The following is a 60,948-nucleotide window of genomic DNA, read 5'->3' on the forward strand; positions in this document are numbered from 1 at the left end:
ATAGGGCTTTATGTAGGCCTTACAGCGTTTTTGTTGTTAATCCTCACCTGAGTATATTTTTTCTGTTGATTTTTATTTTTAAAAAATATATTTTTATTGGTTTCAGAGTGGAAGGGAGAGGGAGAGGGAGATAGAAACATCAATGATGAGAAAGAATCATTGATCAGCTGCCTCCTGCATGCCCCCTACTGGGGATCAAGCCCGAAACCCAGGCATGTGCCCTTGACTGGAATCGAACCCGGGATCCTTCAGTCCACAGGCCGATGCTCTATCCACTGAGCCAAACCAGCTGGGCTGTTCCATTGATTTTTAGAGACAGTGGAAATATCGATGTTGGAGAGACACATCAATCGGTTGCCTCCTGCTGCAGGATCGTACCTGCAACCCAGGTACATGCCCTTGACCCGGGAATCAGGAATCGAACCCGAGACCCTTCCGAGAGCAGGCCAACGCTCTAACCAATGAGAAACACCGGCCAGGGCAGCCCTATAGTTTTTTATTAAGAAATATTTTTCTTAATTTGGGTAGGTAATTATTTATTGAGGCATTAAATAAACCTCTCCGTTCTAAGGATGAGGGAGCCTGAATCAATGGATGTTTTTCTATAGGGATGAGTAGGGTTTGTTTTGCTTTATTTGAGGGAATTGTGTGGGGTGGGGGAGTGAAGGAATAATGCCTAGGAAATGAATTTGGGTTGGTTTATGGTATTTTGGGAAGATGAGGGGGTGGAAGAGGCAAGCCCATGCAATTACTGTACTGGGAGAAGGGAAGAGAGTGGTACATGATGTGCACTCAAACTGAGCAAAAATTCCTTACTTAAGGAGAGGTCTGTGGGTGAAGGGGGTAAGCAGACCCCCATAACCCTAGCTGAGGGATGATGTCTCTCAGTCTTAAATAAGTGCACTTAGTTCCTTTAATTCAGGGTGTTGGGGTACCTATTGAAGTTTTTTATTGGAAAGGGGAGATTTTCCCCTTTTGATTTAAGATAGTGCTACCCCTCCACCCTAATACACTCCAGCCCTGATGGAACAAGTATATTATAAGATAAGCTTCCAAAATCTCAATCTATGCTGGTTTTATTGAGGATTATAAGATTTAACCAATAGTTTTCCTCACATACTGGATTCTATCAAAATGAAGATTATATATAAAAATATATATAAATTTTAAGAAATTCAATCTCATTCTGGAGTGGGGATGGTGTTAAACAGTGCTGTACAGGCCTGGAGGCAAGTACCCTCCCTCTTGCAGTTTCTTCTCAGGCAAAACTAAAGCTCACAGACCAATAAAACAAAAATTAGCAATGACTTTGTATTGTATATTTGGGAGGGGATACTGAGCCAAAAAGAATGGGGCTGGTTCTGAATGACTAGCTTTTACCGTTCTTATTCCTTTCTAAACAGCCATGTGTCCAAGGTTCCAGTCACGTTTTTTTTCTTTCCCAATAAAGAAGCTTCAGAAATGATTGTCCCTGAGTTACTTGGACACCTTGGACTCTGTCCTCTTTCTCCAAGAGTCAGTGCCCCAGACACATAGCCACAGCTGAGAAGACAGAATTAGAAGCCCCTTCCTGGCCTGGAATCATCTGCACCCTAGATTTTTCTAGTCTCCCTTCCCCTCCAGGCCCTTTAACTGTAGATTCAGTGAGTCATACAAGCATTCTGTCTCACTTTGTAGATACCCAGTCTACAAATCACAGGGTGTTTTGCCCCATGTACTTAAGTTGAACAAAATATTTATTATGAAGTCTTCCGTGTAGACACACTCCATGGCACCTCACTCCACCTGGTGAGTAAGGGGCTTTAGAAGAGAGGGAAGCTGGCTAATAGCAGGACTGACTGAAGTGGGGGTGGGGAGGACTATGGCCTCTTTCTGTGTTTATAACTAGATCTGTGACTCATCCTATGAGTCACTCAGCTCCTCCTTCAGCTGCCCCTCCTGGCAGCCTTCACTCATAGCACAAACCTACAACCAGATCAGGATTCTGAACAAGGAAAAATCTGATACAGTTCCACCCTTCCTTTCGTCCACTGAGCCTCCACTGGGAGTGTGTGGGGTGGTGAGAGGTGGTTCTGCTGTTAATTACCCCTCATCTGCTGCCCTCACTGCATTCCTGGTTCGGGACTAATCCAAGTCACCCTCCCCCAACTTTTCCCCAATCTCCCGATGTTTTTCTCTGTATTCCTCTGCTGTTCCTTACCTCAAAGTATTAAAGAATAGAATGAGGCTCTTGAATGAAGGGTGGTGGGAGAAGGAAAGTGGATATTTTAAAATTGTGGTACACACCTCTTATTGCAACAGACCTTGGGAAGTATTTTCTTCCCCAGAGATTGAAGCCCATGGTGGGGGTGGGTGGGGATGCTTAGTAGCTTTTAGGACCTTGAGAATCAGGTATCCCTCTTTGTTCCAGATTGACGCCCTGTCTCACAATATGTATTTTCACTATTTCCATAGTTGCAGCCAGACAGGGAACTTGTAAAGCTGAGGCCGGAAGGGTGTGTGTGCTGGGGGTTGGAGAGAATAAAGTGACACTGGGCCCCCACCTACGGATTGCTGCCTCTGTACAGACTCAAAATCAATAAAACAGCAGCTCATTAACTCTTACTTTGTATTTTATTTCCTGTCTTTTTCATATCTAACTATTCATACCCTAGTCCCCCTCACCTGCAGTTCCTTTACTTCCTTCCAGTGCCCTTCCCCTACCTTTGCTTCTTGGGTTGCAAGGGGGTAGGGAGGATTGTTGAACTGAACAGAGGTTTCCAGCCCTCAGCTTTCAGAATCCTGAACATGAATTATTAATTTGGAGATCTGGTGTCTGGACTGGAGGGAGGGGTCATGTACCTGAGGTGGGCTCCAGTTTCTAATTGGTTGGGGTGGTGTGTGTGTGCGGGTATGTGTGCATGTGTGTGTTTGATGGATTAAGTTGGTGAGATCTTTTCCTTGGGTCTCCCACCTCCACCCCAGAACTTGCACATAAACATACCTGTACTTGTGTCTGCATCCTGGAGAGATTTCAATTTCTCGCCTTTTCCACTGCACTGTGCATACGAGGTATGTTTCATGCTCTCTGGAGAAGGATGGACAAAAACACTAATTCATCCCCATCCCTAATTCTTGGGTCTCCCCAGGCAAAACTACTCTGAGGTCCAATTTCCATTTACTTCTCAACCCCTTTTGGTAGTTCTGTCTGGAGAGGCTGTAAGAAGGCCTTAACCAGTTTTGTGTTCCTCCCACTTCCTCCACCCCCGCCCCTTTTAAGATATAAAAAAACAGCTTCCCAGGGAAGCCGTCACTCAGTCTAGAGAAGTGGCCCAAATTGTTCCAGTCTAATATTCGGTATTACTGCTCTCCTCAAACAATCTTCAATTCTCATGAACAAGAAGTGAATAGGAGTTGGGAGTAAGGGTAAAGAAGGGAATCTGGGTACTTTTCCCCAGTTCCCCATGGATTCCTCACCCTTCCCAGGCTCCTCCAATTCCTCTCCACTTTCCCAAAATTGTGTGTATGCTCCTTTAAGGGGCTGGGCATCTCTCCCGCCCTCTCCTGAGTCGACTGAAGTTTCCGAGGAGCCTCCTCTAGCTGGACACAGCTTTCAAAGACCCCAAATCGTGCTCCATGCACCTCAAACGTTCCTTTGCCCTGACTGTTCCCTTGCCCGGATCCCATCCCTGACTTCCTCTCAGCTACAAGATCCAGCCTCTTCCCAAGGGGCTTGAGCATCCTTGAAGTTTCCCACCTTTAACTGCTCCGTCCCCGGATGGAGCCGGAGAAATGTGGTGGGGGGGCCGGGGCCAGAGTTTCAACATCGCCCCCCAGAAGGAAGAGCCAGAGATGGGGGTAAGGAGAGGAAAGTTGGGCTTGGGGGGAGGGGTTGGTCGGTCAGAGGGTGTGAGTAGGGAGGATTTTGGAAATAAAAGAAAAGGATCTAGAGCAGGAGGAGGGTGTGTCTCATATTCTCTGGCTGATGGAGCTTGGCCTGTCTTTTTCAGTCTCAAGTTCATCGTCTCATTATCCATTAACCAGCCCCTCCCTTCACTGTCTGCCAGCCCAGGTCCTGAGCTCCCCACAGCCACTGATCTCAGTTTCCCCCGAGTCTGAGTGTAGGCCTCTAAACGTGGCTGCTGAGTTAATCCAAGACCCCAGGGTTGGAGAGGCCTGGGGAATAACGCTACACCCTTCACAGCTCTCTGGACCACAGTCTGTCCAGGGGAGTGGGATGCCAGAGCCCAGGAGTCCTCAACTTGGCAGTTGCCTGGCCTCTGGATGCCTCCCAGGTAATAATGTCCTTTCAGTACTTCTGATCTTCAGAAACGACTTCAAATTTCATCCTACTCAAATCTTGCTTCATACCTTCACTAAAGGTACCTTCATATTCCTTTCCTGGCTCAAAGTGCTGCTTCTGCCTGAGGCTTGTTCTCTTCTCTGAACAGAACTGTCTGGGAGCTTGGACCTTGATGACCCCTCCGTTTTCTTGACCCTGCTACCCCTTTTCTCATTTATTTATTCAATAAATATTTAAGTGCCTACTATGTGCCAGGCACTGTTCTAGACTCCAGAGTAAAAGATTACAAATTCTCTCCTCATAACCTTTCATTCTTAGGAGTTAGAGGAGGATCTTAATCTTTCCTCTTTAGATCCTCCTGTCTCAGAGGAGTGGTTGTACACATGTGGGCAACACTGGAATGGTCATAACGTGGCTTCTCCTGTAGGGGAGCAGATCCTAGCATGGGCCCCAGGGGTGCGGAAGGGGCTGGAACCTGAATTGCCTGGAACCCTGATCTGCACCAACTTGAGGGTCACCTTCCAGCCCTGTGGATGGCAGCGGCGTCAGGTGAGATGGTTAGGCCAATGGAAATGACAGCTAGCGGGAATAGGTAGTGGAGTCTAGAAGGATTTAGACAAACATTACACGAAGTATGAGAGCTATTTCTTTTTTGGAATTTATTTTCTTTTTTGTTAATCCTCATTTGAAGATATTTTTTCCACTGATTTTTAGAGAAAGTGGAAGGGAGGGAGGGGAAAGAGATTGAGGGAAAGGGGAGCGGGGATAGAGGTAGAGAAAGAGAGAGAGGGAGACAGACAAACAGACTGACACAGTCAGACATCGATTGGTTGTCTCTACATGCGCCCTGACCAGGGTGGGGATTGAACCTGCAACCCAGGTATGTGCCTTGACTGGGAATCGAACCCTGAGTCCCTTTAGTGTGTGCGTTAGTGTTCTAACTACTAAGCAACACCAGCTAGAGAGAGATTCTTAAAGGCTCTCTTTGGAAGGCATCAGGGATAACCAATGGGATCTCTTCTAGAAAGGTGAGGGGCTACCGAGATAGGATGTGAGATTTCAGATGTCTTTAGCATGTCATGTGCTTCCTCTAGGAGACTCCCCTAAGCAGTGATTATGATTTTGCCCTGGTCAACATTGGGCAATTAGAGGCTGGTAAGTGTGAGTGGGCTGGTAAAGGGGCTCACTGGGGGTGTTGGCTACCCTACTCAATCCTTCCTCTATTCTTAGAGGACAGCCAGGGATGCAGTGGGATGGGCATGAAGAGTTCCTCCTAGAGGGACCCTGATCCATGGCTACACTGCTCTCTAATTCTTGACTTCAGTGAGTAGCCTGTCTCGAGTTCAACTCCACCGTCCAGGGTCCCTGCTTAAATTTATCCCTGAGGAGATCCTGATTCACGGCCGAGACTTCCGGCTGCTCAGAGTTGGTTTTGAGGCTGGAGGACTAGAGCCTCAGGCCTTTCAGGTAAGAGGCTCCCAACCTAAAAACCCCTCCTTCCCTGAGAACCTTGGGATCCTTTCCCTGGCAATTCCCAGTACTCCCTTATTTCCCAGGACCCCTTTCATCATTCGCTCTGCCTCTTTCCTCAAGGAGTGGCTAAAAGGCTGGGATAAATGATAGTATAATGAGAATACTGGGCCTGAATTCTAGCCTGCCTCTGCCAATTATCAGGAGTATGAATGACTGTGGGCAAGTGTCTTTCTTTGAAAAACAGGAAGGGTTGGAGGAGAATATTCCTAATTCCTTCCAGAATTACCGTTCTGTGATTCTGTGATTCTAGGTATTTTCTTGACCCCAGTCCCCATGACCTGTAGAAGCTCCCTTCGTTAGGGATTGTGTTCATTGTTCTCTGTTGGTGGCAAAGACAGTGAAGCAACACACCCCATTTCCTTTTCACTTCAGTCTGAGCCAAAAAGATGATGTACTTTCCTCCACAGGTGACCATGGCCATTGTCCAAGCCAGAGCTCAGAGCAGTCAAACCCAACATTACTCAGCGATAACTCTGAGCAAGGCTGGTGAGTGAGGGTTCTTTGGGATAAGGAAGAGATAGAGTCTGAAAAATGAGAGGCTGGTTGAAGACAAAAAGCTGAGAAGCTGTCTTCTTTCTCCTCTGTGCCTCACTCCTGCCCTAGGCCAGAGTTCTGGCTCCAGAAAATCACCTATTCCCCTCTTGGAGACATCAGAAGACTGGGAGACTGAGAGGAAAAAGCAGGGGGCCAAAGGCTGGCGGGTTAGTCTTGTCAATGAGAGATTCGACGTAGCCACCAGGTGATCCCCCAGTCCACCCCAACTGCTGTAGCCTTCCTTATCGTCCCACAGTTCTCTGACTCTTAAGCTATGCTTCCCACACACTCCAGCTTCCTAGGACAGCCACAAAGCTATCCCCCTTACCGCCAAGATCTCTAAATCTGAGATCACTTGGAATGATCACCTCTTAAGCACCTTACTTGTAAACACGGGTTTGCGTTATGAGGTCACTGAGCCAAGATGTGACATAACTCTCAATTTCACAGCCTCCCCCGTTACTTCTGGGTCCCTAACCGAACTCTGGACAGTGAGGTCAGGAGAGCATTTGGCCACTTTCATCAGGGCCGTGGACCGGTCAGTGTGAGGGGTGGGGATTAGAGGGTTATGGGAGGTCAGGGGTCATTGTGAAGGGAGGGGATCCCTGTGACGTCAGTGTGGGGGCAAGGGTAGGGTGGGGCTAAGAGTTTCTCCCACAGTGATTCTCCTCTCACCCATTTGAAGCGCCTGTCCTGGCATCACCCTGGGGGTAGTGATCTTCTCCGCTGTGGAGGTTTCTACACAGCCAGTGACCCTAACAAGGAGGATATCAGGTGAGGGAAGTCTTATGAGAATTAAAGGTTAGGTGTTCAGAGCAGACTCCTTCCCTTACTTTCTGACTCTCTCTCCTCCAGAGCAGTGGAGTCTATGCTCCAGGCTGGGCATTCTGACGTTGTCCTGGTCGACACTATGGATGAGCTGCCTAGTCTTGCAGATGTCCAACTTGCCCATTTGAGGCTGAGGGCCCTCTGTCTGCCTGGTAAGAATAACCTTTAACCCCTTATCCCACTTGTAGGTCTGCTGACCCTAACCTGGCTTTCCATTTGCCTGATATAGATGAGCAACCAACCCTTCAGCCCAATGAGCCTTAGTTTTCTACTCAACTCTCCCATCACCCACATACTAATTTCCTGCCTTCCAGACCCCAATGTATACTTTTTGTTAACAGCTTTATTGAGATACTAGAGGGCTGATGCACAAAAATTCGTGCAAGAGTAGGCCTTCCTTCCCCTGGCTGCCAGCACCAGCTTCCCTCCTCCGGCCGCCCGTAGGCACCTGGGACCCGGGCTGGCTTCCCTTGGGCCCCGGCTTGGTCAGGAAGGATGTCCAGAATGACGTCTGGAAGACATCCGATCTAATTAGCATATTACCCTTTTATTACTATAGATAATCTACATAGCATAAAAATCATCCTTCACCCATAAGTATACAATTCAATGAATTTACAATTTTGTACAAACATTACCACAATTTAACTTTTGAAATCTCATGGCCATTTATATAGTTACTTTTCATTCCTATCCCCAGTCCAAGGCAACCACTACCCAACTTATTTTTAACCCTTCAGACTATAGACCCTGAATCCTGAATCCCGAGTTCTTCTGATCTCTTTGCCCTTCTGACCCCTCTACTATCCATCAGATTCATCTGTAGCTGAGGATAAATGGATCTCAGCCCTGGAAGGAACACGATGGTTGGACTATGTCAGGTACTCCCTCTTTTTCTAAAAATGACTTATAATTCAACCCTCCCCAAACTTCTGTTAACTTGGATTCCTAAGTGGCCTTCCATTAATTTTTCGCTTTGGTTTCCCAAGATGGCTGTTATTTCATGCTCCTTAGAAGGAGAAGGCAGGATTTTGGAGTTGGCCTCTATTCTATCCCATGACCCCTCACTCCTCTTTTCCAGGCTTATTCTTCCCTCCTCTTCCTCACCTCCAGGTCTTGCCTTCGAAAGGCCAGTGACATCTCAGTCTTAGTGACATCTAGAGTTCGCTCTGTAGTACTTCAAGGTGAGTTTCTTGGGTCAACTCACTTCATTACTTGAGTTTTTCCTTTATCCACCTAACTGGATTGGGCTCAAGGAGTGAAATCTATAAGGCAGGGGTGGGGAATCCTTTTTTTCTGCCAAGGGCCATTTGGATATTTATAACATCATTCTCAGGCCATACAAAATTATCAACTTAAAAATTAGCCTGCTATATTTGTTCAAACATTTAATTAACTCACCCCTGGTGCCTTGGCAGGGCCAGGCCAAGTGATTTCATGGACCTTATATGGCCCACAGGCCAGACATTCCCCACCCGTTATAAAGCTTGTCCCCTTCTAGTGCTAGCATCCTCTTCTCCCTTTACTAGGAACTACCCATGAGCTCTAACTCATCCTTTAGTGCTACCTCTGCCTTCCCACCACAGCTTGTGGTCCCTAACAGGATTCTCTGCCCTCTGTTCCTATTCTTCCAATATGGACAGGGATTGGGGTTGGGATGGGAAGGACAATGTGGAAGCTGACTTGAGGTTTATAATGCTGCCCCCTACATGTGAGGCTGGGTATTTCTATCCAGGTGGAGTCTATGAAGTGAATCATTCAAGGTCTTTGTTTTTTCTTTATTTCTATGTGCCCTCTCAATTCTACCTACCCAAAACTTTCCCCCTCGGTGCTTCTCACTTCTTGCCATGTTTTCTTTTCTCATTCTCTTCTGCCCTAGTTTCTTGGCCCCTCCTTCTTTATCCCTTCTCCCTCTTTATCACCAGAGCGCGGTGATCGTGATTTCAATGGCCTCCTCTCTTCACTGGTCCAGCTGCTTTCAGCCCCTGAAGCCCGAACACTGCTTGGCTTCCAATCACTAGTGCAGCGAGAGTGGGTGGCGGCTGGACATCCCTTCCTGACCCGACTTGGGGTAACTGGGGTCAGTGAAAAGGTGAGAACATTTTGCGAGGGTATTGGGATGGGGGCCAGTATTACTTAAAAAGAGGATCAGAAAATTATATAGTATAATCCATTGGATGTGAATAAGGTCTGAAGGGTCATGAGGTTAGGCTGAGTTTGAAGGGAGAACCCAGATGAGTGAGGGACCACACTCCCTATTATGCTCAACTCAGGTTTCCATTTCCTGATCTCCATAGTAGCCCCTGTTCCCTGTGTCCCTCTCATTTGTCATCTTCCCCTTTTAGCTTCATATAGTCCATTCCATCCTCTTAATTTACCTTTTTTCAGGCCCCAGTGTTTCTCCTCTTCCTTGATTGCGTCTGGCAGCTCCTCCAGCAGTTTCCAGCTGAGTTTGAATTCTCCGAGTTTTTCCTTCTTGCTCTTCATGACAGTGTCAGGGTTCCTGACACACTTACATTCTTGAGAGACAATCCCTGGGAGCGTGGAAAGCAGAGTAGACAGGTCAGTGACTTCCATTTTTCACTTGTCTTCCACATTCCCCCACCCCCCATTGAGAAGTACTTCCCGAAGTTTAGTCTTGATTATGAAAAGTGAGGTCTATGGGTGAGAAAGGGGGAGGTTGGTGCTCTCTCTCAGGACTGGACTTTCACCTTACATATGATTCCTGGAGTAAGAGATGAGCATTTCACAATTTCTCTCTAGACCTGTGAGAAGGGTTATATATATATACATACACATACACACACACACACACACACACACACACACTAGAGGCCCGGTGCACCTGTGAGAAGGGTTATATATATATACATACACATACGCATACACACACACACACACACACACACTAGAGGCCCGGTGCACGGATTCGTGCACCAGCGGGGTCTCTCGGCCTGGCCTGTGGGGATCAGGCCAAAACCGCCAGTCCGACATCCCCCGAGGGGTCCCGGATTGCACGAGGGCGCAGGCCAGGCCAAGGGACCCCACTGGAGCACGAATCCATGCACAGGGCCTCTAGTATGCATGTAAGATCTTTGGTTAATCTCTTCCCGCCCTAACCCCCCTCCCCTTCCCTCTGAGATTCATCAGTCTGTTCCATGTTTCCATGCCTATGCGTTGAGTGTCTGCCCCCTGGTTGTCAGTGTGTGTCATAGCTACCAGTCGAAAGGTCGGTCACTTAGGCTTTTATATCTATAGATTTTTTTCTTTGTTTAACCATCTTTTTTTGTTTTCCTCTGTACAGTTCAACTCCTATACGCAAGTCTATACCCCAGGGTACTCCCACCCCCCAGATGGGAACTCTATTAACTCACAGCTCTCTGTCTGGGACTGGGATTTACGCTACAGCAATGAACAGATACTACAATTCCATAATCCTGGCTATGACCCGGAACACTGCCAAGATTCCTGGCTCCCTAGACAGCAGGTGATGTGTCTGAACTCCCTAAAATCCCTTGACTTTCTCACAGGCTCATCCCACTAGATGGGGGGAGAGGGGGGAGGGGGGGAGTGGGAAGATACAGTGTGTAAGTTCCCCAGGGAAAGCTACCCTACTCCTCTTCTACAACTGTCACTTATTGTTCCTGACTGTCCCCAGGAAGACAGAAATCCTAGAATAGCAGTGGGCATCCTTTTGGTCCTCCTCATCTTCTGTCTCACACATACATTTTACAAGTTTCCCTAAAATCAACTTTAATCAGTCCTGAGGCCTATTTTGAAACCTAATGAAGAGGAAAAATAGAGTTCTCAGTGGGAGGCTTGTAGTTCCACCACCAGCGCAGTGAGTAGCAGCTGGACATTCCTTCCTGACCCAATTTGGGAAAACTGGGTTCATCTGGTTTCTAGGTCACCAGTTGATTTTTCCTTTCCCCTTTAGCCAAGCTTCATGGTTCCTGGACCTCCTAGTTCTGTGTGGCTCTTCTCTAGAGGGGCTTTGACTGCCCTGAATCAGCTCTGTCCTTGGCGGGACAGTCCTTCCCTGCTGACAGTCTCTTCACGTTGGCTCCCTCGACCTGCTATCTCTTCGGAAAGTCTAGCTGATCAAGAGTGGGGGCTCCCCTCACATTGGGGAGCTTGCCCTTTACCCGCAGGGCTGCTGCTGCCTGGGTATTTGGGACCCCAGATCAGGCTCTGGAGACGCTGCTACCTAAGGGGAAGGCCTGAGGTCCAGGTGAGAAGAGAAGACAGGGATTGGGAGTGGGAGAAGGGTTTGACTGCTGAACCAGATGTTCTAGGAGAAACAAGATGTTTTAGGAGAAACCAGATGTTTCCAGGAGCTGGAAAAGCAAGAGGCTGGGGAAATTGGGAAGTGAAGAACCATTCATGTTGGTATCAAAGTGGATAGGTTTGGGAGTATGGGTGGGTGGGGAAAACTGCTTGTGGCTCAGATCAAGTGGAACCTAGGGCATAGTTGGAGGGGGAAAGAGAATTAAAGATGCCAGAAGTAGTGGACAGATTTCAGAAGCAGAGAGCTAGAGCTGCAATAATACTGTCCCTCTACTTCTCTTCACTCCCTTCCCAGATGGGCCTCTCAGCTCCCACCATCACTGGCCTCCAGGATGAGCTATCCCGTCTTCAGGAGCTATTAAAGAAATGGACTCCACGAATATCTCCTGAGGATCACTCCAAGAAAAGAGATCCAAATCCCATTCTCTCCCAATCCTGTTGAAATTGCTGGCTTTCTTATGGGCAGGGCACAAGGTGGTCTGGGGTGAGAGAGGGTTCTGTCTAATCCTTTCCATTTTTCTCATCTGGTCTTGCTGCCTCAGCTTTCACATTCCAGCCCTCAAACAAGATCCCTGACTTGATTTTCCATTGCAGATGGGTGGTGCTACCTACAACTCTTGCTCTGTCCTATTTAGTTCCTCAAGATTGTATATAGTGTCTTGTGACCTGAACAATTAAGAAACAAAAACAATTCAAAATACGATCACCTGTTTTTTTTTCAGGGAAATTCCATCCCTTTTGGCTATCCAACTGTTAATTTTGAGTTCAGACCTCATTCTCACCTCCTTTTGCCGCTTCTTTAATTCCAATTTCTACTTCTTCCCTTAGAGCTTCCTATGGGCATGGAGTGGATATGGGAGCCACCCTGTCTCTTCCAATTGTATATTTTTGTAGTGAATTTCTATTTAAGGGGTTCATTAAAGCACAGTATTTATACTTGTTGCTGGCATTGTTTCTTGTGTCTGAATAAAGGATCCTAGGTGAGTGGGGTAGGTGTAGGGTGGGTGTGACCCAAGGGAGAATGGCACTCACCAAGTTATTGATAAGGAAATAAGGATGGGTCAGGTGAGGCTCTGCAAACTTCACATAAAATTTGGAACGTTTTCTTTTCCGCGCCTCCCATTTAGGAACAGGTGGTGCAAAAGCATACCAAGAAGTGGCTGGTGGGGCCAGGAATGTTCTGGAAGTCGAAGCCTCTGGGCTTCAATGTCCACCACCCCTCAGCTTTGGTCCCACTGCATCTGTAAGCCTCAGGTCCCCCGGAACCCCTAAGAAATAACCGCGAGGCGAGCGGAGACGTCACTTCAGCGCGACCCTCTGCAATTCCTCCCTTGAAGGAGGCAAAAACACTAACTCAAGTCCCTGGGTGAGGGAGTTGCTCGGCACACCCTTCTCTGGGGAACAAAATATACGAAAAGCAAAGTTTTGTTCCTTTAGTTTTCAAATTTACATTTTGGAAACCGTGTGACCCTGCAGCGCCTCACTCAGCCTCGAGAGGGTCTGGGCGTTTCCGTTCTGCCTCCCTCGCCCGTAGCGCTCGCGGCCACCTCAGCGCAAGCGGACTCCCCACGCCGCACCTGGTAACGGCGGCTCCTAAGATGGCCGCGGCCGCTTCCGGCCCCTCCCACCGCCGCGGCCCGCCCACCCCCCTACGTCTGCCTTCGCCCCGGAAGTGGAAGTAGTGACTGACGTCGGAGGGCGGAGTCGCTGCCTGGAGACGGCGGGAGCTCTTTCGCCATGGCGGCCGGGCCGATCTCCGAGCGGAACCAGGGTGATTGGAGGGGACGAGCCAGGAATGGGCTCGGGGGGTTGGGAGGCCCCACTATGGCCACCAGTGTTAGCGTCGGGGCGGGAGACTGGGCTTCCCCGGGGGGCGCGAGGCCGGCCCGGTGCCTGCTGGGGGCGGGGAGGCCGGGTTCAGGCTAAGGCCTGTAGGTGTGATGCTTTCTGTGTCCCATCTTCTGCCTTCCCACTGATAAAAAAAAAGTAAAGGGTATTTACAGCAGACCTCTAAGTTCGACTTAAGAAGGATCTGTAGTTCCTGTAGAAAGGGAGGTGTATGAGCTTAATCTAACGGGTCTTTTGTAGTTGTTTTCTTTTTGCTCCTCTACCCCGTCTCCACCCCCAATTACCCCGCTTGGTTTTCACCTTCATGTTCCTGTCATCTCCTTTCCTGTCGATTCATCCCTGCCCTAACCTCCTTCTCCCGTCGTCCAGATGCCACTGTGTACGTGGGGGGCCTGGACGAGAAGGTGAGCGAACCGCTGCTGTGGGAGCTGTTTCTCCAGGCCGGGCCCGTGGTTAACACCCACATGCCAAAGGATAGAGTCACTGGTCAGCACCAAGGTGAGTGCGTGGGGTTATTGTGTGGTGAGTGTGTGGCAAGAGGGGTTATTTATGTGCTGAGGGGACAGACTGCGCTTTGAGACTCCCAGCAGTATTCACGACTTGTTTTGGAATAAGCAACCTAAACATTTCTGTCTCTCAAGTCTGTGCACAGTTTGTTTCTGGGACCGTTCTCAATTGAAGTGAGGTTATTATTTCTTATTTCTGCTGCTTTCAAAGGTGGATGAGTTGTACCCCAGTTTGCACCACGTTGCTTAAGTTAACCTCCTCTCTTCCACTTCTCCAGGCTATGGCTTTGTGGAATTCTTGAGTGAGGAAGATGCTGACTATGCCATTAAGATCATGAACATGATCAAACTCTATGGGAAGCCAATCCGGGTGAACAAAGCATCAGCTCACAACAAAAACCTGGATGTGGGGGCCAACATTTTCATCGGGAACCTGGACCCGGAGATTGATGAGAAGTTGCTTTATGATACTTTCAGCGCCTTTGGGGTCATTTTACAAACCCCCAAGATTATGCGGGACCCTGACACAGGCAACTCCAAAGGTTATGCCTTTATTAATTTTGCTTCGTTTGATGCTTCGGATGCAGCAATTGAAGCCATGAATGGGCAGTACCTCTGTAACCGCCCTATCACTGTGTCCTATGCCTTCAAGAAGGACTCCAAGGGTGAACGTCATGGCTCAGCAGCCGAACGACTTCTGGCAGCCCAGAACCCACTCTCCCAGGCTGATCGCCCTCATCAGCTGTTTGCAGATGCGCCACCTCCACCCTCTGCCCCCAATCCTGTAGTGTCATCATTGGGATCTGGGCTTCCTCCACCAGGTAAAGCTTTTGATTCAAAACATGTTTGTTTTGGGTTTGGTGGGTAGGGCAGGAAGAAGGAAAAAGAATAATAAAGGAGGACATTGAATCTTGGGTGATGAGAGGAGGATTGAAGTGTGATGGTGTCGATGGGGAGAAAAGTTGCTGTTTCTCCAGGAAGTTGAAGTTGTTTGGTATCGGCTAACATTGCTTTTTTTAGAGAGCTGGGAGGAGGAGAAAAGAGCTCATCCTACGTGGAGAGGCCACGCTGGAACAGGCTCGCTAAAGACATTCTCTCCTGACTATCATTAATTCTTCTTCCATTTCCTCTATAGGCATGCCTCCTCCTGGCTCCTTCCCACCCCCAGTGCCGCCTCCTGGAGCCCTTCCACCTGGGATACCCCCAGCCATGCCCCCACCACCCATGCCTCCTGGGGCTGGAGGACATGGGCCCCCTTCAGCAGGAACCCCGGGGGCTGGACATCCTGGACATGGACACTCACATCCTCACCCATTTCCGCCGGGTGGGATGCCCCATCCAGGTAGGTGTTTGCTGGGAAAGGGAGGGATGAGCTTGAAAGAGGATCTCTATCACCACTTATGGTGCTGCCCTTTTTCCTTTCACAATAATAGTTCCAGAGCTGAACGTTCAGACGTTATTCTATAAGAAGAAACACAAAATACTCTGTTTACTTTAACAACTACCACCCTGTCTCCATTTAAGTTTTTCTAAAGGGTATAACTATACTTGCTGTTTGTTTCCTTAACTTATACTTCCTCTGATTTTTACCCCAAAGCAGTGACCTAATTGCCAAATCTAGGGGACACTTCTACTCCTTATCTAGTTTGATCTTTGTTCTTACTCAGAACTAGCCATGCCTTTTTAAAAAAATATTTATTGAATTTATTGGAGCATTGGTTAATAAAATTATATAGGTTTCAAGTGTACAATTCTGTAATGCATCCCCTCACCATTTATTTCCCTTTACCCATTTCTACCTCCCTTCACCCCCCTTTCCTTCTGGTAATCACCATACTGTTTGTGTCTATGAGCTGTCCATGTCTTTTTATTTGAAAATCTTTTGGTTTCTCTGGATCTTTATCTTTCTGTCTCCTCAAGCTCAGCCACTTTAGTAGACTCTTTTTTTCTCTGTTTGTACCTGTGTAGTTTCGTTACCAATGCCTCCTGGATCTGTATCTCTGATTCGTGATTATTAACATTCTATACACTTAATCCTGCTGCTGAATGGACAGCTCCACTTTTCTGCCCTCCCCTTTAACCCTATTCTTCCTCTAGTATTCTTTGTTTTCAGGTGCTTAATTCAGAAATCTTGGAGCTATGTTTGACCATTCTATCTGTGGCATCTGCCCTGACCACCAGTGCCTGATTTCAGGCTCTTATACCCTTACTAGGGTCCCCATGCACAAAATTGGTGCAAGAGTAGGCCTTCGCAGCCCCGGCTGCCTCGTGGCCCCGCCCCCCACCCACTGCTCCTTCAGGAAGGTCCTTCTGCGGTCTCATTAGCATATTAGCTCTTTATTATATAGGATTCTTTCTTTTTTTACTTTTGTTAATCCTCACTCAAGAGTATTTTTTTCCATTGATTTTTAGAGAGTGTGGAAGGGAGAGAGGAGGGAGAAGGAAAGAGAGAGAAACATTGATTGGTTCGTGTGCTGACAATCTAATTACTGACCCACACTGGTCAGGGCATCGTACCCTCATTATTTCACATCTAATTTATCGTATTTTACTTCCTCTCACTTTGACTCCAATTTTCTCTACCTTTGATAGTTTCACAGAGTTATTTTTCTAAAACACATGTTTGTACATCCTTATAAAAATTATTCTGTTGTTTCCTTTTATCTACAGAGAAATTCCAGACTCATTGCCATAGCATTCTAGGCTTTTCTTGATCTGGCCCACGGTAAACGAAATTACTGGTTCTCCTGGAACTTTGTTGCTTAACACACCTATGATTCTAATCTTTTCTGCCTTCGATGTTCTATTCCTACTCTGTCCATCTGAAAAATTCTTATTCATCCTTTAAAAATAGGTCTTTGCTCAGATAGTATCTCTGCGACCTTTCCAAATTCTATCAATAGACTAATTTAGCGGTCATAAGGTCCGAAAGGTTGGTGACAGCTGGACTAATTCACTCCATTTGTCAAGTACTTCTGCAGTACTATTACAGTGCCTAAATCATGGAAAGAGCAAGTGAAGTGGGGGAGGAATTGCTTGGGTAGTTGGTTGGTTTGTTCTGTTGGAATGTGTTCAAGGACAGGGGCACTTTTTAATCAGCCTTATTTTCCATACTCTTCCTGATGTCACTCCATTTTATCTGCCCTTTCTCTTGTGTGTGTGTGTGTGTGTGTGTGTGTTCTCATAGGCATGTCTCAGATGCAGCTGGCCCACCATGGCCCTCATGGCTTAGGACACCCCCATGCTGGGCCCCCAGGATCTGGGGGGCAGCCCCCACCACGACCACCACCTGGCATGCCTCATCCCGGACCTCCTCCAATGGGCATGCCTCCCCGAGGGCCTCCGTTTGGATCTCCCATGGGTGAGTAGACTCTAGCCACCTCCTTCCTCCTCCTCATACATCATATTCTTGTGGCTTCCTTTGTCACACCCCTTTCCCCCTGCTCTTTCTTCTCCTTGTCCATTCTCTCCCTACATTCTCCCAGCATCAACTATCTCCTATTTCTTGCTTTTACTAACTTTTCTTTCTCTTCTTACAGGTCACCCAGGTCCTATGCCTCCCCATGGTATGCGTGGACCTCCTCCACTGATGCCCCCTCATGGATATACTGGCCCTCCACGACCCCCACCCTATGGCTACCAAAGGGGGCCCCTCCCTCCACCCAGACCCACTCCCCGGCCTCCAGTTCCCCCTCGAGGCCCACTTCGAGGCCCCCTTCCTCAGTAATTTCTCATTCTCTTTCCTCTTGTTTTATCTTCCCAATATCTTTTCAATTCCTTGGACCAATCAGAGTTGCTGTAGTTTCCTGGGGTTAAGGCCTTGATCCCATTTTTTTTTTTTTTTAAAGAATTTTTTACTGATTTTTAGAGGGGAAGGGAGAGGAATAGAGGGAGAGAAACATTGATGTGCGAGCAAAACATTCATTGGCTGCCTCCTGCATGCCCCCTACTGGGGATCAAGCCTGCAACTCGGGCATGTGCCCTGACCCAAAATATAGCAACCTTTCTGTGCAGGAGTCGATGCCCAACCAACTGAGCCACACAGGCCAGGGTCCATAGGCCTTTTTTTAAAGTGTAATTTTTTTAAACAGTATGTTGGTCCTAAGTGTTTTGCAGATGTACAGAGAAAATAAAGCTAAATTCCTTGTTTATTCCTTGTGGTGTTTTCCTTGACAAAGTAACTTTTTTGTAAGAAGAGGTGTCTGTTTATTGGGAGAAAAATGATAATGTAGGAGTGAGGGTGTTTATTCCACATTTAAAGACTTATTTTGTAATGTGCTGCTGTAATTGTTGGACCACTGTGCACTATGGCAATTGTTTCCTTATGTCAAGCTTATACAGTTAGTTTATAGGATGGAGACTCAGTATCGATGGCATAGGGTTATTAAGTGAGAACAAAAAAGTAAAGTTACTGGAGATATGCTGGCAAACTATGAAGTAGCATGCACAAAGTGATTCATCATAGTACTATTTGTAATAATTAGATTGGAAATAACTCCTATCCATCAGTAAGGAACTGATTGAATAAACTGGTAAATTCACACAATAGAGTACTGAGCCCAGTAGAAAGTATTCAGAACGGAAGATGCTACATACTGTTGTGAAAAGATCTCCAGGATATAGAGTGAAGATAGTAACACACAGAACAATGTATAGTGTGCCACTTTACCCATCTTAGGGGTGGTACATAATGAATACATTTGTTTATATTTTTAAAATGTAAGGATAAACCAAAAACTAGTGGAAGTTGATACAACTAGCAGACGGGAGGAGAGATGGAGGAAAGCTAGATTTCTCTAAACATATCTACGTTAATGTGGTTTTCTTTGGAACCATATACTGCAAAACAAAGTTGGACTTAACTGCAAAACAAAGTTGGAATTGGGACATAGGAACTCAGTAAATCTTCACTGACTTCTTTATCACCAGACATCCTGGATAAGGGATTTGTGTCTTCCTATTTTGTCTCAGTCTTTCCAAATCTGATTTACATCACATTTGAATCTACTCAAAGACTTTTAGTAACTAGACTAAATCCAATGGCTTTTTTTTTCTCTTTCTGTACTTTGCCACATTTAGTTTGGTTGTATCACCCCCTTCTCGAAGCTATCAGCTATCGGTTTTGACTTATGTAACCATAAACTTTCCTAAACTCTAGGCAAGAAAAGGTGAGCCTGGCCCTCTTGCTCGTTTGTATCATTCTCTGACTAACATTTTTATGGGACCTACAAGGACTGTGCTGGGGCAGTGGAGGATGTGAAGATGAGCAAGGCCATTCTGCTGTTAGTCATTACCAAGGGCACAGACTGACATTTATTATTATGCAATAAAACATTTTGAGAAGGGGCTGGGGGCGGCCTAGAAGGGGTCAATGGGAGGAAAAGGGGACATATGTAATATTTTCAATTATAAAGATTTAAAAATACATATTTTGAGAGCACAGGTAAGGCTATCTAAGAAAAAACTTCCTGGAAAAAAGTGATACTTGAATGTTGTTGAAAGCAAGATGAGGTCAGAGCCACTTTAGGAGCTCCCACAGATCATTGCTTCTCAGCTCTTTCACATCATGGCACAGAGCCATTTGAAACGGCATACTGAGGGCAAGGGACATGGCTGCTTCAGGCTGGAGGCAGTTGGCTCAGGAATTCTAGCTGTCCCAGGCTCTGCCGAGAAGCCAAAGTGCTGAGGGAATTGATATCTGCACACATTGCCAAAACTGGGTGGGAAGCTGTTGTCCGTGATGGGAAGCCACAGGAGGGATTTAAGCAGTGAGTGGCAGAGATGTGTTTTAGAACCACGGTAGCAGTGTGAAGTAGATATGAGGGATGGAGACCGGGCAAGTACCAAGTTATGTGTCAGGCAATAATTCAGGTGAGAGATGAAGTCGTAAATGAGGGCTGTAGCAGGAGCTGGGATGAAGACAGAGATACATTGGGGAGGTATTTAAATGGCATAATAGTGGGACTTGGAGTTAGAATGGACATAGTGAATGACGGGGATAGTGGAATCAAGGGTGAGAGTATGCAACAGGAGGAATTTGGGGCCAGGATGGAAATGGTAACAACTATTTTCTCTTATTTCTGTAGATTACTTTGCTTTTTCTTGAACTTTATATAAATGGCATCATATAGTATGTACTCTTTATGGTCTGGCTTCTTCTGTTCATTATTTTTGAGATCTTTTTATGCCGTTTTATATAATAGTTCAGCCTTTTAAAAATTTGTTACATAACATCCCCTTCAATGAATATACCACTATTAGTTTACCCAAGTTTAACCATTTTCTGGTTAACAGTTGAAGTTTTTATAGGAAATATGTTTATTATTAATCATCTCAATTCAAAAATACTCAGTCTTTCTTAGGGCTGGTCCATCGTATTCTGTCTCTTTAAAGATATTAAACAATCAAAACTGTGAGCAATTTTATTTAACAGCATAGACACTTTTGTAAGATAAGAAGAAAAGAAATTCCTAACAATGAAACAAGGTCTCCAGAACTTGCTATTAAAACAAAGAAAGCACTTCCGATGACAAGATGTCACAGGATAAAGCCCAAGAAAACAATCTACCAGAGCACATGCTGGAAAAGGGATCAAGACATTTAGGATCCACCCTCACATGGAGTTTGCTGTGAAAGCGGCTTGAGTTCTTTCACTTCTGCCTGGAATGTTTTCTTCGGGCCTGGGACTCACGTTATCTAACTTCCCCAAAGCCGACAGCTTTTCAACTTCTTGTCCACATAACCATGACCAGAGGTTTCGAGGAGAAGACGAAGCAGGAAGTATTTAGCTTTGACTTTTGAGCAGATGTAACACCAGTTCTTCATCCTCTGCCAAAGACAGGCCCGTATCCAACGGCTCTAAGACTTCCCACTTGGCCTTCTTTCTGTTACGACTTGTGAGTCCCGTGTTCTCCACTTCACTGTTGTTCCTTTTCCTCATCCCCTGCTTCTTCTTGTTGTCACTAATATTATTTTCCATTTCTTCACTATCTGATTCTTCAGAGCTTCTGTACTTATCTGGATCTGGAAGTGTGCTTGGATCAAATCCATTATCATCATCATCACTCCAATCCAGAAAGGCTTCTTCTTCATCTTTGGCCTTTGTTTGCCTCTTATTGGCCTCTCTTCTGGCTTCCCTTTCTTTCAATCTTTTCTCCTGATGCTTTGCCTTAATTTTCTTTCTATATTCTTCTTTGTCAAATTTGTCCTCTTCTTGAAGCCTTTCCTTTGCTTTATCCAAATTGATACCACCAGTGTCGTCCTCTTCCTCAGTGTCCTTCGAGACAGACTTCTGCACCTGTGGCCACTGCTGAACCAACTCCCCTTCATCAGTAAACGTTATTTTCTTATTCACTTTAAAATTTCTCTTCATTACTTTTTTCGCTTCTGCGACTTTGGTCACTTTTTTCTTGACACTGGATTTAGAAGATTCTTTCTTCTGGTTTGATTCCAGTCAAGGGCATGTACCTCGGTTGCAGACTGGATCCCGGCCCTGGTCAGGATGGGAGGTAACCAATGGAGTGTCTAACAGTTGAAGTTTTTAAATATTACAAGTAAAGCTGCTATGAAAATACTTATACTTGTCTTTTTGTGGGACATATGCACTCATTTCTTGGCTGGATCAGATCTGATTTGTTTTTTTAGAGGCTCACCTGACTGCTGAGAATAAGTTTCAGGGGAGCAAGATTGGAAGCAGGGAAACCAGTTAAGAGGCTGTTGTAGTAGCTATAGACAGATGGTGATGGCTTAGACTAGGGAGGAAGTGATGGAGCTGGTGAGAAGTGGTGGATTCAGAATATACTTTGAAGGCAGGGCTGACATGACCTGCTGACGCAGAGATGAGAGAAAGAGAAAGAAGATAATTAACTTCATGTCTTTTTTTTCTTTTGGCCCGAGCACCTTAGTGAAGAGGCAATCCAGGAAGACCTGGATCAGAAGTTTATTTATGGATCTGTGAAGTCTGAGATGCTTAATAGATATCTATGTGGTGATGTTGAATTGACAGATGGAGATTTTGAGTTTGGGCTTGGGGAAAGATCTGGACTAGAGATGTAAATATGGGAATCATCCGCGTATAGACAGCAGTAAAGTCATGAGACGACCTGAGATGACCAAGGAGAAGAGAGTAGGTGGAAGGGCCCAGGACTGAGCCCCTCAGAACTCTAACGTTAATGGACCCGGCAAAGGGAACTGAAGAAACAGCTGGTGAGGTGCATGGGGTCGTGGTGCCTGGAAAAATCAATGAAGCCTTTCCTCAGACATTAAAAAGAAAAATATAAGCTTTCTCTCGAGAAGTATAAGATTTCTATTTTAGCAAGTAATGGATCAGGGGAGAGTATGCAAAATCACCTTAAAGAGAAGAAATGGCTCTCTGCCAGCAGTACTTGGCTACACCCTAATTGAAAATATTAGCATACGTAAACAAAGAATGTGTCAGCCTTGGAAAAAGGTCAGCAATCGAAGCCTCGTAAAGGGAGAGTCCTTGAGGCCCACGTGGGCACAGCTGTTCCAAGTACCATCCTGGAAAGAGTGCTTTCGCCAACAGTTGGAGTAGCCAGGCTGCCCATAACATAGAGATGGGGGTGGAGAATTGTAGCCAAGAAGAGTTTTCTGAACCCATTGGCACCACTCCTTACTGGGGATGGCCAGATGCCATTAAAGATACAAATACTCCTGTTCAGTTATGTCATTGTGCATTTACACACAGACACTGATTCTGAAGTAGCTTAAAGGAGAGAATGTGCCGGATGTGCAGGCATGAGTTTTCATTCAGTCTGAGTGACAGTTAAGTTTCTCATGGCCAATTAATATGTATGTGTTATGGCTTTATATTTCACTAAATTGTAAACAATGAGTATTTCCCAGATGTAGCCTTGGAGTCTTCGAAACCCAGGCCCACATCCCTATCAGTGGTAAATTTAACACCATAAGTGCCACCTGTGAGGTCTCTTGGGACATAGTTCTGCCATTCCTCTCCATGTATCATATCCCAGCATTATGAAACCTCCATGTTTAGCAAAGCAGAATCACACAGTGTTAGATCCGAAAGGGATCTGATGCAGCATCTCATCCAAGCCCCCCATTTTTCCGATGAGAAAACAGAGTTTCAGGGAGGCAGAGAACTTGATCAAAGTCCAGAGCTTCTTAAAAATGGTAACCCTCACCCTAGCTGGTTTGGCTCAGTGGAAAGAGCGTCAGCCTGTGGACTGAAGGGTCCCGGGTTCGATTCTGGTCAAGGGCCACATGCCTGGGTTGCAGGCTGGATCCCCAATGATTCTCTCTCATTATTGATGTTTCTATCTCCCTTCTTTTCTGAAATCAATAAAAATATATTTTTTAAAAAAAGAAATGATAACCCAGGTCAGAGCCCCTGGTCAGTGCTCTGCCCAGAATATCCTCAGGCCTTTCCTGGAATAGGTAGGCACTTTCTGCATGTACATCCCCAAACCACCACATACCCCTCAGCCCTGGAGCTGGATGGTCACTGAGTGGTATGTCTTGCGTCTCTGAGCCCAGGTTATTGGTACAGGGACAAAGGAAAGGTGAAAGGAAATAACTGGAATCAATGCCCTGTTTCCTGCCCTGGAAGCAGGTGTGTGTGTGTGTGTGTGTGTGTGTGTGAGAGAGAAAAGAAAGTGGGGAAGAGTACCGAGGGAGTACCTTTTGGAGCCACTGGAGCCAATGAATAGAAGGGGCGCTGCCCAGTTGGTGAGGCCTGTGAGCCCAGCTTCTCCAGTCCTCACCTCTGCGGCCAGCACCTGAATGGAGGATGGGAGGTCTACGTGCAAATGAACAATCTGGACTGTTTGTTTCTGGAAGGAGACGGCAGGGACCCAGGAGTCTCTGCCTGCTCGGGATGGAAACCACTCCTTGTTGTTCCCGCGTTCTCTAAAATGGCCAGGTAAACTGGAAGTCTGAGCACTCCGCCTTGGGGAGAGGGCTGTGGGACAGGACTCTGGCTGGGAGCAGGGGAGAAGGGGAAAGGAGGGACTTTGAAGGCCGCGAGGACCCCTAAAGCATGTGGGTCCTGCCATTCTGGGGCTGGGGCACTAAGCGGGGGGCTGCTGCCTCATTCACCACCTGCCGTTCGTTCCGTCTTCCCACCGGTCTCCCTGAGATCACCATTTCTCCCCTTAGTTGCTTTCATCTTTGACCAGGAGGCGGTTGGGAAGGGTTTTGTGTCATCTCCAGCGGTTCCCGTGACAACCCCCCTGTCCTTCATCCTTTCTCCCTGGTTCCCTGAGTCCTTCCCCATCCTTTTTCCTTCTGCCCCCCCCCCCCCCCAGCAATGGTCTCTCCCGATGCTGGGAGGCACTGGGTGGGGGTGGGGGTGGGGTGGAGGCGGGGCCGGAGAGTGTGGGGGGGCAGGTCTGCATTGCCGCTTCCCCGGGTACCGGAGCAGTCGCTGCTGCCGCCAGCCCCGCGCCCGGCCGGGACCCCTGCCCTCACCCGGGATTCCCTTCCCCGGGGGACCTAGCCCAGGTGAGACCCCTCCTCTCAGCCTCTCACCTCCACCCCGCCCGGGGCAGAAGCATCTTGCCTTGCAGCCATTTTACCCACCTATGCATTGCTGATGGGGAGGGTGACGGTCCCCGCTTTAGGGGGAGGCGTTGGTACTGGCTTGAATGGACATTTATTTCAGTTGCTGTGCTGATTACAATATATATGCAGAGAGAGAGAGAGAGAGAGAGAGAGAGAGAGAGAGAGAGAGAGAGAGAGAGAATAGGATGTTTTTCTTTACTCCCCTCCTCCCCTCCTCAGATATTGATGGGGTGGGGGGTTGTTAGGTGGAATAGGTTCCCTCAAACTCCAATCCCCTCTCACCTTGGCGACTACCCACCCCCCCTCTGTGATTGATAAATGACCTTGGCTGAGGCCAGAGAATGGATGCTGCCTCAGTCTGCTCGCCTGGACTGGCGGGGGGAGGGGGGGCAGTGGAGGAAGGGCAGGTGAAGGAGGGAGGGAAGGGGGATGAAAAATGGAAATACTGGGTAGGTAGAGATGGTAAACTACCGGGGTTGGGGTGTGGGTGGCTGGTCTGGAGGCAGTTGCTTCCAGGTGGGGGGAAGGGGTACTGAGTGATGGTGGGCACTGGTCCAACCGCAGGACCAGGGGTGAGGGGAGGCGCTGAGAATCGGTTCAGTCAATTCTAGGGGCTCCTCCCTTACAGCAGAGCAGAGGTGGGATGGGGGGGGGGGGGCCGCCACAAATGCTGGTGGAGAAGGTCTCTGAGCCTGTGCCTGTGCCTGTGCCTGTGCCTGTGCCTGTGCAGAGGTCTCTTCCTTCGTCCCTGCCTCTCGGCCCTCCGTATTCCAACGTGTGCATTCTCAGCTGACACCCTCTCCCCCCTCAGCAATGTGGCTGCTCCATCTTCCTGGGGTAGGATGTAGGGAGGGGAGGTGCAGCCCTGGCTATCCTGGGGAGGGGGCTGAGGCTCAGTCCCCCAGCTGTAACAGGGAGGGGTGCTCCAGTACCTCCTCCCTCATGGTACCCCCCCCCCCCCCGGATGTTTTGGTAAGTGACTGCTTCTTAATGACCTTGTCACCCGGGCTAGGCTGGCCTGGGGAACGAAGGTGGCGTTGAAAGTCAGGTGCTTTAATGGGGAGGGAGGTGGCTTCTGGACCCTCCTCTTACCCAGGGAGGAGGGAGTTATCCGGAAAGGCAGCCTTTGCCCCGGAGTCCCAGTCCCCCACTCCTCTGCCAAGAATGTCATTTTCCCAGCCAGGTGAAGCCAGCCGACCTTAAAGGGCTGTGTAACCCTGAATCTTGTCTTCTTTAGCCTCCACCTCTCCAAGTCTTGTCTGTCTCCCACAGGCTTCGCCACCCTGTGCTGCTGTCGGAGCTAAAAATAGCATCACTTTCTCACCAGCACAAAGAATTTGTCTTCCTTCTCTCCTGACCTCCTGGGCTTGTTGGCCCCCGGGGGAGCTGGCTACTGAGCCATCCACATCCTGCTGTGGCTCCAGGGGCCTCTCCACCCTACATGTACCCTCAGGGGTAAATAGTGTTACAGACATTGGGTATGGCTCCTGGTGGGTCCATCTGCCTCCTTCAGGGTTTGGCGGGGGGGCGGGGGGGGGGGGGGGAGAGATCCTAGCTGGGAAAGAAAGAAGGGGAAAGCAAGTTGCCATGCAGTGAGCGGATTCCACAGTTGCCTCTCTTTCATAGGGGATGGTTTGGACCCTGATCCACAAAGAAATAAAGGTGGCATAGGGGTCACTGGTTCTGGTCATGGTGGCCCACTGCTCACATCTGTCCTTGAGGGGGTAAGGCGCTGCTTGCCAGTGCTTCTCTCTGAACCACCTAGCACTACTTACCCCTTCTCCCTGTGTGTGTGTGTGTGTGTGTGTGTGTGTGTGTGTGTGTGTTTGTGTGTGTGACATTTAATGAAGGCTGGATGGGTGGGAGCAAAAGGAGGCAGGATATTTTGGGGGAATGATCCCTGGCGAGAATCTAGTCCTGCTTCCTCCTCTTTATGAAGGAAGTAGGGGTTCTCCCATGTCTCCCTCTGGAGGATGTATTTTTTTTGGGGGGAGGCCGAAGGCCCCCTTCCATACCGGCCTCCTACGCAATGCGGTATTTGTGGACTCCTTTTACCTAGACTACTGGAGGAGGAACAGGAAGAATTAAGGGGGATCAAGAGGGGAGGCCCTGGAGCAATGAGATGCTACTACTAGAGACTTTATTTATTCTTTAAATATACATTTATTGATTTCAGAGAGGAAGGGAGAGGGAGAGAGAAACATCAATGATGAGAGAGAATCATTGATCGGCTGCCTCCTGCACGCCCCCTAATAGGGATCAAGCCCGAGACCCAGGCATGTGCCCTTGACTGGAATCGAGCCCGGGACCCTTCGGTCCAAAGACTGATGCTCTATCCACTGAGCCAAACCAGCTAGGGCTACTAGAGACTTTAGACCTCCCATGTTGGAAGTGTATGCGTGACCAGTCTCCTCCATTCCCAGGATAATATCCTGAAGGAAGGTGACAGCAGCCAGTCATTACCTCTTTCTTAGCTTCTGATCTGCCCTCTTCTCCATGGCCTCGGGTTCTAGGTCTCCCTTTTTTCGAGTTTCCCTTTGTTTGTCTAGCTGGAGACGGTGGGCCAAGCTGCTGGAATTAGTTTGAACACAGACAGGTCTTGGGATTGTTTTGGGAGGGTACTGGACAACAGCACCCAAGTGTGACCCCCTGCTTTTTCCTTGCTGTTTCCTGCTTCGTTCCCATTTTTCAATCTAATAGGAAGGAAATTAATATTTATAGGATATCTACTGTGAGATTAAGTTCTCACACGGACTTGGAGAAATAGAGATGATTATCCCCAGTTTAAATATAGGGACACTGAGGCTTAGGGAAGTTAAGTAACCTGTCCAAGATTGACTTGTTAAGTAAATAGCAGACTTGGGATTTCAACTTAGGTCACAGAACTGTGTGTACTTTGTGCTGGAGCAGCTTTTACCTGCCAGTTTCCCTTTCTGCTGCTCACCCTCAAGAGCATTTTCTGGGGTCTTTTGAGTAGAGGGCATCTCATATATCATTAATGCCACAAAGAGTAATAACTAATATTTCTTCATCACTTTTTAATGTGCCAGGTACTATGGTAAGGAGCTTATGTGCTTTTTTTTTTTTTTTTTTTTTTACTTTTGTGCATTATGTTACTTAATCCTTATTTTTCCCTAAGAAACGGAGGCATGGATGTTCCGAGACCTGCCCATGGTCATTTAGCTTGTAATTGCTGAAGCAGGAAGTCAAACCCAAGTCTGGAAGCTGAGCTTTTACTCACGGGCTATGTTGGGAGGAGACCTCTCCTTGGGCGGTGTATGAACATGGAACCTGAGGGGAGGACTTTGAAGTTCCACCTTCAGATGCCATCAGTGTGCTGAAGGAGGATTTGGTGCTCCTTCTACACGTTCTCCCAAAGCTCTGACCTCAGAGCGGGCTAGAGCAGGGAATTCTGGTTTCCCATATTTCCTGTTTCATTCTTGGCAGGTTGGTGGTAAAGGAAGGGGTTTGATCTGGATGTGGGGTGGAGGGTCAGGAGAAGAGCTCTGTGTAGGTGATTGTTACTTGGGGGGCAAATCCCATGGATCCGTGGTTGGCAAACTGCGGCTCGTGAGCCATATGCGGCTCTTTGGCCCCTTGAGTGTGGCTCTTCCACAAAATACCACGGCCTGGGCGAGTCTATTTTGAAGAAGTGGCGTTAGAAGAAGTTTAAGTTTAAAAAATGTGGCTCTCAAAAGAAATTTCAATCGTTGTACCTGTTGATATTTGGCTCTGTTGACTTAATGAGTTTGCCGACCACTGCCATGGATCTAGTCTCCAAGGTCAAAGTAAGAGGGTTCATACTGAATGACCTGCAGTTGGTCCCAGCAGTCATTCCTTCGTATCGAATGCGAGCTTGAAGCAAGGAGGCCATCTCTGTCCCACATGGTTCAGGTGGGGCTCTGGGTTGACAAGAGTTCTGTATTGGACTTCTTTTATTCTTATTTTTATTTTTTTACCATCTTAAGCCTTACAACCTCTTTCTTCTCCTTCTTATTATTTCTAGATATCCAGAGGTGCCTGGAAGAGAAGTAGGCGGCTTTTCCTAAGTTATCCTGGCTCCCCAGCTCAGCACCCTCAAGCTGGCTTCCCCTCTCCTTCTCGTTCCCCTACTTCCCCTCTCCCTTCCCTATGTACCCAACTGAACTGGGTGTGGGCCACACCTCTCCTCCCTCTTTTCTTCTCCTAGACATTCATTGGCCAGGTCCTACTCTGTGCCCAAAGATACTTGAACACACTTCATCAGAGTAACTGGGAGGAGGGTCTTTCTGACGCCACATTCTTGAGCAAAAGCTGAATAAGGAGCAGGGAGTGGGGGAGACCTGTCATGGAAGAGGGCTTCAGAGACCGGGCAGCTTTCATCCGTGGGGCCAAAGACATTGCCAAGGAAGTCAAGAAGCATGCAGCCAAGAAGGTGGTGAAGGGCCTGGACAGAGTCCAGGACGAATATTCCCGCAGATCCTACTCCCGCTTTGAGGAGGATGATGATGACGATGACCTCCCTGCTCCAGCTGATGGCTATTACCGTGGGGAAGGGGCCCAGGAGGAGGAGGAAGGTGGCGTCTCCAGTGATGCCACAGAGGGCCACGATGAGGATGATGAGATCTATGAGGGGGAATATCAGGGTATCCCCCGGGCAGAGTCTGGGGGCAAAGGCGAGCAGATGGCAGATGGAGCACCCCTGGCTGGAGTGAGGGGAGGCTTGAGTGACGGGGAGGGCCCACTTGGGGGCCGGGGGGAGGCACAGCGGCGGAAAGATCGGGAAGAACTGGCCCAGCAGTATGAAACCATCCTCCAGGAGTGTGGCCATGGCCGCTTCCAGTGGACACTCTACTTCGTGCTTGGTCTGGCGCTGATGGCTGATGGTGTTGAGGTCTTTGTGGTGGGCTTCGTGCTGCCCAGCGCTGAGAAAGACATGTGCCTGTCTGACTCCAACAAAGGCATGCTGGGTAAGACACATTGGGGGCGCTCCAGCCCCCATTCTGCTCCAAACTCTGTAAACACCCCATGCTCCTGAGAACTCCTGTCCTCCCTAGCACCCTGCTCTCAAAATGTCTCCAGAGGGCTCAGGGTTCCTCTGCACTTTGCCCTTACACACACCCTCCCTGGGTGCTTGGGTCACAGTGAGGTTGTTTGTGTAAGGGGGGCCTCGGGGAGGACAGGTGGGCTGGGGCTTGGGCTGGTGGTTGGGAGGTGGCCACAGTGGGAAGGACCCTATTTGATGTTTCTTCAGAGCCTCTCCTCTTGCTATCCTGTTCCCTTTCCCTGATTGCGGCAACAAAAACTCAGTATTCAAACGCCCTAGGTCAGTGGTTGGCAAACTCATTAGTCAACAGAGCCAAATATCAACAGTACAATGATTGAAATTTCTTTTGAGAGCCAACTTTTTTAAACTTAAACTTCTTCTAACGCCACTTCTTCAAAATAGACTTGCCCAGGCCGTGGTATTTTGTGGATGAGCCACCCTCAAGGGGCCAAAGAGCCGCATGTGGCTCGCGAGCTGCAGTTTGCCAACCACGGCCCTAGGTGATATGGGAAGGATCAGTTTGGGGTGGTGGGAGTGGGGGAAGAATCCTAGGCCTGCCTCCAGCCAGAGAAGCTCTTGGCCAGCCTTGGGAGTCAGGGGCCAGTGAGTGGTCCTTCCTAATGGGGACCCTGAGGAAGGAAACTCCCAGACTCACTCAGAAAGGATCTCCGTCTTGCTCTGCCACCAAGTTACCATGAGATATTGGGCAGGTTCCTTTTTCCCTGGGGCTCTGCTTAGGCATGGGTAAAATGTAGAATCTGGAGTAGATGGTTTGTAAGATCGATTCCAATTCTGAATTTATGAATGAAGTAAGAAACAGGAGAGTTTTAGGACCAGAAGTATTGGAATTATAAGGATTTTGTGGGGAGGATTTCCTGGGTGGAGTAAAGGACTGGAGCTCTTTTCCCGGGGAACATGAGAGAGACCTCCTGCTACTTTGAGGGCTTCAAGGCAGAGAGGATGGAGGGGTTCCTGTGTGGGTTTAGGAATTCATTCCTCATTCCAGGCAAGCCAGAGATGGGGGTATTGTGTGTCTGTGTGACAGCAAGGAGAGAGAAGTAAGAATGAGCAAGAGAGAGAGTGAGAGGGAGAGAAAAGAGAATTCTGGGTTTCTCCTGTAGCTGTATTCCTGCCTTTGAACCACTGGCCTGCAGAGATGGCCTTCCTTCCACAATTCATCTTCTCTCGCCTGCTCTCACCTCCGGGTGGAATTAGCTTTTAGAAGACCTTCGAGTCCTTGATCTATTCAGCTGCAGTTTCAGATCATTTAATGTTCAGTGAATGGAAAAACGGAGTGGGTCTATAGACTCATACCCTTCCTGCCTCTTCCTCCTTCCAGGCCTCATCGTCTACCTGGGCATGATGGTGGGAGCCTTCCTCTGGGGCGGTCTGGCTGATCGGCTGGGTCGGAGGCAGTGTCTGCTCATCTGTCTCTCAGTCAACAGCGTCTTCGCCTTTTTCTCATCTTTTGTTCAGGGTTATGGCACTTTCCTCTTCTGCCGCCTCCTTTCTGGGGTTGGGTGAGTGTCCACCTCCTGAGCCCCTGGAGGGCAGGACTAGGCTGTGGTCACTGTTATATCTCTGGGGCCCAGCACAGTGCCAGGCACACCAGATGCACTTGAAGTATGTATGAGTTGAATGAATGGATTCCTTTCTCCTCCCACCATCTTCAGGCCAGCTTCTCCCTGTCCAGGACCTGTCTACTGCCTGTCCAGAATGCCATTCCATGTCGGTTCCATTCCTGAGCCTTCCCCCCCACCCTTTAGTTCCATTCTGAGCCTGACTCCATGAAGAGGCCTAGTGGTCTCATCCTCACATCTGGTTATCTGTGGACCCTTGAGTTATTCCCTTCCCAGAGCCTACATATTTCCTGCATTTGACAACCTGAACTCTGAAACCTTGACCCATCCTACTCCCTCACTTCGACCTGCATGTACTTGCTCCTTGTTTCTAAGCTATTTTCTGGTCTGCTCCCTCATACCTGCTCTCAGACTCTTCTTTGCCCTTTTTTTTCAGGGGGGTGGGGTGGGTGGGTGGGTGGGGGAACTTTCCCTTTTTCTGTAATTATCTTCCCTTCCTTTCAACTCTGTAGTATCTTCAAGATTCAATGTTTGTCCTTTCCCTTTTCCTGAGACCTGCTGGCCTTCCACCTGCTGGCCTCCCACCTATCCTGCTGCTTTGTTCCCAGGGTCCCAAGGATGCGTGCTTGATGGATGGTGGTGAGGGAGTTTGTAGGGCTCTAGGTGTGAGAAGGAGTCTCTTTAGAAGGGTCTGGACGATGAAAAGGACTGGGTGATCCAGAGCACTGGGGCAGGAGATAAAGACTAGGGCCATTTTCCAATGCTGAATTCTTGCTATGCCCTCCAGGATTGGAGGGTCCATCCCCATTGTCTTCTCCTATTTCTCGGAGTTTCTGGCCCAGGAGAAACGTGGGGAGCATTTGAGCTGGCTCTGCATGTTTTGGATGATTGGTGGAGTTTACGCAGCTGCTATGGCCTGGGCCATCATCCCCCACTATGGTGAGCAGCCCGCAGGGAATGCACCCCAGATTGTCTCCCTCCTCTCCTGTGCTCCCTGTGGTGGGAACCCCCAGCCAATGGCCTCTCTGCTGAATCTATGATTGTCCCTGCCAGGGTGGAGTTTCCAGATGGGGTCTGCTTACCAGTTTCACAGCTGGAGGGTCTTTGTCCTCGTCTGCGCCTTTCCTTCTGTGTTTGCCATCGGGGCTCTGACCACACAGCCTGAGAGTCCCCGCTTCTTCCTGGAGGTGACTGGGCTGGGGCTGGGGTGGGGGTAGGGCAGCAGGGGCTCCTTTGTTCAAGCACCACTGTGGGTTTGGTTTGATCCTATATAGCTGCCTTCCTTCCTCATAGGGTCCATACTCTGTTGGATTTTATCTTACTTCCTCTAGAAGGGTTCCGTGGGTGGAGAAGCCAGGGGACCTGTTCAACCATGAGTGGTTTAATTTTAAACCACTGACTCACAGCTCCAGAAAAGTTCAAACACTCCTCCCCCCCGCCCCCTTCCCCAGTTCTCCCCTCCAACTATATCTTGGTCCAACAGGTTTAGGACTGTCTGACTACATGCTTGCCCATCATCACCATTTGCTTGTTTTGTTTTCTTTTTTACCATTGCACCAAGGGATCCCTAGGACCTATGCTTGTATCTATCTCCTGGACTCCCCCCACTCTTGCCCAAGTCTGATTATATCTTGCTTGGGGATCCGCCCATAGGTCAGGGGTTGGCGGGGGGGGGGACGTTTTTGTGTTCTATGACTCCAGAAGCCAGGTTGGAAGGAGGGGGGTCTACAACCCAGGGCCAGGGAGGGGCTAACCTGGATATGGGGATTCTGTCGGCTCTAGAATGGGAAGCATGATGAGGCCTGGATGGTGCTGAAGCAAGTTCATGACACCAACATGCGAGCCAAGGGACATCCCGAGCGAGTCTTCTCAGTAAGCCACAGTCCTACCCTTCAGTCCTCCAAGCTGCTGCACCCCAACCCCCACCTGGCCCCTCTCTGGATACCCCAACCTTCCTAGGCATCTCTGACAACACTCTCTCAATGACATCTCTTAGGGTATCCTATCCACCCCATTCCTCCCATTTTGATAGTGTGGGAGAAACTGAGCCACCTGGAAGGAATTGGGAAATGCAGACTAGGTGACTGCTCACTCCTTCTCTCTACCCCAGGTAACCCACATTAAGACGATTCATCAGGAGGATGAGTTGATTGAAATCCAATCAGACACAGGGACCTGGTACCAGCGCTGGGGGGTCCGGGCATCGAACCTGGGGGGGCAGGTAATAAGGGATTGTATGGTGGAGAGAGAGAGAGAAGGAAGTGGGAGGAGTGGAGAGGAAGGCAGGGCTTGAGCCTGTGTGTGGGGTGATAGGTAAACTGAAGGGAGGCAGTAGGGTAGAGACATGGGGGTATGGGGGTGTTAGAAGTTGGTGCGGCCACTGTCTGACTTAGCTCTATTTCGCTTAGGTTTGGGGGAATTTCCTCTCCTGTTTTGGTCCAGAATATCGACGCATCACTCTGATGATGATGGGTGTATGGTTCACCATGTCGTTCAGGTGAGAAGGTGGGTGGGGTAGATACTATGTAGTGGATGTGATGGTGTGTGGGTTGGGAGAGAGGTGGAGAAAATGGAAATGAAGGGGGCAAATAATGAGGCAAGGTGCTGTTCAGATTCCCGCTGATCCTCCACCTTGCTCCTCTACGCCATTCATTAATACAACAAACTTGTCCTATAGGCTGAACAGTATTAAGTTTCTGTTCTGTGTCAGGTACTGTGCTGGGCTGAAATAAATGTAGTCCCAGTCCTCATGGAGTTTACATCTTGGGCAGGGAGCTAGACAAAACTAGCATAAGGCAGTGTGATTAGTACCACATGGGGGTGGGGGAAAGTACAAGATGTTCTGGGAGCACAGGAGAGGGGTTTCCCAGCCCAGATCTGAGTACTGAGGGATGAATGGGAGTTAGGCTGCGGGTGGGTTAGGGAGGGTGTTTTAGGCAGAGGGAAGAGCAAATGCCTGGAAGATAAAGAGCTTGGTGGGAGGGTGAGAAGAACCACTGCCGTTGGTGAAGGGAGGGGTGGTGAAAGGTAAGACTGGAGCGGTGAGCAAGGTCCTGACGTGGGCTGATCCTCGATTTCCCCCCTCATTCTGGACTGCCTGGTTCCAATCCCTGAGCCCTGTCTGATTCCATCGCCCTTGACTCTTCAGTTACTATGGCCTGACTGTCTGGTTTCCCGACATGATCCGCCATCTCCAGGCGGTGGACTACGCCGCCCGCACCAAATTGTTCCCTGGGGAGCGTGTAGAGCACGTGACCTTTAACTTCACCCTGGAGAACCAGATCCACCGAGGGGGACAGTACTTCAATGACAAGTATGTGGGGACCTTTATACCGCACTCTTCTCCTGCCCCTCTTCCCCTGGTCTCTTTTATGAATCTGGGAGTTTTGAGACGTGTGTTTTTGGGGCGAAGATCTGGGGTTTCTCCTCAATGCCTCAGCTTCCCATTACTTCACTAAGGGAACGAGCCTTGGAGGAGGGGGTGAGGAGGAGGGGAAGTGCCTCTCACCATCCTGGTCTTCCAGGTTCATTGGGCTGCGTCTGAAGTCAGTGACCTTTGAGGATTCCCTGTTTGAGGAGTGTTATTTCGAGGATGTCACATCCAGCAACACATTTTTCCGCAACTGCACATTCATCAACACCGTGTTCTATAACACTGGTAAGGTGGAGTGGCCGGTGGCTGTCAGACCAAAGGGCTGGGTGCACTTGAGGAGGGGTCCCTCGCTCAGGGTTCTCAAGCTGAGCTCTCTGGAGCTTTGAAGGAAGGATGGGGCACACTAACTACCACCAATAATTCCAAAACTCTAATGGAAGTTGAACATTTTCCTGTGATAGTTAGACTATATGACAAAAATATCAAGTTTCTTTGCCTTTGCCTGGAATTAAAACAATTCAATGTACTTTTGAAGAGGGCAAAAATCATTCAAAACAGGGTCCTTGGGAAAAATAAAAACAAGAGAGATATTTGGTGAGGAAAAGGTTGGAAATTATTGCATCAGTCCATTTCTTTAACAGTGATTCTCAAACTGCATGCACATGAAATGCTGGAATTGTTAGACTGGGGTTTCCCACCTCTAAATGGAGTACTGGGTGAGCTTTTCCCACTTTGCAGGAAAAGATAATGGGTAGGACTTTCAATGGTCTTAAATGTTTTTTCTCTCAGTATTCTTTGCCACTGCTAATAGCAAGGCGGACAAAAAGGATCAATAGGAAGCAGATCGTTTTTTCATTTTTATTTTCTATAAGAGAACACTTATTTGGGAAACCACAGAGGTAGAAGTAGTAATTACTCGAAGAAATGGGCTTAGGAAACAAGTTACGGAGGCCAAGGAAGGGCCCTTGGAGCTTCGAAGTGAGAGGAAGGTGAAGGTGATGTGCCTGAGGGGGAAGGGGGGGAGGGGAGGGGAGAGAGGAGAGGGAAAAGGCGTAGACCGGGACACCGATTATCGATTAAAAAAACTTGGAGACATAGTCACACTGTTTCATGTAATAGACTATGAACATTTTCTGCTATAAAGATTTCTAAAAAAAAAAAAAAAGATTTCTATTATTTGATGTTTTGCAATAAGTGCTAAACTCCACAAAGGCAGAGCCCGAGCCTGGGCCGTAGCAGTAGCGGCCTCCTTCTCCCATGTGACATGACTGCCTGCCTGTCTTGGCCCTCACCCCTAGACCTGTTTGAGTACAAGTTTGTGAACAGCCATCTGGTGAACAGCACGTTCCTGCACAACAAGGAGGGCTGCCCGTTAGATGTGACAGGGACGGGCGAAGGTGCCTACATGGTGTACTTCGTCAGCTTCTTGGGAACGCTGGCTGTGCTTCCTGGGAATATTGTGTCTGCCCTGCTCATGGACAAGATTGGCAGGCTCCGAATGCTCGGTAAGGGGGCGGGGCTGGGTGGTGGTGTCAGAACTGATTAGGGTGCTGGGGGGAGGGGAGACTGTCAACAGGCTTCCCACCTTAGCCTGTGGAAGAGCTTAGCCAGAGAAGGTTCTCTCATGTCTTCTGCTGGGGGAGGTGGGGGGTGGGGAGTGGCTGCGGGGGAGGGTGGGTGGCGCGGCCCGGAAGCTTCTCCTGTGAGTAAAGGAGGTAGACGGGATAGCAAATGCGCAGGCTTTGAGGTTATAGGTCTTGAATCTCAGCTCCACCACCTACCTTGGGCAAGTTCCCTAACCTCTATGAGCCCAGCTGTATCATCTGGAAAAGGGGGATGATGACAGAACCTGCTTCATAGGGTTTTTATTAGGAAGACAATGATAAGGGCGGCTGGGAATGAGTGAGAAGCCTTCCTTCGGGGTACCCTGGAAGCAGTCTCATCTTGGGCTGCACTCAACACCAGCTGATGGGACAGGGTGGGTAGTGGATGGGTTCCATTGTGGCCAGGCTCACCCTGCTCTCCTTTCCGGTTCCAGCTGGCTCCAGTGTGATGTCCTGCATCTCCTGCTTCTTCCTGTCTTTTGGGAACAGTGAGTCAGCGATGATCGCTCTGCTCTGCCTTTTTGGGGGGGTCAGCATCGCATCCTGGAACGCGCTGGACGTGTTGACTGTTGAACTCTACCCCTCGGACAAGAGGTAGTTGGAGTGTGGTGGGGGCAGGACAGCAGTTTGAGGGCATAGAAGGTGGGGGAGAAGTGGGCTGAGGAAGAGGGGCTGAATGGAAAAAGCATCTTTAGGGGTAAAAGGATATACATTTCCATTGAGTTTCTCCTCTAAGAGCTGGTTAGCTTTGAATTCACTCCTTGAAATCTTAACTATTAACCTAATTTTCTGTCTCCTTACCCCTCGCCTCCCCATTTACCTGTATTCCCTGATGTGCATCCCTCACCTGACCTCTGTCCTTCCTCTCCCTCTTGGACATTGCCTGCCATCTCTCCTTTCCTTCCTCATACCTGCTCTTCCCCCACAAACCCTCCCTGCCTCTCTGTCTCCCTCCTGGTCTGGCCCATTCCGTGCTGCACTGGGGGACCCCTGAACAGGACCACAGCCTTCGGCTTCCTGAACGCCCTGTGTAAGCTGGCCGCGGTGCTGGGGATCAGCATCTTCACGTCCTTTGTGGGAATCACCAAGGCTGCCCCCATCCTCTTTGCCTCTGCTGCCCTTGCCCTTGGTAGCTCTCTGGCCCTGAAGCTGCCTGAGACCCGGGGGCAGGTGCTGCAGTGAGGGGCTCTCTGGGACTTTGGGGGTGGCAGGCACACTGTGAGACCAACTTCTTCCCTTCCCCTGCCCTGCCATCCTGGTCCCGAGCCCTCACTCCCCATGCCCATGTTTGGTGTCTTAGCCTTGTGTGTGTGTGAGCGTGTGCATGTGTGTGACCCCGTGGGCAAACACTATAGGGAAGGCTCCGTCATCCCAGTTTTGGGATGCAGCTCCACTCCCCCCTCCTACCACCCTTGACTTTGCACAAGAGAAGGCTTGGCCCCACACTTCTCCCCAGTGTTAGTGAAGGGGAGGGGGTCTTTGCTCTTCTTAGCTCCAGGGTCTCCAGAGCAGGCTTCCTGCCTTCCCCCTCATTCCCTCTGCCTGTGCCCTGGTGAAATCATGGACGTGTGGTTATGCTGGGGGCTGCGGCTTGGTGTAGACCACGGACCAAAAGAACTTGAACTTAAGAGTCAGAAGGGCCTCTAGTGCTCTCTCATGCCTCCTGTTGGATGCTGGGGGAGTAGCAATAAACCTCAGACCCCTAGCCTCCACTTCCCCCTCAACATAGGCTGTTAAGTAAGAAGCCTGAATTTTATGAAATTAGCTTTCTGATTCTTATTTATTTATATATTAAGTTCTGAAGCAGCTCAGCAGGACTGTGTGTGTGTGTGTGACTGCGTGTGTACACTATGTGTGTGTATGTGCCATGGGGTGGGGTGTCACTATACTGTCCTACAATACAAGCCAAGGGTAATTTCAGCAGACACACACAACCCTGCCTTCCTTAGTACCTCCCCTAATCTTGTTTCGGGGCCAGGCCTGGGAGGGAGGAGCCCTAGGCCAGGCTGGGGTGAGTACCGGTCCAGGGAGATCTGAGGGTACCTTCCTTTAAGAAGCACAGGCCGCCTCTGGAGTGAGAGGCTCCTCACTATAGCACAGATTGTTACAGCACAGCTGCCCTCCACCCGCAACCTGTCCCCTCGGTCGGGGATCAGGGGAGGGAAAGAAACCTGGCATAAGGTCAAACCAGCAGATCAAAAAGCACAAGGAGCTGGGGCAGGGGCAGGGAGCAGGGGCCTGCCCAGCAACTCCTCTCAAGTGGAAAGAGGTTGGGTAGCAAGCCAGGGACCCCCTAATGCAGGGACCAGAGCCTCAGTTTCCCCATCTCGGCCCTCCCACACAATAGCCCCTGTAGGTTAAGCTGCCCCTGCCCCACCCCACGTTGTGTGGCTGCTTTTTTTGGTGCCCCCCTCCCATCCAGTGTAGCTGTGATGTGTTGTAGTTTTTAGCTGTTTGTAAAATGTTAAGTTAAAAGGAAAAATGAAAACAACAAAAAAAAGAAAATCCAAACTCATCCTTCTCATGCTGCATCTGGTGCCCCCACCTCTACGGCCACTCCCCCCATTTTGTAACCCTGAACGAGGTGGTGACTGTTTAACTCTTTGTGCTCAAAGGACTGCCTTCTCCTCCAGTGCCCCGTGTACGAGTGTGCCCCATCTTCACCCTTCACTTGCTGGATGCAGCCCTCTCTCCTGCACCCCCTGGAGGGACCCATCCGTCTCCCTGTTCTCCTGGGGAACCCTAAACCCAACTCTATTGATGTGAAAAATGAGATGAAAAATAAAAAGAAAACAATCAATCCTTAAAATCCAAAACGACTATGCCTGCTTCCTTGCCTCTCTGTTCTGCCTGCTGGAAGGGAAGATGGTGAGATGGGAAAAGTCCTCTCTCCAAAATGAAAGCCAGAATAACATGAGGTATCACACTGGTTTCCGCAATTGGCTTCTCAGTTCTGATTTTCCCATTTCTACAGATGAAGGGCCCTCTCCGTCTCCCAGATGTGAAGACTTGGGGTAATGTCCTACAACTCAATAGCAAAAAAAAAAAAATTAATAACCTGACTTAAAAAAAATGGGCTAAGGACTTGAACAAATATTTCTCCAAAGAAGACATACGAATGGCCAACAGGTATATGAAAAAATGCTCAATGTAAATAACCATCAGGGAAATGCAAATCAAAACCACCAGATAACAGCTCATACCTATCAGATGGCTATTACCAAAAACTCCCAAAAGAAAGTGTTGGCAAAGATGTAGAGAAATTGGAATCCTTGCACATTTTGGGTGGTGATGCAAACTGGTGCTGCTATGGAAAATATGGAGGTTCCTTAAAAAATTAAATACAGAACTACCATATAATGCAGCAATCCCACTTCAGGGTACTTAACTGAAAGAACTGAAATCAGAATCTTGGAGCACTATTTACAACAGCTAAGATGTGGAAACAACCTAAATGCCCACTAACAGATAAGTGGATAAAGAAAATGCGAGATATGTATCCTGTGTTGTCCAATCGGTCCCTGCCCCGTCTAGTTTCTGTGCCTTTGTGGGGGCTCTTCCCCTGGCCTACAACACCTTTTCCTTTCCCCTTTCCTTTCCGTTCTTTTCTTTAAATATCCAACTAAGTCACTTCCCCCATGAAGCCCTCCCTAACTACCCTGGGCGTCAGGTATCTTTCTTCTCCCAAGAACATCCGTAGCACTGATTCAATATGCAATTAATAACACAGCAACACCTCATATGATAATTTCTCTTTTAATGTATCGGATTATTTCTGCTCATCAGACCTGGTAGTTTCTTAGTCACAATTGAACATAAAGCGACCGGGCAGCTTTTCCTGAATAGTCCAGGGCAAAGGCGGTAATGAGCGATTCTACTCTTTCCTTGGGTTAGCTTTGATGTGAAAGGAGTTGCTGCCTCCAGAGAATAATGTATAGGCTGGTTGGATGAGGGGCCAGCGATCCTCCTCCCTTACAAATATTGGACTGTCCTACAGGGGAGAAGGCCCCAGGAGCTTCCTCTCACCCAACCCATTTAGATCCTGGTCCTCGCTTTCTGGGGTTCAGGGGAGTCCTCGAGTTTTCTTGCTCCCACCCAGGCAGGGGGGGCTCACGTCCAGTTGGGGGTTCTCTCTCCACTGGGCAGGGGTCCGCGCCTGTATGGCCAGCGCATGGACGGGCCCAGCCAGCTCCTCGGCCAGCGCAGCGTGGACAAGCCGGTGCCGCTGCAGGGGGCTCAGCCCCTCGAAGCGAGAGCTCACCACCGCCACGCGGAAGTGCGTCTCGCTGCCCGGGGGGACCGCGTGGCCGCCGCTCTCGTTGCGCAGTTCCAGCACTTCGGGGTTCAGGGCCTGCTCCAACTTCGTGCGAATGACGGCTTCGACGGGCCCTACGGTCCCGGACCCCGCGCTGCTCCGGGACAGACAGACGCGGCCGGCCATGGAGAACAGGCGCCTGACCAGCTGTCCACTCAGCATCCGTTACCCTAGAGACAAAGGCCACAGCCGTGCGGGTCAGGCCTCCCGCCTGATGAGAGCCGCACCCCTCCACCCTCCGACCCCCACCCCAGCGGCCCAAGTGCACAGCCCGCAGCTGCAGGAAAGGCCAGACCCCGAGACCCCGCCCCTTTCCTCTGTGTGACGTCGGGGGGCTTGGCGGGGGTCGGCCACGCGAGGGTTAGAGGAGGCCCGCGCGCCAGGTACGTTCGTTAATGAGGGGGTTCGTAGGACTGGGACGGAGGTTGCAAAAGCAGGTATGTGCAACTCCGGGGTTCCGGTTGGGCCAGCGTCCCCCTCTGAACCCTGGGCTGGGCCCTTTCTACCTTCGGCTCAGCCTGGGCTACAGCAGTTTCGGTTCAGGGCCCCGACTCCTGGCGTTTCTAGGCGAAATGCTGTCCTCTCGCCCTGAGCGAGGCACGCTGGGAAATGGAGTCCTCACTGCGCGGCAGTGGGCCAGGCAGGTGCTACGTGATGCCCCGCGGGCTCACGGAAATTGTAGTCTGATTCTCCAGACTCGTGAGGCCTTCGGAGGTTCGTCAGCAGAGGAAGGCAACCCCCTTCCATAAAGAACAAAAGCAAGCAAACAAACAAACAATCCAATAAAAAACAAGAAATCCCTGCGCAATTGGGATTGGAATTATTCAGTACATTTCATTGCCAATCGTGTAGCCCAGCTCCTTTATTTTACATACAAGAAAAGAGAACTCCGTTCCATTTATTGAACACATAGTTACTAGTATTGTGCGCCAGACCAGTTAGGCAGGTTGTGGAATAAAGCAGACCCTGTTCTCAAGGAGTTTACAGAACACTGGAGAAGATGGACAAGTGAGCGGACAATTGCTAAGTGCCATAGGCACTTAGAACAAAATGCCAACGAGGCATGCCATCCAGACTTAGGGGCACAGAGAAAACTTTGAATGATGAGGGAATTATCCCTGTGGAAAGAGGAATCTAGGCAGAGGGAATGCTCACTACATTCTAGATGCTGTGGCATACGTGGGTGTTCAATAACGTTTATTGAATGGATGAATGAAATGTATGAATAGAGAGGGCTGACATTATTATTCCTCTTGCAAAAATAAAGCTTTGCAAGGGGCAAGCTCTATAGGGCCACCTGTAGTTTTTATTTCTAGTAAAAACATAGTCATAATAATACCTACTATTTAATGAAGGGTTATCATGGCCACATTAAGACTTTTAGAGGCTTTAAGCACCTAGAGATTATGGTGGTCACCTTATGTGTAATGAAAACAAAACAAACAACGGTGAACACTAATCTGTAACAGGATTGGGATGCCCAACAAAATACTCATCCGTCCCCCACCATGATTACTTCAATATTTTTTCATTATAAAAAATTGATTTGTGCTTATTGGCATATAACCTTCACATGGGAAATTTATAAATCTTAAGTGTACAGCCTAATTTTATATGTGAATACACACATATCAAGGTACAGAAAATTTCCAGCACCTTGGAAGGCTCTGGGAAGTCAATACCATCCTGTCATAGTAGTTGTTATTTTAACCTCTCTCTCGCCATAGATTAGTTTTGTCGGTTTTTGAGAGTCATGTAAATAGAATCACATAGTATGAACTCATTTGTGTTGCTTTTTTGCTCAACATTGTCTGTTAGATTCATCTATGTGTGTGGCCGTAACTTAATTTGTTAATTTTTATTGTTGTGTAGTATTGCAGTTATATGAATATACTTGTACATGCTTGTACATTCTTGTACATGCTTTTTGTTGGATGCAAACATTCATTTCTGTTTGGGGGTATATCCATGGTGGAATTGTTGGGTCATAAAATAAATCCAGTGTTTATTTATTTATTTTTTAAATATATGTTTTTATTGATTATAGAGAGGAAGGGAGAGGGAGAGAGAGATTAGAAACATCAATGATGAGAGAGAATCATTGGTCAGCTGTCTCCTCCATCCCCCCTTCTGGGGGTTGAGCCCACAACTGGGGTGTGTGCCGTGACAGGGAATAGAACTGTGATTTCCTGGTTCATATACTAGGTCAATGCTCAACCACTGAGCCACATTGGCCAGGCTCCAGTGTTTATTTTTGAAATTCCATACCCATTGGAAGAATTTTTAGGATGCCCCTGCTTTGTTGGTGCCAGGTCTGTTCTAAACCGGGTCAGGCTGTAGAATTTGGGCTATTAACCAGTAAGCTATTCTTCCTCCTAATCCAGCACTGAGCCTCTCAGGCTCTAGGCTCTGCACTAGGTTCTTTACACTTATTGTAATTTATTCTAATAACTCTGTTATGGTAGATACTATAGTATATATTATTTTCAGTTAATTGACAAGCTCCTATTATATCTTCCATCACTCTGGCCACCACAGTCTATTATGTATAGTTGGCATTTGGAGAGTGGTTGTTGACTAAAGAGAACTATTTTAGAAATGATGACACTAATTCTCTAAGAGTATTGTTTTATTTCTTTGTGCCAAAAACATTTAACTGCCCTATTAAGAGTCAGGTAGAGGGAATTAAGGACTCCTGATTCAAAGATGAAGACATGGTCTCTCCCTTGCGGTGATCATAGAGAGGAAATGAGACCAATGTCAAAGCACAGAACAGAGTGGTGCTATTACCAGGATGTGAACAGAGACGTGGGTGTACTGAGGCTGTGTGTGTGGGAGTAGGAAAGGCCTCATGAAGGAAGAGGTGATAATATCTGGGCTGAAACCGTAGGGTGAGGAGGATTTTGCAGGTCAAGAGGAGGATGAAGCATTCTAGCCAGAGGAACTGTGTCAATGGCAGTGGAAAGGCCTTGCGCCTCTGAATGTGAACAGCTCCGTAGGGAGGAGGCTGGGTGGTGTTGGGAGCAGGTGGAGGGAGAGGGAAGGGAGAGGACTATGGTTGAATGGTGGGATGGAGCTAAAGTGCAAAATAAATGTTTGATTAACTAGATTGCTTGGGAGGGAACTCAGCTGCCTTTGGTTCAAAATCCCAGAGGTGTTAAGGAAATAAGATCCAGCCTGTTGGTCTGTGATGATGTACTACTTTTATAAATGGCCTGCTCTGTTTTTTTTTTTTTTTAATAGCTCTTGTAAGGATGTTGGGAAAGGACCTCCGGGGAGCAATAGATAGTAATTGAGCCTGGGATAATTTGAAGGATATTGGCCTATCTAGACTTACCTAATACAGTTTTATAGCTGGATGCAATCGGAAGTATTGTTTATCGCTCACTCTAACAGGAAGAAGGCAATGCTGGGTAGGTTAAGTAGTCACTTAGCCTAACATCTAGCTAGTGAAGCAGTGTGAATGAAGTGGTAAAGAGCACGGTCTTTGACCCAGGCAGGCAGACCTGGGTTCTGATCGAGTCTTAGTAAGTGGCTGTGTGATTTATGGTAAGTCCTTTAACTCCTTATTTGTGAAACAAACAATTATATCTACTTCCTAGGTAGGTCCCACCATAGGATTTTTCACATAACAGTTACATATAATCTCTTTTCCTTTTTCCCTCTCTGTCAGCACAGGGTCACTGTGATAGAAGTAAAAAAACCCAAAAAAACATCAGAGCTCAGAGAGGGGGAAGTCACTTTGTCTCGCAATCAGGGCCTTTCTGGGTGCCAGAGTTACGTGTGGGAGAGTCCCCACTATCTGAAATTTTGAAACTATCAGAACTTCTAGAGTTGATTAGCTTCTTAGGGAGAGATTCACACTAACAAAATACGTAAGAAATTTATGACTGTCCAGAATGCAAATGTCACTTCTAGAGATAGATGCATCTTCCCATAATTGGCTCTCCCCTTCTCAGCCTCATATTTTTATCTTCAAATAGACTAATCAGAAAATTGTTAATTGAGCACGGAAATCTGAGCTAAGAGAGTTGGATAGAGTTCAGAAATAGTTCACCCAGGCTGTGTGAAAAGGCCAATGCTTTCACAACTAGGGTCCCTTCTGTAACAGCCCAACCCTTTGTGTCTAGCAGACATATCCTTAGAAACAACCATTTCTACTGTAATTGCCCTGTTTTGACTCTATGTGGACCACATCTTCCTATTACCACATGCATCTCCTGAAATGATGTAATGGATTGGGTTAGAATTATCTTCAGTTGCATTCTATTATTGAGGACATAGTCCCATCACATTTAATTGAATTTGGGTGTTTCACAAATCTGTACCAGCATCCTTACCAGAGGGAATCTCTACAGATAGCAGATGTTAGCTAATTTAGCTTCCAGAGTTCAGAATTCCTCCATTTTTTAGAGGCATCTTATTACAGAGTTCTTTGTGCTAGTCTGTATTCTGTGTACCCATAGCCTGATAGGTAGCAGATACTCTATAAATATTGGATGAATAAAGGTGAAGATAAAATAGAACATCAGAAAAGGGCTCAAGGAATAGAATTTGTTGATTCTTTTCTCTAGAGCATTCTATCTTATGTCCTAATGGAATACTCAGGAAAAGGTGAAATGGTGTGCAGGATGTAGAACTCTCAGAGATGGGAAGCTGAGGAGGAAGAAACACAACTTTCAGGAAAGATTTTATGAAAGACAGATGGAGGACTCGGACTCTGCAAATGAATCTGTAGGGTCTGTTGCTGATCTAAGAGGATAATGAGCGTTCAAGAGTACTGTAGTGTGAGGGAAAGGCTGAAGGGATGTTAAGTAGCAGGATATGCTGTTGAGATGCAGGGAGGAGGAGATCCTGGGTTAAGTAACCAGCAAGATTGTTGGTGCAATTCAGGAAAACAACAAAGAGAAGAGGGTGAGGGCAGGCATTTGCTTTTTAAAAAAAATATATATTTTTATTGATTTCAGAGAGAGGAAGGGAGAGAGAGAGAGAGATTGAAACATCAATGATGAGAGAGAATCATTGATTGGCTGCTTCAAGCCCACTACCTGGGCATATGCCCTTGACCGGAATCGAACCTGGGACCCTTTCAGTCCACAGGCCGAAGCTCTATTCATTGAGCCAAACCGGCCAGGGCAAGGGCAGGCATTTGTACATGTGCAGTAGTTGGAACAAACAGGTTGAAATATCTATCCAATGAGCAGTTTGGTGCAGGGCTCAGAGTTCCTGCAACAAATTTGGATGTTAATTGAAAGCATGGAAATGGGTAAGACTTTGGGAAGAGTGAACAATGTAAAGGGTGGGGAGGGAGGCAGAGCCTGGATGCACACACCGATTTAGGGGTGGGCAGAGGAATAGGAGCAGGATAAAGCCGGAGGACATTTTGAAAGGCAAGGGAGCAAGTTTGAAGGTGGTGTCGGACGCCTCCTGGAGGTCACGGGGAGGATCAATCTGTTGTAGCCCTTTGTCCCTGTGGATTCCGCGCAGCGGAGGGTGGGGTCAAGCCACACTGCTGGCAGTGACTACATTGGAGAAAGGAAGCCGCCTTAGTACATACATATATATTTTAGTATATATTCTTTAGGGGAGTTTAGCTCTGAGGAGGCAGAAACGGCGGACTTTGAGGGTAATTTAGGGCTCAAGGAGATAATCGTTTTCATAATCCCGTACCCCTGAGTGGGAGTAAATGCATCTGCATGAGGCCCTCCGCAGTCCTCTTGGGTCCTGTTTGGGATTTCCCTTTCAGCTCTAACCTAAACAAACAAGCCTGCAAAAAACTACCAGCATTGTTTGTTGCCACCACTTATTTACCTAAACTGGAGAAAGTGCCACTCGGAAAAACAAGACAGCACCTTATTTGAAAACCTTGTCTCTTTAAAAATCCTCGCATGCAAATAAGGGGATTTAATATAGTTCACAGCAATTGGTAGGCAGCTGCGAAATCCGTCATTTCCTGGTAGTGCCGGATGCGAAAAGTCTGCTTTCTGCTTCCCTACTGGCTGTTTGATACCTCCCTTCACCCCCTCCCGAAAGCTCTTATAAATTACATCACATTGGTAATTCTTTCCTCCTTTTCATGGTAAAAGCCTGTAACTGCCCGATTTTTTTTTTCATGGGGCGGGGGGGGGGCCGTGATGTCCGGACGCGGAAACCAGGGAGGCAAAGCTCGGGCCGAGGCCAAGTCGCGCTCGTCCCGCAGTTCCCGGTGGGCCGAGTGCACCGGCTGCTGCGCAAAGGCAGCTACGCCGAGCGGGTGGGGGCCGGCGCGCCCGTCTACATGGCGGTGCTGGGGTACCTGACCGCGGAGACCGCGGCCCGAGACAAGACGCGCATCATCCCCCGCCATTTGCATCTAGCCGTGAGAAATGACGTAGAGCTCAAGTTACTTGGGGGTGTTACCATTGCCCAGGGCGGTGTCTTGCCCAATATCCAGGCTGTCTTGTTGCCCAAGAAAACGGAGCCATAAGCCTGGCAAAAACAAGTAATTAAAACGCCCGACACCACCAGTCCCACTCGCCCCCCAAAGGCTCTTATGAGAGCCAAAGTGTCAAATGAAGGGCTGATCACAAAATAGCGCGTTAGCTCTTTTCTTTGAACGCTTGGGTGGCTCTAAAAAGAGCCTTTGGTCTTTGGTTTTGTCTTTTGCCAGCACTCATTTACTTTTGGCCTTGTGGCTTTCGGTCTTCTTTGGTAACAGAACAGCCTGGATGTTGGGCAAAACGCCGCCCTGGGCGATGGTGACCTTGCCCAGCAGCTTGTTCAGCTCCTCGTCGTTGCGGATGGCCAGCTGCAGGTGGCGAGGGATGATACGCGTCTTCTTGTTGTCTCGGGCCGCGTTGCCCGCCAGCTCCAGGATCTCAGCGGTCAGATACTCCAGCACCGCCGCCATGTAGACCGGCGCGCCGGCCCCCACCCGCTCGGCGTAGTTGCCTTTGCGCAGGAGACGATGCACGCGGCCCACAGGGAACTGCAGGCCAGCGCGGGACGAGCGGGACTTGGCCTTAGCGCGGGCCTTACCTCCTTGTTTACCACGACCAGACATAACTACAAATGAGGTGACAGCTCCCCAAACTCAGAACCTCTCGGCGATACAGGATTGAAGGATAAACAAGTAGAAAGCCTTTATAAGCTTTCCTAGGGGTGGGGTCAGGAGCGCAGTTTTCATTGGTTCTAAACTGGCTCCAGGAATGACCAATAAGATCAAGAGTTGGTGTTGTCACGATTTTATTACTGGGTTCCTACACAGCCCAATGGAAACGAAAGACATCTGAAGCCCTAATTTGCATACGGTGGTTATAAAAGGATCAGGCCCGCCTATCGCCTCACTTCTTTTTCCAGCTAATCCTTGTTAGTACTTTTCTGCAATGCCGGAACCCGCAAAATCTGCTCCCGCGCCCAAGAAGGGCTCGAAGAAGGCTGTCACCAAAGCCCAGAAGAAGGATGGCAAGAAGCGCAAGCGCAGCCGCAAGGAGAGCTATTCCATCTACGTGTACAAGGTGCTCAAGCAGGTTCACCCGGACACCGGCATCTCGTCCAAGGCCATGGGCATCATGAACTCCTTCGTCAACGACATCTTCGAGCGCATCGCCGGCGAGGCCTCCCGCCTGGCGCATTACAACAAGCGCTCCACCATCACCTCCCGGGAGATCCAGACGGCCGTGCGCCTGCTGCTGCCCGGCGAGCTGGCCAAGCACGCCGTGTCCGAGGGCACCAAGGCCGTCACCAAGTACACCAGCTCCAAGTGAGCCCCGCCCGGGACGGCGCTCCTAGGAGCAGCCAGCTGCTTGACTCCAAAGGCTCTTTTCAGAGCCACCCACCTAATCAGAAAGAGCTGTAGCCGTACGATGATTTTCCTTCGTTTTATTTCTACAGAGTAAGTTTTGCTGGCAAGGGTTACGGGGTTGGCACACGTAGCTTTTCAAGCCTTTGGCTGTAGGTTCCTGGTCCGTGGCTGGCTTTGCTCTTTGAGTCCAGGGCGTCTTGACCCTCCTCCTGTGCGCTTTGTTTCCGGAGTCAGTTCTAAATGAGGTTAGTCTGCTCCACCCTCCGGCCCTAGACTGTGGCCTGGTGCCTCCTGGGTATGTTCCATCGGCCTTTCCAAACGAAGTGATTTCAGCCGTCTTCATTAAGAAAGGACCCCAGCACACAACCGAGCCCAGGTTCCTCGAACACTGCGTCACAACCCTGAAGGATTTTCCCGAGGATTTGGTAGCAGCTTTGGTGCCGGCAACTAGTTCCGCCCTGCGACGTGGCCTGGGGCCACCAGCGATCCTGAGCCCTTGGAGCAGAGTCCAGGCTGCGAGGTCCGGTCATTTTCCGGGTTGGATTACATTAATATTCAAAGCCACTCGCCGTTCTGAAACTCATAGATTCTGGTTTCCTCTGCTCACTTTAGGGCTTTGAAACCCCTATTCTAATTTTTGTGGATAATTTTTGCATTTAATACTGTTTTCAAACTTTTTATCTTATCACCATTTATGCTCCCTACCCTTCCCCTCCCCCAAATCACTACACTGTTGTCCAGGGGTTCTTTCTTGCTCAATCCCTCCACGCCCTCTGCCTCCTCCCCCCTCCCCCCCCCCCCCCCATTTTAGAAAGATCTGGATTTTAGGTTACTGCAAGGCACTGGTCATTTCAGTCCTGGCTCAAAGTCACCTCCGTTTTCCAAGTCACCCACTCAGGAATTTGCTCTTCTCCTTTTCTGTCTTGGTCCCTCCCGGTTTTATCTTCCCCCTAGCATCCATCAGAAATCGGATCTGTTTGTTAGTTTTTCTCAAGCCCTTAACACTGTTGGTGTGGGTTTCCGTTATATCATCAGTGCTATTAAGTGCCTGGCACACAGTGGAGAGACACTTAAACACTTATATTTATTGAGTTTTCTTATCACATCCCTTAATCATTTCCATGGGAGGATGGGTGCGGTTCATTTCCATTAGTTGTATGTGAAAACATGATGAAAATGGAACTGTTTTGTGGAGTTCTCAAATCTGTCCTTGGTCACACCTCAGGGCAACAGCTGGAAGGTCCCAAAGAGGAGGTAGCAATGGTAGGTCTTCTCTGTATATTCCTCAGTTAGTGTAATGTCTTTTTGGATTTTATTACATAGGAAGCATTGGTCACTGGAAAGACCCTTTTCCCTTTTCTGTGTCGTCCCCCCCCCCCCCCCCGCAGTCCTCACACTGAGATGAGCTTTAATTTACACTTATTAGTCTCATTTGCTTTTTAGACCATGTAAGACAGACCCTGTAAGATATGCAAGGTTAATAACCCTTTTATAAACACTATTGAGAGAAGCAAAGTGATCGGTCCACTGGTCATGCAGCTGACATTGTCCACCACTGTACCCTCAGATGTGAGGACAGTTGCATTTTAGTTTTATGTAGTTGAATCTTTCTGTCCAAGCCTTGATTTTTGCTGATAAAGACACTGATGGTCTGATCAATTATTCAACTCTGCTTTTGGCTAAGGAGTGCTAGAGTCGATTGCAGGGGTTTTGTGAATCCAAATGGACATTAGACACTATTATACACTGAATAAATCTTATGTTTCCTACATGTGTGTTTTCAAATGGGTGCAGACAGTATTGTTATTAATAAAGTTACCAGTCAATTTAAAATTCTTTTATCTGTGGTTTATTTTCTAACTAAGTGAAGGTAGTAGATACAATCATTACTGAACCCCTGTGGAAAAGCTGGGTACCTGACTTTTGAAGGATATTTGTAAGACGGTAGAGGCCTGGTGCATGAAACTTGTGCATGGGTAGGGTCCCCTAGGCCTAGCCAGCGATCAGGGCCGATCTGAGGGGTGACCTGCAGGGTAATGGGGGGCTAGGGAGGAGAGGGGAGGGGGCCCTGGCACTTGCCTTGGCTGGCCTGGGGCCTGCAGGCTGGGGGCAGCTCCTGCGTTGAGTGTCTGCCCCCTGGTGTCACAGCGACCAGTCATTCCACTGTTGTTCTGCTGTTTGCTCGATTTGCATATTAGGCTTTTATTATATAGGATTAGCCACACTTCTAGCTCAGAAGTGCACCGAGGACTTTGTTAATGCTTAGTAATTGAAAAATATATGACCACAAGTAAGAAGCATTATAAAATAAGAAGATAGAAAAAATAAAGTCCTTACAAAATTTTAGCTAACATCTAGGGATGTTCCAGCCAATGTTCAAAATCCTTTATACACACTGACTCATTTAATCTCCTCGGAAACTCTCCAGAGAATAAACTCCTTGTTGTGTTTAAGGGCCTTGGAAAAGTAAGGTAACTAACTGAAAACCCGGGCCTCTCTGGATTGGGAAGTGGGGGAGGGGGAGGGGAATAGCTATGCTTTAAAATCAAAATAAAAAGAAATATCACCCACTTTATTCCCTCCAGGATGTACCCTGAGTATAATCTATGGTGGGGTGGCCTTGGGAATGGGATTGGGGGCTCTGGTTCTCCATCCCAGAGGCCATAGCTCAGTTCAGTGCAGTTTGTCCTCACAGTCGTAGGCTCATCAGCTGGGATCCCTTCACTAACAGAGAGAACCTTAGCTGCTGGTTATGGGCTCGTCCTGGGCATGTTTACCAGGAAGTGAACAGAGTGAGGAAGGGGTAGAGGTGATAGAGCTTGGTATTTTAACTTCCGAGAAGGCAATTATTAATGGTGAGAAGAATCCTAAGGAACATCTTTGATCTCTTCTCCTACTCAAACACCTTGTATACATTTGCTGATGTTAATAGCAATAAATGTTATAATAATTGTTTCTACTTATAGAGCATATGTTTTAAAATTTTAATTATTTAAAAAACTTTTAAAAAAATTTTTTGCGTTCTGGATTCCCACTAAGCCGGCGACCCCTGAACTGCCTTAGCCATGACAGATGCACAGGCGGTTGTCAAATCTCAGGGCCACAGGGAGGTCTTGGATCTCTTTGGCGTGATAAGTCTCGCTTTAAAACCTGATTTAGTATCAGTCCTGGGAGTATGGTCCTGGGGAGGAAGGGCCATGAGGTGGAAATCTACAAACTCAGCAGGGGTTTGCCCAGCCAATGATGGCTCTGAGCAGCTGGAATGTCACTCACTCGGAGAACTTCAGGCTGCAAGTTTGGAAACAAAACTTCAGTGGATGAGACGCCGGGTGACAAGGTGCCGGCCCTGCACAGCCCAGAGTCATGGCTGTTTCAAGCTTCTAACTCACCCAGTGCAGGTCCCCAGGATCCCATTGTGCGCTGTGGGTCCAGAGGGAACGAGGCTCTGGGCAGAGATCATGGGGCCTGTATTTGCCCGCACCCCAGGCTAGGGTGCGAAAACAACAGGAATTAATATCCAAACATTCTAGAAGAGGATAGAGGTCAGAGAGGAGGATTTGGGCAGGTTTCCTTTCCTCCCGAGGCCTCTGCTTGGCCTGCAGACGGCTGTGTCCTCCCTGTCCCCTCCCCCCCCCCACAGTTGCCCCGCGTGTTGCCTGTACCCGGACCCCCTTTTTACGTAAGGACAGGACAGACGCTGGATCAGGGCCCACCCTAGTGACCCCACTTTCACCTAATCGCCTTCTTAAAGGTCCTGCTCCAAATGCTGTCCCGTTCGGAGGAGCCAGGCGGTAGGTCTTGGACGCATGGGCATCGGCACCAACAAAATGGAGAGTAACCCTGGGCCCCTTCCCCCTCCAGCCCAGGTGCCGGCCGCCCTGGAGGAGGTGGGCTCGTCCGACCGTCAGTCGGTCTACCGATCGGAAACAGCTTTTGTTGCCTTTTCTTTGCTTACTGTTGGGAGCCTGGGATCCTCTGGTTGGGATGAAGCCCGGAGCTTGCGCTTTCTGGACTCGTATTCGCTCTCCTGGTCTCCGCCCCGCAGAGACCTTTTCCCTTCGCCTACGGGTAAGGCCTGCGGGATGGGGGTGGGGGTGGGGGGAGCCCGCAGACGGCGAGAAGGAGAGGAAAACAGCTGTGGAATCCGGAAGCCTGGCTTTGGGACCCGAATTCTCCCGGGACCGTGGCGGATAGTGTCCGCTAGAGGGCGGCCTGGAGGGCGGGGAAAGAAAAGGGAGCGAAACGGTGGAGGGGCGGGGACAATGGCGACCGCTTGCAGTTTTCAATCCGGTCCGACGGTCTCGTATATCAGGGGGTCGCGCTCCCAACCCCGGCACCGCGACACGAGCGTGTTCAGGTCTGAGCAGTAGCTGCCATGTCTGGGAGAGGCAAGGGCGGGAAAGGCCTTGGCAAAGGTGGCGCCAAGCGGCACCGCAAAGTCCTGAGAGATAACATCCAGGGCATCACCAAGCCCGCCATCCGGCGTCTCGCTCGGCGTGGGGGTGTCAAGCGGATTTCGGGTCTTATTTACGAAGAAACGCGGGGTGTGCTGAAGGTGTTCCTGGAGAACGTCATCCGGGACGCCGTCACCTACACGGAGCACGCCAAGCGCAAGACGGTCACGGCCATGGACGTGGTGTACGCCCTGAAGCGGCAGGGCCGCACCCTGTACGGCTTCGGCGGCTAAGCCTCTGCTGCGGGCTCACAACGTGCGGCACCCCTAAAGGCCCTTTTTAGGGCCACCCATAGGGTCCTTGGGGGAGCTGGGCACTTTTTAAAACATGGCTCTCAACCGCCCTTGAGACATCCTCTGCACCACAAGCTGTTCCCCAAACTTCCCCCTGTTTTATGTTTAAACAAATGACTCGCGTAGACGGGCAGGGCCACGTGCTTTTCCTTTCTCTTTGCGGAGCCGGCCCTACTGTGTCCGCAACCGCATTTCCACGGACCAGACTGCGGCCTTCCCCATCCGGTGGGAGCTGCGCAGCTGTGTCCGCATTTGGGTGATTCCTGGCCAATCCGCTGGGCACCACGGCGGTCAGGGCGGATCCAGCCAATCAGGGCAGTGCTGGCATTGAGCCCCTTCGCGGTTTGCATGATCTGAGTCCACTTTTTTACAGAAACCGGTCCGTCGGGGACAGGGGTGAGGGGTGAGGGGTGAGGGGTGAGGGGTGAGGGGTGGGAGTGGAGGCTGGGACTTCTCTGTATGGAAGCCATCCTGTCGTTCCTCCCTCGCGTTCTGGAGCGCAGCCTTCCCCGCCTGTTCCGAGCTAGGCTGCTGGTTTACTGCCTCGGGGACGCCTGTTGAAGGAAGGTCAGTGTAGTCCATCTTAACACTGGAGCCATTTGCTTTGGGCCGTTTTATCCACATGTGCGGTCCTTTCACTGGGCCGTGGGGAGTGTCCTCCAGCAACAGGAGGCGAGGTCCAGTCACCCATCCTCACGGTCCGTGTCAGGGCAGCCCCCGCTGTGGGTCCTGAGATGCCAGTTCTGCCACTTGGTCGTTGTGAGCTTCGTCGTCCTTTTTGGGCTTCCCTTCCCGCTTGGGCAACGCGAGAGGGCCAGGCGGCTCGGGCCTGCTCAGGTTGGACGGTGCACTCGGAAAATCCGATCCGATCCGATCCGAGCTAATGCACAGCCATTGAAAAATGAAGGAAAGGACATACAGGATTAGATCCCGGGTGCCATTCTAAAACACATTTGGCGGTTTACCCGTCCTGTGTTTTCGTAGTTTTTCCTGGCGGTGGTTCTGAGCCGCCGGTCCTGACCCCTGAGCAACGTAAGATCAGTTTAGAACGTGGGAGCGGAGATCTTCAATGAATGACAGAAAACCCGAAGTTGAGAATATCCCAAGTGGAAAAGAAACCCTTTTGTGCGCCTTGTTTCAGTCGTTAGTGTGTGTGCGTGGACGTGCGGTAGGTGGTATGAAATGGTATCTTGCTGTCGTTTGGAGTCAGGAACGAGAGCTACTGTCAGTATATAGTGATGCTGTACCTCTATAGGCAAATATTATGTGTTGTTTTTTTAATGGAATGCAAAGCAAGATACAAGGCCGGCCGGCCCAGGCTCACGTCCCATCCATCCCCCACCCCCATCCATCCCCCACCGGGTGGGCACACATTCCCAGGTGTCTCCCTTCCTCCCCAGGTTTGGTTCCTTCAGGCATTCACCAGGAATAAAGAAAAGCTCTCCTTCCCTCCCAGGGTTCCTGTGAAGCTGAATGAGAGGAGGTGATGGAAACCAGAGCCACAGGCCACCTAGGAACCCGGGTATTTTACTGCCCAGGCCGCGCAGCCTGGAAGCTGGTCGTGTGGTGGAAACGGTTTACCAATTTAGTATTTATTTAATGACTTCATGGTAATTGGCCCTGACGTCAAGGATGCTTATGTTATTAATAGACTTGTGACGGAATGTAAGGCTCTGCTCTGCTCTAAGCCCTGTGTGTGTGTGTGGGGGGGGGGGGGTCCGGGGGGGCGGGCGAGAAGTGAGTGCAATGAGGATCCTGCTTTACACATAAGGATATGGAGAGCCCAGTCTTTTCTCTGGGACCGTTTCCTGGCTAGGGGTCAGGGGTCAGGGGTCAGGGGTCAGGAGCCCTGGCGCTAACCATAAGGGGCCTCCAGCCTTATCCAGGCTGTCTCCCTCCCACCCCGCACCCCTTTACAGCAGCGAGGACCCTAGAGGTCTGTCACCCACCCCCCTTTTCTTCTGTGCCCTCCTTCCTCCTCTTCCTGCCTTTCAGTGTGTACTTCCCTCTCAGCCCCTGTTCATACCCCAAGGCTCTACCAACATCCCCCGAAAATTCTCAGCACGGCCGAATGTGACATCTTTGGGGTATAAAAACATGTTCCTGCCGAACCGGTTTGGCTCAGTGGATAGAGCGTCGGTCTGCGGACTGAAGGGTCCCAGGTTCGATTCTGGTCAAGGGCATGTACCTTGGTTTCGGGCACATCCACGGTGGGGGGTGTGCAGGAGGCAGCTGGTCGATGTTTCTCTCTCATCGATGTTTCTAGCTCTCTATCCCTTCTCCCTTCCTCTCTGTTAAAAATCAATAAAATATATTTAAAAAACAACAAAAACATGTTCCTCCCCAGATTGCCGGAAGCCGCCCATTGTCCTCACAGTAGAGAGATGTGGACAGGGAATCCGAAGGCTGGTCAACCGTAATTGCTCTGAAAGGTCGGAGCTAATCTCTCATTGTTTAATGGAGACCTTGGTGAGGGAAGCAGCCTCCACCTGTTATTCTTATGTAAATTCTTGCCGATTGGCTATTATGGAATTTCCTGCCTAATGGCGCTGGGTGTAACCCATAGTCGTAATAAAAGGGATAGCAAGGCCAGAGCGGGTGTAGTCCCCTCCTGGGCTTCCGCCTGCCCCCAACATTCCCAAATTAATACTTTTCTAGTCTTTCATTTGTGTGCGGCCTCCTCCAGAACCCGAACCCTGAACCACGCGGGACGTGGAAAGGGGTTCCACATCTGGCGCCTTCGAACAGGGACATCGGGAGGGGATGATATTTTCGCCTAGAGCGAAGGAAGGGGAAAATACACCCAGAAAAGGTGTGGAAAAGATCACCGAAAAAGGTGAGGGAAATTCACCCCAGGACCAGCTGCAGAAACCGGATCTGATCTGTAAGTAGGGTGGGGACGTCTTTTTCAGCCAGGCTAATGGGGCAGAATTAGGTTATAAAGTAAGTTCTATTATACACTTTTTGGTTTTTATGGTTAAGAATTAAAAGTTTCAGAAGGCATTCTTTTCTAGTATTGTTTGATGTTATAGGACATAACCCTCCGTTTCCTGAAGAAGGTACATTAGATCTCGAATGTTTGGCAAAAAGGTGGTCAAAATTTGAAAAAGGAAAAAAAAAAAAGGTGAGCAGCAGAAAAAATCTTACCTGAATTAACTGTTTCTCCATGGGGAACACAATATTGCGTTCGCCAGAGCCTTGTAGAGAGGCTGAGGAGGAGCCTCCTCCCCTGGTCCCCTCCCCTCCTCGAGAGGAGCGGGAAGAAAAACCGGAGGAGCGGCCTTTCGGGCCCCCTCCACCTCCAGGTCCCAACCCTGAAACACCTAATGCGCCGCCGGTAGAGGCGTCCGTCCAGAGGGCCATCAGGGAGGGAAGGAAGGACATGTCGGGGGAAGAAAGGCCGGCTTTTCCTGGGACACCAGTAGCTGACCCCCAGCTCCCAAATCCGATAATAAGGCCCCATGGAAGAATGGATTTTGAGATGATAAAAGCTTTGCGAGAGAGCGTTGTTGAAAACGGTCCAACGGCTCCTTTTACAGGAGAGATTATGAATAACATTTCTGAGGCCTTCTTAGCTCCTTCTGATTGGTATTCTCTGGCTCGTGCAACTCTGGACGAAGGAGATTATTTACTGTGGAAGGGAGAATATTTGGAGAAATGTGAAGAGCAAGCCCGCGCAAACGGAGGGCCGAACGCTCAAATAACTTACGAAATGCTGGCAGGACTGGGACAGTATATGGATGTGCGAAATCAGCTACGTTACGTGCAACAGGCGTATGAGCAGATTAGACTTTGTGGAAGGAAAGCTTGGCGGGCCTTACCAGCAAAAGGGGACCCCGAGGGATCTTTTAGCAAATGTATGCAGGGGCCTACAGAGTCATTTTCTGATTTTGTGGCTCGTCTCACTCGGGCAGTGAGACGACAGGTTCAACACGAGACAGCAGGAGACATTTTAATTCGGCATTTAGCTTATGAAAACGCCAATGCTGACTGTAAGAAATGGCTGACGCCTCTGAGAAGAAATAGTCAGGATGTGGGGAATGAGAGGTGTTACAAGTGTGGAAAAGCAGGACATTTCCGAAAGGAATGTAGGCAGCCGAGAAGGACACAGGGCAGCGCTCTAGGGAGAGGCGTAAACGCGCAGCCTCCAGATTCGGTCTGTCCTAGATGTCAGAAAGGGAACCATTGGGCCAATCAGTGTAGATCGAAGTTTCATAGAAACGGGCAGCCGCTAGATCCAGATAGAGGGCATGGTCACCGGCCGGGAAACGGCCAGAGGGGCGCCCCCCAGCCCCGACGTCAATAGGGGAGATCTGCCCTGCAAGGCCCACGGCGGATGCCCTCATCCGAGCAACTCCAGGAAGCGCAGGCCTGGATCTTAACAGCGCAATAGCGGTCACTTGGACCGCCGATATTGCTCGGCAAGCTGTTCCTACAGGAATGTGGGGACCTGTGCCACCGGGACCTTGAGGATTAAATTTAGGGAGGAGTGGAAACACTCTTAAGTGGACTAACTGTTCTGCCTGGAGTCATTGATATTCAAATTTAGAAGGCGAAATTAAAGTTATAGTAGAATGTAATCATGTTATGCAAATTACTCCAGGAAAAAGAATTGCTCAGATACTACTTGTACCTTCTGTTCAGCAAGGTGAGGCTATAAATAGGAAAAGAGGAATGCAAGGATTTGGAAGTTGGGACATCTATTGGATACATGAAATTAGCAAAACCCGTCCTATGATGAATTTAAGACTAGAGGGAAAACAATTTAGGGGTCTAGTGGACACTGGAGCGGATGTTAGTGTTATCCGCAAAGAATTCTGGCCTCCAAGTTGGTCCAGGGCAGAAGCCATGGGCTCAGCTGGGGGCGCGGGGGTGGCGGGGGGGGTTCCTGATGACACACCGTAGTGCCGCAGTGTTAAGGTGGCAAGATGAGGAAGGACAGACAGGATGGTTTCAGCCCTACATCATCTCTGGAATTGCAGTCAACTTATGGGGCCGGGATGTTTTCATGTATTGTTACCGGCAAAGCACAGCAGTTAATAACTCAGATATCAACCTTTTTAGGATCGGTCACTGCTCAGTCTCCTCACACTCATGCTGATCCTATCCAATGGGAAGATGATAGACCTGTATGGGTGGATCAGTGGCCATTAACCAAGGAGAAATTCAGTCCTATTCATGAATTAATACATGAACAAATAGAAGCTGGTCACATAGAGCCTTCCAGTAGTCCTTGCACAACAGAGACAATATCCTCTTTATATCACTCACATCAGGGCTCATAGTGTCTTACCTGGTCCTTTCACAGAAGGAAATGCACAGGCTGATCAATTGGTTGCTTTATTAAAAGGAGCCTTAGAATCTCCACAGCTTTTACATCAGCCTGCCAAAATGCTGTCTAAACAATTCTCATTCACTGGACAACAGGCAAAACAGATTATGAAGGAATGTCCCACTTGCCCGTTACATCTGCCTCAAGGGCCTAACACAGGAGTCAACCCTAGAGGTTTGCTAAGAGACCTTATCTGGCAAATGGATGTAACTGCATTATACTTCCTTTGGACGCCTTGGGGCATTACATGTCACTGTAGACACCTTTTCAAAAGTCCTATGGGCTACTGCATCTACAGGAGAAACGGCAAAACAGGCTATTATTCATTGCCTAGCTGCTTTTGCCATCATGGGAGTTCCAAAAATTATTAAAAGTGATAATGGGCCTGCTTACCCAAGCTGTCATTTCCAGGATTTTTGTAAAAGGTGGAAAATTGAGCACATCACAGGAATGCCATATAATTCCCAAGGACAGGCCATTATTGAACAGCAGCATCAGCGGCTAAAATCCCAACTTGAAAAACAAAAAGGGGGGATGATGGGGAAATCACCTGCGGGGGTAGGCTGCATCAAGCCTTAATTACTTTAAATTTTTTCACTTGTGATGCTGATGGAACGACAACTATGGGGAGCTACATTGGTGTCAGAATAAAACAAAAGAAAATGGTCTAGTTAAGTGGAAAGATCCCGTATCTGGTTTACGGAAGGGACCCGATCCATTATTAACCTTTGGCAGAGGGGTATGCTTGTATATTTCCAGAGAATTTTTCCAGACCCTTATGGATACTTGCTAGAAATATTAAACTGCAACAGGGGTCCAAGGGAGAAACTAGCCAGACTAACGAGGACCTTGGACCTGGAGCCACAAGAGCAGCGACTCCAAGCAATCCACTGAAGATGAGCAGGAGGAGGTCGAGCCAGACAACAGGACAACAAACAGCCCGGAGACCACCTGGGGCATGGTAAAGAATACGTACAGACACCAGAGAATGGTACAGACACCGGAGAACGTCCGTCTTGCCCTGCTAGCAGTAATCAGCTGTACGGTAACATTACCTGGGGCAAATGGGGAAGTATTTTGGACTTGTGTTCCTGACCCTTCATGGGTAAGACCCCTTACGTGGGCGGATCCCCCGCCTAATGTAGTCACCAATAATACCAAACACGTTGGTCATCCAGGAGGAACATGGGTGTGGGGCAAGGAAGTATAATTACACAGGGGTCTCCACCCAGCTTCTCCCCTTTTGTATGACAAAATCAAACCTCCGCTCCTTTGTGTGTAAGATTAAAGAGAGGTTTCTGGCTTGCGTGGACACCAGAGGAGGGGACTATCACTACTTGCCCCTGGGAGAGGTGCAGAAAACGTAACTAAGACCTTGTCTATACAAAAAGAAACTGGCAGCCAGTTTGAAAGGGAATTGCCATGGCCCAGAGCAAAGGATATCCTTACATGATATCATTCTACAATGTCATTGTAATTTTTGATATTTTACAACAGCATATTGTACAATTATCCCAAACAAACGTACAAACTAATTCTTTGAATGTCTGGCAGCATTTTAAAATCACATGAAAGGAATTAATCCCTTCCACTGTGTGGAGGGCCCCCTGGGAAGGCACCTGAGCATTCTATATTGGCCCCTCTTGCCCTTTTTGCCAAGAGGGTCCCTCTTCTCACAATCCAGTTGCCCACAGCTGTTGCCTGAGCTCTCTGTTCCTGCCGAGGTTGAAGCCTCGTGGTGGCTGGTCCCGTGGATCTGTCTCTCGCCCAATGGCGTGAGCTGGGCCCTCCCTGGAGAAGAAACCTGGGTTCCCCGAGATCTGTGATGAGTGCCGGGGCCCCGCCAGCAGGCCAGGGGATCCCAAGGCAGGTGCTGGGCATGGAGGCCATAGGGGCATAGGCTACCAAGGAGACGGAAGTGAACCTCACATCACCCTGCTTGGCCCCGGAGGATGGCTGGTTAGCCAGAGACGGGTAAGATTCCTCAGGGGAGGAACAACCTAAGACAGGCACAGTCGCAGAGGGGCCATCAGGAGAGTACTTGGGGATCAACAGAGGTGGGGCACAGACCCTCACCCCCCCAACATTGTAGGGGCTTGAACACTCGCCCCCTCTGAGGGAGGTCTCCTGCCCCATGGCTGCTTCGCGCTCCCCATGCCCAGCTCAGATCGGGACCCAGGCAACAGAGACTTGGCCCAGCTCCCAGGTCAGATCGGGACCCAGGCAACAGAGTTGGCCGATGGCAGCTGCCCTATATCTAAATCCAGGAATGCCCAGGGCTTTCTCAAGGATGCCAATAATCCTTTCCAGTAATATTTACAGGGTAAACTAAGATTGTTAGAGTATTAAATTTGACAGTAAAATAGTCAAGTTTTCAGAATAATTTAATTGGCTAATTGAAATAAGTGAATATTCAAGAGAATTTAATTGTACCGGACAAAAAGCTGTTCCTAAAGTATTAACTAAAGTATCTATTGGTAGTGCATCTCATGGTAAAATTCCTTAACATGCAATGAACCTAAAGCAGTCCTATTTTTGTGCAAAAAATTAAAATGTAATGTTATCAAGACTGCATTATAAAAGTTTTCCAAAAGCCTCCTAATAATTAAATAAAAAAAAAGGGTGGGGGGAATAGTGGAGTAATATTATGTAAGGAAAAATATCCTGAAAGTAAATGACATCTAGAAATGTTTTACTTTGAAAATTAATTTTCATTTGTAATGCAAACAGCAAGACACCCATGAAAAACACACATGGTGTCAAAATAAGCCAAAGGAAAATCGTTTGGGCAAAAATAAAAAGGATCCCAAGTAAAATTTTCCTTTATT

The 60,948-nt window shown here is 48.8% G+C and overlaps 7 protein-coding genes, 1 long non-coding RNA gene and 1 pseudogene across 9 annotated transcripts; 6 read left to right on the top strand and 3 right to left on the bottom strand.

The window, feature by feature from the left end:
* Nucleotides 1-27: 27 nt before the first annotated feature.
* Nucleotides 28-9,635, bottom strand: LOC307093572. The gene is made up of 2 exons (XR_013812986.1): nucleotides 9,556-9,635; nucleotides 28-3,067 (listed from the first exon to the last, which is right to left on the bottom strand). It is a non-coding gene; the product is annotated as an uncharacterized lncRNA (long non-coding RNA).
* On the top strand, nucleotides 3,060-13,043 carry MTMR11 (myotubularin related protein 11). Its single transcript, XM_079761766.1, is given in 18 exon segments — nucleotides 3,060-3,837; nucleotides 4,184-4,274; nucleotides 4,710-4,831; nucleotides 5,377-5,437; nucleotides 5,607-5,749; nucleotides 6,223-6,301; nucleotides 6,419-6,554; nucleotides 6,800-6,887; nucleotides 7,035-7,123; nucleotides 7,205-7,329; nucleotides 7,992-8,058; nucleotides 8,291-8,361; nucleotides 9,103-9,269; nucleotides 9,566-9,739; nucleotides 10,482-10,664; nucleotides 11,115-11,408; nucleotides 11,760-11,891; nucleotides 11,893-13,043. Coding segments are annotated over 18 exon segments (2,148 nt in total). The 5' UTR covers nucleotides 3,060-3,771; the 3' UTR covers nucleotides 11,953-13,043.
* A 63-nt stretch (nucleotides 13,044-13,106) lies between these two features.
* Nucleotides 13,107-17,972, top strand: SF3B4 (splicing factor 3b subunit 4). Its single transcript, XM_079761364.1, has 6 exons — nucleotides 13,107-13,235; nucleotides 13,682-13,810; nucleotides 14,097-14,639; nucleotides 14,954-15,160; nucleotides 17,006-17,179; nucleotides 17,358-17,972. Exons 1-6 carry the CDS (start codon nucleotides 13,202-13,204, stop codon nucleotides 17,543-17,545), a joined length of 1,275 nt encoding a protein of 424 aa, XP_079617490.1. The 5' UTR covers nucleotides 13,107-13,201; the 3' UTR covers nucleotides 17,546-17,972.
* A 10,429-nt stretch (nucleotides 17,973-28,401) lies between these two features.
* On the top strand, nucleotides 28,402-37,242 carry SV2A (synaptic vesicle glycoprotein 2A). Its single transcript, XM_079760458.1, has 12 exons — nucleotides 28,402-29,309; nucleotides 30,726-30,906; nucleotides 31,754-31,905; nucleotides 32,020-32,153; nucleotides 32,749-32,838; nucleotides 33,077-33,187; nucleotides 33,375-33,463; nucleotides 34,115-34,279; nucleotides 34,491-34,624; nucleotides 35,638-35,844; nucleotides 36,378-36,537; nucleotides 36,942-37,242. Exons 1-12 carry the CDS (start codon nucleotides 28,688-28,690, stop codon nucleotides 37,123-37,125), a joined length of 2,229 nt encoding a protein of 742 aa, XP_079616584.1. The 5' UTR covers nucleotides 28,402-28,687; the 3' UTR covers nucleotides 37,126-37,242.
* Nucleotides 37,243-39,685: 2,443 nt separating this feature from the next.
* BOLA1 (bolA family member 1) lies at nucleotides 39,686-40,872 on the bottom strand. Its single transcript, XM_079761365.1, has 2 exons — nucleotides 40,765-40,872; nucleotides 39,686-40,428 (listed from the first exon to the last, which is right to left on the bottom strand). The coding sequence occupies exon 2, from the start codon at nucleotides 40,418-40,420 to the stop codon at nucleotides 40,007-40,009; it is 414 nt and encodes a 137-aa protein (XP_079617491.1). The 5' UTR covers nucleotides 40,421-40,428; nucleotides 40,765-40,872; the 3' UTR covers nucleotides 39,686-40,006.
* A 4,564-nt stretch (nucleotides 40,873-45,436) lies between these two features.
* On the top strand, nucleotides 45,437-46,750 carry LOC307093051 (histone H2A type 2-B-like; annotated as a pseudogene). Its single transcript has one exon. The product of its transcript is annotated as a histone H2A type 2-B-like (transcript).
* A 44-nt stretch (nucleotides 46,751-46,794) lies between these two features.
* Nucleotides 46,795-47,443, bottom strand: H2AC20 (H2A clustered histone 20). The gene has a single exon (XM_079760739.1). It carries the CDS (start codon nucleotides 47,298-47,300, stop codon nucleotides 46,911-46,913), a length of 390 nt encoding a protein of 129 aa, XP_079616865.1. The 5' UTR covers nucleotides 47,301-47,443; the 3' UTR covers nucleotides 46,795-46,910.
* Nucleotides 47,444-47,491: 48 nt separating this feature from the next.
* LOC307093050 (histone H2B type 2-E) lies at nucleotides 47,492-49,785 on the top strand. The gene has a single exon (XM_079760740.1). The coding sequence runs from the start codon at nucleotides 47,623-47,625 to the stop codon at nucleotides 48,001-48,003; it is 381 nt and encodes a 126-aa protein (XP_079616866.1). The 5' UTR covers nucleotides 47,492-47,622; the 3' UTR covers nucleotides 48,004-49,785.
* A 2,604-nt stretch (nucleotides 49,786-52,389) lies between these two features.
* Nucleotides 52,390-52,867, top strand: LOC307093631 (histone H4). The gene has a single exon (XM_079761880.1). The coding sequence runs from the start codon at nucleotides 52,417-52,419 to the stop codon at nucleotides 52,726-52,728; it is 312 nt and encodes a 103-aa protein (XP_079618006.1). The 5' UTR covers nucleotides 52,390-52,416; the 3' UTR covers nucleotides 52,729-52,867.
* Nucleotides 52,868-60,948: the final 8,081 nt, after the last annotated feature.

This window comes from Cnephaeus nilssonii (assembly GCF_951640355.1).
Source record: "Cnephaeus nilssonii genome assembly, chromosome: 21".
NCBI classification, from domain to species: Eukaryota; Metazoa; Chordata; class Mammalia; order Chiroptera; family Vespertilionidae; genus Cnephaeus; species Cnephaeus nilssonii.

What these genes read in the sequence shown, in the direction of transcription:
- SF3B4 (XM_079761364.1), top strand. Translation starts at nt 13,202, where the DNA reads ATGGCGGCCGGGCCGATCTCCGAGCGGAACCAGG. An exon ending in GATCTCCGAGCGGAACCAGG is followed by an intron (nt 13,236 to 13,681) that starts GTGATTGGAGGG and finishes CCCGTCGTCCAG; the next exon opens with ATGCCACTGTGTACGTGGGG. An exon ending in GGGTGGGATGCCCCATCCAG is followed by an intron (nt 15,161 to 17,005) that starts GTAGGTGTTTGC and finishes GTGTTCTCATAG; the next exon opens with GCATGTCTCAGATGCAGCTG.
- SV2A (XM_079760458.1), top strand. Translation starts at nt 28,688, where the DNA reads ATGGAAGAGGGCTTCAGAGACCGGGCAGCTTTCATCCGTGGGGCCAAA. An exon ending in TGGCAGGCTCCGAATGCTCG is followed by an intron (nt 35,845 to 36,377) that starts GTAAGGGGGCGG and finishes TTCCGGTTCCAG; the next exon opens with CTGGCTCCAGTGTGATGTCC. An exon ending in CTCTACCCCTCGGACAAGAG is followed by an intron (nt 36,538 to 36,941) that starts GTAGTTGGAGTG and finishes ACCCCTGAACAG; the next exon opens with GACCACAGCCTTCGGCTTCC.
- BOLA1 (XM_079761365.1), bottom strand. Translation starts at nt 40,420, where the DNA reads ATGCTGAGTGGACAGCTGGTCAGGCGCCTGTTCTCCATGGCCGGCCGC.
- H2AC20 (XM_079760739.1), bottom strand. Translation starts at nt 47,300, where the DNA reads ATGTCTGGTCGTGGTAAACAAGGAGGTAAGGCCCGCGCTAAGGCCAAG.
- LOC307093050 (XM_079760740.1), top strand. Translation starts at nt 47,623, where the DNA reads ATGCCGGAACCCGCAAAATCTGCTCCCGCGCCCAAGAAGGGCTCGAAG.
- LOC307093631 (XM_079761880.1), top strand. Translation starts at nt 52,417, where the DNA reads ATGTCTGGGAGAGGCAAGGGCGGGAAAGGCCTTGGCAAAGGTGGCGCC.